The sequence below is a fragment of the Phoca vitulina genome, unplaced genomic scaffold (genome assembly GCF_004348235.1).
Source record: "Phoca vitulina isolate PV1807 unplaced genomic scaffold, GSC_HSeal_1.0 scaffold32, whole genome shotgun sequence".
NCBI classification, from domain to species: Eukaryota; Metazoa; Chordata; class Mammalia; order Carnivora; family Phocidae; genus Phoca; species Phoca vitulina.
The window spans coordinates 21,398,454-21,470,349 of record NW_022589735.1 but is presented as its reverse complement, the minus strand read 5'-3'; the positions used below and the strand labels follow the sequence as shown (position 1 = coordinate 21,470,349).

General features: G+C 48.3%; 1 pseudogene; it reads right to left on the bottom strand.

Moving 5' to 3' along the window:
- Positions 1-32,535: 32,535 nt before the first annotated feature.
- LOC116645114 lies at positions 32,536-33,428 on the bottom strand (annotated as a pseudogene).
- Positions 33,429-71,896: the final 38,468 nt, after the last annotated feature.

Below are 71,896 nucleotides of genomic sequence, written 5' to 3'. Positions count from 1 at the left end.
GGTCGAAGAGGGGAGATTCCACCGGAGGGCAGGCCGAGCCGCTGTGGGTACTGAGGAGCCAGAGAGAGGCGACTGCAGGCAGAAGAAAGGGGTCCGGGGGACGTGTGGGGCTGTGTTTCAGTGCAGGGGGCTTGGGCTCTGAAGGAACAGCATGGGGAGTCTGGCCAGACCCTGCAAGCTTGGTCTGAGAACCCGAACCATAGGAAAAGGGAATCTGCTCTCCTTCAGCCAGGCCCTGTATATACTTTATGCTACTTAATCCTCACAGAAACCCTCGTAGTGGAGCACTGCATGGAACTGAAGCCAAGGAGATTAAGTCCCAAGTTCACGAGACCACACAGAAGATGCTAGCCTCAGATGCAAACGGGCCTGCTGATCCCAAAGCTGTGCTCTCCACCACCCCGGGCCCTCTCAGTGGGGAAGGGCCCCTGCTCACGGGCCATGCAGTATAATACCAGTGGTGGTGTCCTAGGACGCAGAGGACAAAAGCTGGATGCCCTGCAGCCTTTCCGTCATTCAGGGGCTGCTCCCTGGCTGCCAATTCGTATTGACTCATCTCCTGGTGTTTTGTGGGCAATTGATGTAGCCAGCCCAGTCATTCCCCTTGCCCTGGACCACCACAGGACCACACAGATGCATAGGAGACGTGAAAAGCGTTTCTAGATTGAAGTTCATTGCTACAGTTTAATTCAATCTCAAAATACAGGATTCTGTTTTCCAGCCCCGTGCCCGCCCCCCGTTCCCCCCCCCCCCAGCTCTCCCTGTGAGTGCTCAAGGTCCACAGCTCTGGCCAGCTCTGAGCAAAGGTTCACAGAAGACACCGCCACCCTGAGGGGGTGGCCATCACACCTGGGGACAGAGGCTGTGACCTCTGGCCCAGCCATGACGTCAGCCAGACCTCTAGGCCGTCAAGACCAGCTCCTGGGACCGAGCCATGACAAGCCTCCTGCAAGACCCCAGGACACCACTTCCTTCTGGCATTTCTGCAACAAAGAGCAGGGGGACAGGGGAGAGGGGCAAGGCAGCCCTCGGGGCTGGAAGGCTCAGGAAAGGAGTGGAGAGCCGGCTCAGGTACCACGCAAGGCTTTGGAGAAAAGAAACAGAGCTGGGGGCTTATTTCCACCATGTAGATGCGGGAGTACGGTTGATGCCTCCGTTGGGCTGGTTTGCTTTTTAAAAATAGAACCGTTCCCCTGCTAATAAGCTGGCAGAGCTCATGACGTAGTTCCGCCAACACTTTGCTGCGTGTTCTTCAACTGTTGCGCCTTCATGTCCTCGCGCCTCTCCACTCCACGTAGATTCTGCCTGCTCACTCCTCCCTCTCCCACCTCCTGATCTCCCGTGCTGTTTGGGTCCTTCCAATAGTCTCAGCACATTTATTAATTTCCAGCCGTGTGCCTGGGATGTGCACGTAGCTCTTAATCTTCCCGGCACCTTGGGTGTACATCTCCAGTTTCCAAATGAGATCACAAGCCCAGAGAGGTTCAGTCACTTGCTCCATGTTGCACAGCTTCTCAGAAGCGGCGGACCTGGGCTTTGAGCTTCTGTCTGTCTGATGCCAGAGGCTGGGCTCCTGGCACTACCTGCCCACACCGTACTGCTCTGGGAGGTAAGAGGCAGCTCCTCACATCCCACTTCAGTATTTGTGATGTCGGTAGAAGGATGAGTGAGCCCTGCATTCAGCCGCCGCTCCCGGGGACTGGCAGGACTACACCACCTAGGGCTCTGGGTGTCTGCTGTCGGCAGAAGCTCCCCCAGGGTTGCATGCTGCTCTGAGAAGGCCATCAAGGAGCCCTCACCCTGCTCCCCAGGGAGGTAGCTGCTTTTTCCAGCTCAGATTTGAGCAGGCCTCCCAAAGAAGGAGTGATTGCAAACCTGGCCTCCACCCCTCCCTCTTCCAGTGATTGCAACTGCTGGCTCTGGCTGGAGGTCTAGATTGCAAGATAAGGAAGGAGCTGGGCCAATTTTCTGGTGGCTTCTTGGCACCAAGCTCTCATGTTTTTGCAGCAGCTACAGGCCCTACCTACATCCTTCCTGGAGACTCTAGGGTAGAACACAAGCAAGCTCCCCTCTTCCCACTTCCCCAGCCCCTGGCACAGAGGCTGTCTTGATTTGCTATGCTCAGAGCCTCCCTTTGCTGGGTGGGGGCTTCCATATGGCCCCCATTAGTGAAGGGTGGTTTTTGAGGGGCTCCTGGAAATGTGTTGCAGGTGGGCTCCCGGGCATTTGGCTTCCCTACCGGCCTCTTCAGCTCTGTTTGCTTTGCCTAATTGTGTTTTCTCTGCTGATTTGTCTGAGTAAAGTTTTTCTTCCCCACTTTGTCCAAGGTCTCCATGGTGCATCTGGTACCCATTTGGCTGGGGAGGGGGCAGAAGCAGGGTCGTTAATTGAAGGCTTGGCACGGGGCTGCAAGAAGCAAACTGAGAAGCAAGTCCTGGGAGAGCTTGGGGAACGTGGTTGGCTGGAGCCTTTGTACGGGGCGCAGACTCCACAACATCCGTCCTTCCGCTTGGTTTCCTTCCAGAAACAGAGCTGCCAGGAGGCTGAGGGAAGAACTTTGGGGTGATTCTTGTGCTAGATGGCAACCCCTGCTTCAGTGTATGCTCCAGGGGGGCCCACCTCTCTTTCAGGGGAGCCCATGACTTCTCAGCAGGTAGCCAGGGTGCCAGGAAGCCCTGCCTGCGAGGAAGGGGGGCAAGGCAGGGGCTGGAAAGGATACCTGGGTCTCCATTCTCGCCTTCCTCTAGTTAGGAGTCGGGTCTCTCATTCTGCAGCAGGAATTTTGGCGCCGGACTCTGGGCTGCTCCCAGGACGCTGAGTATAAGTAAAGGTGAAGCAGCAGCACTTGGAATGCCCATTTCTGGCGGGGGCCCAGGGCCCGCCCAGCTGGGGCGGGGCTGCTCTGTGCCCATTCACCTGCCTGTCTGTCGGTGCCTCTGACTCTGAGAGACCAAGAAGAGCATACACTCCAGGGTCACCAAGTTTGGGTTTCCAGTTGCGGTCCCTATTCCATGCATGTCATTCAGTGAATGTCTATTCATTTTGGAGCCTTGATTTCCCCGTCTGGAAAATGGGACCAATTACACTGTTCCAAACAATAAATGAAATGATTCAAAACACGTCAGCTCTGCACCTCTTTAATGACTGTACACATACTCCTCCTCCCATTTTACGGAGGAGGAAACAGGCAGAGAAAGCCAAGTGACTTGTCCACGGTCTCACAGCCAGGCGGGGAGCGGGGGCCCGGAGCCGGTGCACCTGGGCGGGGCCATGGCTGCTGGGCACACGCCCAACACCAGCCCCCTCTCTTGCAGGCCTGCTGGAGCTGCTCAGGCCACCCGGAAGGACAGCGACATGGGGCCAGCAGATGGAGTACAGGAATGAGACATGAGGAGAGGAGGCTGGGTCAGGAGGACATGCCAGGCGGGGAACCCGTGGGGTGCAGGAGGGGATGCGGGAACTGGGGTCAGCCAGCCCTGTTCCAGCAGCTCCCCACCCCAGGCCATAGCTTCCCCAAGCTGGGTGTTCTCAAATCCACACAGGCTGTCTGTGGCTCTGAGGATTCTGACCACAGGTCAGCCCTGGTGGCCTGCTGCGTCTCTAAACATCTCCCGACTTACGGAGTGCTCTCCCCCAGCCCCTGGGCGCTTGCAAGTGGGACCAACGTGCTCCTGGGACCAGGCTGCCTCCCCGTGTCTCCTGCAAGAGAGGCCGGTCTGCGATCTGGGTCCTGCCTGCGCCCCTCCCCGCCCCCACCTGCCTGCTGTCATTACCGTGATGTCACTGCTCCCAGCACAGACCAGGGATCCCTCACAGAAAGAGGTGGCCCGGGTGCTTGCTGACCACACCCCTGGACTTCACCCAACCCTGCGAAGGGTGACCTACTTGGGGGTTGTGGATGGCGAAGCTCGTGGGAAGAGAGTGACCTGAGGGAGAAAGGAACATGCATTCACTGGATGGATCGGAAGGACCCATACTTACCGGTCTGCCCAAGATGACCTACTCCCGAAAGAACAGCCGGGAAAGGAGCAGAGAGCCCCATGGGGAAGCATGCAGGGAGAGAGGCCTCAGGGGGCGAGCTGAGCGGCTGGCCCTGTCTCAGTCCCCGATTCTGTCCGTATTTACACACATCGGATCAGGCTGAGCTCCCTGGGCCTTGAAGGTGTGCTCTCACAGGCCACCTCACGGGCCTCACCCCCCAGAGCAGAGGCATGGGGCTGACAGGAAGGGCTGCGGGGTCAGTCCCAGGGGTGAGCCCTGGCTTGGCAAGCTCAGTTTCCCCTGATGAAAACGGGGATAGCAGTGGTGGTCTCACCAGAAGACACATCACCTAAGCTCCCAGCACACGGTCTGTGTTCAGGAGGAGACAACTCCTTCTTCGTGACGTTAGCGAAGAAATTCATTGGCATCCCCTCGCGCTCCTATGGAAGCCTTTTGGAACGTACCTTCTTAGCTTCTAACAACTTACCTTTTTACCTCTCACCTTCTACCCAGGGCCAGTGCCCTCATGATCCTCCTGCTGGATGGCTGCCAGCCAGCCCAGGAGAGCAGGGAGGTCCATGTCCGAACTCAGAAGGTCTGCCTGAGTGACTTCCAGCGCTTTCTTGTCTAGTAACTATGGTAAATGGGCAGTGCAGCACCCATGACCTGATAAATCCAAGGCATCGAGAGGCAGACCTCTTAGGGGACAGAGGTGCCTGCATAAAGCAGTCAACTTACACCAGCTCAATGCTGGCTGAGAAGATGGAGAACAGGTGATAGAAATAGACGATGAGTGTTAGTTATGACCTTGAGATCAGCTGGGACAAGGGGACCAGGGCTCGTTCCACTCACTCTCTTGCATTAAGTCCTGGCAGAACTTGCAGCTTTGGATAAAGACTCAGCTGAATTGGAGGGTCCATGAAGGGTATGCAAGGTGCAAGGGATTCCCTTGTGCCTTAGTTCAGATCCTCTCAGAGAGACACTCCCTACCTGACAGACTATTACAGGGAACAGTCTGGACAGGCTTCGGAACAGCTCCACCTGGCAGCAATGTGACCGTGTCTGCCCCAGGGGGTCCCTGAAGTTGCTGCATGAAAGCCCATAGAATGTGCTGGGCGCTCACCCTGGGACAGCCTGGAGATGGGGGAGAGTTGGTGGCAAGAGGCCACCGTTGGCCACCTGGAGACAGGAGGTAAAGCCTGGAGGTAAGTACTCACCCATCTCATTCCCTGAGCAGAGAAATCTGAGCTACAGCCTTCAGGCTCTTCAGAAGGTACCATGGGATTGGTCCTCTGTTGCCCATAGGGGCAGCCAACTCAGTCCTACATCTTTGCCTTTCCCACTTTTCCTGTTTCACTCCTCAGGTCCTCTCTCTGGATCCCTGGGATCACTTCCCATATAAACTACCTTCAGGTAAGCCTGTGTCTCAGGCACAGCTTTTAGGGGAACTCAAATGAAGACAGACATTCATAAAGTTGAAAGAGGGAGGGAAAGGTGTGAAACAGTCTTTTCACAGAGTGAAGTATCATAAAACCGCCAAGCATGCTGGGTTCCTATTTGGGGTGTGCAGGGATATGTTTAAGGTAAACCCTCCAGCACCTCTGTATTTTCTGCTACAACTTGGAGCACCTCAGCTGTGATCACAAGATATGTGGGTATGGATTTACTCTTGAATGGGCTTCTTCCAGATGGATTTGATGGAAAAAGAAAGGCAAGAAATCATCGTAATGGTAAACCATGGAATGAAGCAGAACAAAGAGGCAGGTGAGGATATAAGGAGATAAATACACACACACACACACACACACACACACACACATATGTGTGTGTGTATATATATCTCCTTATATAAAGAACCTCCTTATATATAAATAATCTGCATACATATGCATATATATGTTATCTTAGCATATATTTTATATCTTTATAAAGAAAGATACAAAGATGGTAAAGTCAATGGATTGATATCAGAGAGATGTGATGTCAGGGTTTGGAACACAAGCATGAGACTGTGTCTGAGTAGAGAGTAGAGATTAAAGATTGTTGGAGGTGAGGAGGTCCTGCAAGGTGTGGAATGGTCCACTATTCTACAAGGTTTTTAAGTCACTAAGAATGTGACAGGAGTAGGCATGGAGGGCTAGAGTCATTAATGAGTGAAGGAGAGTAGATTGGTAGCCAACAGTTGCAAGGGTGGCAGGTAGTAAAGTGTGGCATGAATTTTGAAGGATCTGGGGGTTTTGAAGGAGGAGGGAAGAGAGTTGAATTACAAGTACAATGGGACACCTACCCCACCCTCAAGCCCTCTGATAGAAGGAGAATGAAGGTGAGACCTGAAGAGCCTCCACTTGAGAGGCCGCAGATGAGGTAGCATTTACAGGGGACAGCCAACTTTCCATTTGGGCAAGATATGAAGAGACCTTACAACAAAAGACAAAGAGCACAGATACAGGCACTTGGTGGTGACCGATCCTGTGTGTCAGGATGCATAGGATGTAAAGGTTGAGAAAATGGACAAGGGTGAGAAACAGAGACAATACTTGCCTTGTAGGATTATTGCCAATTTGAGAGAGAAGTTTATGTAAGTGGCCAGTAGAGTATCTGGTGAAGATGATGATGATGATGGTGGTGGTGGTGGTGGTCATGGTGGTAGTCCTGGTGATAATGGTGATGATGATGATCTCAAGTAGAGCAAGAGTTAAAGACATATTTCAGGTAAAGTCAGGAGAAGCACAGTCTAGGATTCAAGTGTCCTTGAGTCTCATCCTGGCTCCTCTATGACTAGCTGTATGGCCTGAAACAAATCAATCACCTTTCCTCTCTGAGCCATGGTTTCTTCATCTCTAAAATGACAGGGATGGATAACATCAGTGGCTGCCTCTCGGAAGTGGCATAGTGGCCATGCGTAAAATATAGATGATAATTTCCTGAAACACTTTTTCAAAATGTATATTTTTGTCCCCCCCTCCGCCCAAGCCCCCAGCCTCTCCTTACCATCCCCAAGAAGTCAAATCTCATTCTCAGGTTAAGGGCCCAGAATGTGCATTTTTTAGAAAGTCCTCCAGGTGATTTAATAAATGTGCCCCACCCCCATGCCCAGCCCTCTTTTCTTTCTTTAGGGAACTGCTGTGCCAAGAAGCTGGTCTTTCCTCTCCCAAATGTCATTGCTCAGAAAGTGATAGTGAGAAAGATGTGGTTTGTCAGGCAGAGCTGGGTCAGAGCATTTATCAGAGGGACCAGATGCCCTGAGCTCTGCCCTTGGTGGGCAGATGGCCAAAGAGCAGGCAGAATTATTTTTACAGCTTTATTCTTTGGGCATTTCTGCCACTGAAATGCATAAGAATGAGAACTGAATCAGCAAAGCTCAGTTTTGTTGCTGTTGTTTTTGGGTTTTTGTTGAAGATCAGACCACACTGTGCTGTTGCCCAGCCTAGGCATTGGCTATCCTTGAGCAGGGTGGCCCCTCAACCAGTCCTCAGGGGGAAGCGTAGGAAGTAGAGGCACAGTGGTGGGAGTGAACCCAGCACACCACGCACAGGCCTATGTCAGGCATCCCTCTGGGCCCAGCACCTAGAAATGTACTCAGCACATAGTAGGGATGTGACAAATACTTGTTAAACTGAAATCTAAGGGAAAGTAGCAGTAGACCAAAAGGATAACAATTTAGGGGAATTCATTGGTTTTCAACTGCAGGAGAAAGAATGGCTGCAGAGAATTACAATGTTGTGCTGAGCCAAATTAGCGTCAAAGTTGAAGGACAGAATAAAACCACTGGCATGCAAGGACTCCACCCCCACAGACCCTCTCTGAGCAGATACACTCGACTGTTTCTAGCAAGAAGAAAAGTCACCCTGAGAAAGTGATCAAGTCACAGAAAAGTGGTAAGCCAATAAACCTATAAGCTTAGTAGTTAAGTCTAAAAAGTTTTTGATGGCGTGATGTGAAAAGGATTTCCCTATGGTGGGTTTGGGATGGAGAAGAAAGTGAAAGCAGGCTAATTTTGGAATTGTATCAAATCAATAGATAACTTTTCAGGGAAAGTTTAGAGATATTGACAAATACCAGAGATTAATAGAAAGATATATGCTTAAATGTGTTTTCAAGTGTAAGGATAATTACCAGAAAAAGAAATAGAAATAGGGTATATAATATCCAAGCTTCTGGACGAAAAAAGAAATTCAAAGAATTCAAAATCCATTAAAACAGATGGTAGGGGAAAAAAGGGGAAAGCTAACAAAGATATTTTTAAAGTTGGAGACATGGAAAACATTAAATAAGTCTATAGAAATATATCCAGTAATATTAGTTATCACAATATATGTAAATGGGCTAAATTTCTCCTGTTGAAAGACAGAGACACAACAATTGGGTAAAATAAAATCCACTGTGGGCCTTGATGTGAAAACGTTGGAAAGCTTAGTTTTGAGTATATGCCCAGGAGTAAAATTTCTGAGTCAAAGAGTATGTGCCTATTTGGTTTTACTAGATATTGCTTCATTGCTCTCCAAATTAATTGTATTAATTTACTTTTAGAGTAATGTTAGAGTTCTCATTGCCAAATATTGATGTTGTTACACTAAAATTTTTGCCAGGTATAACATTGTTATTGTATTTTGTGTTACCTTGCTCACTAATGAGGGTGAGCATCTTTACTTGTGCTTTTTTGGCTATTCCAGTTTATTATGTGAATGGCTTGTTCCTGTCAATCTGTCCACCCATTTGTACACTTTGGCTTGTTCTTACTGATTTGTAGAATTTCTTTATAAATTCGGAAAGTAACCTTTTGTCAGCCATATGCATTGCAATATCTTGTCTTTGATTTGTCTTTTCATTTTGTTTGTGGTGTTTTTGAACTAGACTAGCTTAAAATGTAATGCAACCAAATTTTATAGACTATACTTCCTGTGACTTGTTTAAGAAATTCTTTCGTATTTGAAAGTCATAACCAGATTCTTCTCAGCCCAAATGCTACTTCCTTAGGAGAGTCTTCTCCAATCCCTCGAAATAGATCATGTCTCATTGTTATATGCTCTTGTGATACTGTTTTTTCTCTTTTATTGCACTTATCCCAATGGTAATTATACATTTATTTGTGCAATTGACAAAAAGTCTGACTCCTCCATTACAAGATAAGCTCCAGGAGGTCTAGACAGACCATGTCTTATATTCACTCTTTCATTGTAGTATCTCCAGGGCATACCATAGTTCCGGTCATGTGACAGCTAACACTTACTAAGTTCTTATTTTATGCAAGCATTATTCTAGGAATTCACATGTACTCATTTAATAGTTATGACAGACACATAAGAGAGGCACTATATTGTCCACATTTTAATGATATAGAAACTGGGGCACAGAGAGGCTAAGTGGCATATTCACTGTCACACAGCTAGTCAATACCAGAGCCAGGATTCACACCTAGGTGGTCTGGCTCCATACCCTTTGCTCTCAACTCTTAACGTATGTTCCTCCAAGGGCAGGAACTCAACAAATGTTTACCAGATGAAATGAGTAAAAAAAAAAAAAATCCACAATTTTAGCATAGTTCTCTCAGAAATAGAAATATCATTTTTTTAAAAAAAGAAAACTGGTATATTTGAAAAAGAAACTACAAGCTGTATAAGTTATTTTTTAACAGAATTACATATATTCTTTCATATACTTACAGAGCAGGAACAAAAATGTACTATCTACTATGATTCAAAGGAAATCTCAATAAATATTAAGTAGCTGAATGTATTTAAATACATTTTCTAGCCAAATGCACTAATACTGTAAATTAACTACAGAAGAAGGGCAAAAAAAACAGTTTTTGTTGGTGGTGGTATTCTTCTAAGTATAATTTACGTAGTCAAGTGCACAAGTATTCAGTGTGCAGCTCATAGAATTTTGAGGTACACACGTAAGTAGTCATCATTCAGCTGAAGATCTAGAACATTTCGATCACTCCAAAAAGATTCTTCCTGCCCCTTTCCAGTCATTCCCCCATCCAGAGATAATCACTGTTCTTGAACTTTATGTAAATAGCATCATGCAGCAGAAATTCTTTTGTATCTGGCTTCTTCCACTCAGCATAATATTTTCAAGATGCATTCCTGATTGTTGTGTGTAGCAACAGTTCATTTCTTATTTATTCATTTCTTTTTTTTAAGATTTTATTTATTTATTTATTTAGAGAGAGAGCATGAGTTGGGGAAGGGGCAGAGGGAGAGGGAGAGAGAGAATCTCAAGCAGACTCCATGCTGAGTGCTGAGCCCAACGCAGGGCTCAATCCTGTGACCGTGAAATCATGACCTGAGCTGAAATCAAGAGTCAGATGCTTAACCGACTGAGTCACCCTGGTGCCCCTATTTATTCATTTCTTAAGTAGTATCTCTCTGTGTGGTTATATTACTACTTGGTGATCCAGATTTCAGTTTGGGGTTATTGTACATAAAGCTAATAGAAACATTTTTGTACAAGGATTTTTCTGAACATATGCATTCTGGGTACATACCTAGTAACAGAAGCTCTAGTTTGTAGGGTGGGAATCTGTTTAATTTTATTAGAACTGCCAAAAACTACCACTCTTTTCTGAAGTGGTTGTGCCACTTTATGCTTTCATTAGCAACGTTCGAGAGTTTTTGCTCTACTTACTCACCTTACTCACCAACATTTGATATTTTAACATCTTTTCAATGTCAGCCCTTTGGTGGATGCCAAGTGGTATTTCACTGTAGTTTTACTTTGCATTTCCCTGATGACTGCTAATGTTGACTACCTTTTCACTTTTTTTTTTTTTTTGGCCATTCACGTGTCTTCTTGATGAGTTGACTGTTCAAATTTTTATTCATTTTATTTTATTTTATTTTATTTTTTTAAAGATTTTTATTTATTTATTTGAGAGAGCGAGAATGAGAGAGAGAGAGAGAGTACATGAGAGGGGGGAGGGTTAGAGGGAGAAGCAGACTCCTCGCCGAGCAGGGAGCCCGATGCGGGACTCGATCCAGGGACTCCAAGATCATGACCTGAGCCGAAGGCAGTCGCTTAACCACTGAGCCACCCAGGCGCCCTTTATTCATTTTATAATGAGCTGTCTTTTCAGTATTGATTTGTAGGAGTTCTTTATGTCTTCTAGATACAATTACCAGGACATTTTAGCACAGACTTTTAAATAACTCGTAGGTTAAAGAGAAGATCTTACTGAAATGACCAATAACTCAGGAATAAATGAGAATGTGAACACAGTAGTAGACAAAAAGTTTGTAGGATGCGTGCAAAATGACACTCAGAGGACATTTTATAGCTTGCAATATCCTAATTAGATAATGAGACAGGGTTTTTTTTAAGGATTTTATTTTGGGGCACCTCAGTGCTCGGTTGGTTAGGTGTCTGACTTTTCATTTCTGCTCAAGACATGATGTCAGGGTTGTGAGATCGAGCCCCGTGCTGGGCTCTGCACTGGGCATGGAGCTGCTTAAGATTCTCTCTCTCTCTCCCTCTGTCCCCACCTCATGCACGAGCTCTCTCTATTAAAAAAAAATGTTATTTTTAAGTAATCTCTACACTAACATGGGGCTCAAATTCACAACTCTGACATCAAGAGTCACATGCTCCACCAACTGAGCCCGCCAGGCACCCCTTAAAAAAAAAAATTTAAAGATTTTTTAAAAATAAACTGAACTTAGGAATCAAGAAGCTAGATAACAAATTATAAGGTAATTCCCCAAAAAGTAGAAGGAAAGAATAAATAAACATGAGAAAATGCGGGGTTAATGGAGTAAATGCAAAAAAGAAAAATGATCAAGGGTTTGATCAAGGCCAATTATGAACAAGGAGGAAATTAATGAAACATTAGAAATAAGAAAGGATGTATATTCTTTTTTAAAAATTTTTTATTGTTATGTTAATCACTATACATTACATCATTAGTTTTTGATGTAGTGTTCCATGATTCATTGTTTGTGCATAACACCCAGTGCTCCATGCAGAACGTGCCCTCTTTAATACCCATCACCGGGCTAACCCATCCTCCCACCCCCCTCCCCTCTAGAACCCTCAGTTTGTTTTTCAGAGTCCATCGTCTCTCATGGTTCATCTCCCCCTCCGATTTCACCCCCTCATTCTTCCCCTCCTGCTATCTTCTTTTTTTTTTTTCTTAACATATATTGCATTATTTGTTTCAGAGGTACAGATCTGTGGTTCAACAGTCTTGCACAATTCACAGCACTCACCATAGCACATACCCTCCCCAATGTCCATCACCCAGCCACCCCATCCCCCCCCCCCCCCCCCCCCCCCCCCTCCAGCAACCCTCAGTTTGTTTAAGGATGTATATTCTTTTAGGAGATTTAAAGCATAAAAACACACCATGCTGAACTTTTTAAAATAAGTTTGCAAATGTGGATTTTAAAATGAGTGATTTCCTGGTAAATATAAATTCTAAAATTGACTAAAGAAAGATAAATAATTACAGAAACATGTAAAAGTTAGGCCAAGTTAGTCATAAAGCTCAGATCACCAAGAAACAGATAATTGTGGGGTTATATCACTTCTTTCAGAGCACAGAATAAACTTGGAAGCTTCTCATCTCATCTATGAGGCTTGCGTAACCATATAACAAGACTAAACAAAGATATCGGGGGAGGGGGGAAAGAAAATATAGATCAATCACATTTATGAACAAAGACACCAAAATCCTAAATAAAACATTAGTAAATTAAATCCATTTGTATACTAAAAGAATAATACATCTTAACTAAGTAGGGCTTATCCTTGGAATGCCAGGATATTTCAACATGAGGAAATCTATTAATGTAGTTCATTTGATCAGGAATTAAGAGAGAAAAGCATAATGTCATCTTGATAGATTCCGAAAAAAACATTTTAATGAGTTCAACGAAGTCCCATTTATGATGTAATGAACCACTTAACAAAATAGAATTAAAATAAAATAGCCTTACTTTAACAAAGGAAAGAAATCCCTCTACAAACCTCATATACAATGGTGAATCACTAGTTTGAAATCAGAAACAAAGATAAACACTACTATTATTCAACATCCTAGCTAATGGAATAAAATAGTATAAAATAACAAAACGTATCAATATTGAAAAAGGAGAGACAAAGCTGTTTTTACTTGCAGACCATATAGTTGTCTGTTTGGAAAATCCTTCCAAATCAGCTGAAATATGATCTGAACTAATAAGAGAATTTCAGTAAGTTGGCCAAATACTACACCCCATTAAGAAGCAATTGCAAAACGTCATGAGAAAAAAAAAGATGACATTTTTAGAACTCTAAGCTACCCAGAATAAACTGAAAAATGTGTAAGAACGACACAGGGGGAAAAGAAAACAAATGGAAACAATTTCCCACAAATTGAAGGAAACATTATGAACTGTAGGAATTATGAAGGGGCCTGTCTGGATGAGCCGGGCCCACACTGTAACATTTGACCAATGACTTCCCATCAAGACCACACCTTTACTCTCTCTCATATAGGAGTTCCCAAAATTTAAATTCACACTTCCATGCACCTGTCAAAATTAGATGTTATGGGGCGCCTGGGTGGCTCAGTTGTTAAGCGTCTGCCTTCAGCTCAGGTCATGATTCCGGGGTCCTGGGATCAAGCCCCACATCGGGCTCCCTGCTCAGCGGGGCATCTGCTTCTCCCTCTCCCCTTCCCCCTACTTGTGCTCTCTCTCTTGCTGTGTTTCTCTCTGTCAAATAAATAAATAAAATCTTTAAAAAAAAATTAGATGTTATTTTAACCCCTTACCCTGATGACCCCAAGCCGTTTATTTGTTTTTCAATTTGAGGTGTAGGTTTTGCACAACCGAAAGCTCACCCTCAGAATGACCACTGGCATGTATGCTGGGCTCAGTTCAAGCAAGTCATACCGCTGCTGGGGTTTCTAGAAAGAAAGAAAGTGGGTTGGAGGGATGAAGAAGCCCTTGGCTGGTCTTCGGGCGGCAGGGAAAGCCTGAGATCTGGTCATGGAACCATGGAGTTAATATTATCAAAGCATACAGGGGGTGGGGGTTAGAGGAATGTCCGTTCTCTGGTTATGCTGAGATGTTTGCTCAGTATCTTTGGAGCACTGAGTTGATGTGCCATTTTCCTGGTTTCAGAGGCAGGCTGACACCACCAGAGGCAGCTCTCAAGCTCTCACGAGTTTATATGTGTGCCCCGTATTTGAACCTGGCTTGCAGACCCATCGAGGCATAATCCTCGCATCCTGGCTGGGATCTCCAAGTCGTTGGGACCTACCTTGAGAGTCAGTTTTCACAAGGGCTTTGAAGCTTAAGGGGGACACAGTGAAAAAGCCTTAGATGGTCAACGTTCTTGGAACCCTGATAAAGCATTTTAACACCTTAGTTGCTGCCAGTCCCAGGAGCGCAGTCTAGGCCAATGAGTCTAGACATAAGGTCCCATCAGGAACACTTAGAGCTACACTGGGAATTTGCCTCTTTTGCCTATGACCTTTGTCTGCATGGACAATGGAGACTGTGGGTCTAGGTGATTTCCAGCTGGGGACAGGAGTCCGGGACAGCACTGGCTGATCATTACCCTTCTCTCAACGCTCTTGCTGTCCATGAGAGCAAAACAGGCAACCTACTCCAGGCCCATTTTGGTGTTTGGCAGATGACAGAGGTATTAGCGGAAGCAGGGGAGGGAGTTTGCTGGGTTTAGGGCAGGACTGTCCTCTTCGACTGAACTTGAGGGAAGCTGGCCAGCCCCAGGAGGTGGGCTGTTCATTTTCCTCCTTTACAACAAGGAACTGAGTTTTTGTGTTCTCTTCTGGAAATCCCACTTCTCCCTGCCTGGTGAGGCGTAGCCAACGGACCTGCCTGACCCCCGGGCAAAGTTCTTCTGGGACACCAGCAAGCCGGGTAGATCTCCACTCCACATCAGGTTTTACGTCTGCTCTCAAGTTCATTGCTTAGCTCTGCCTTCAGTCAAGTTAGCATAATGACTTGCATTGTGTTTGCTTGAAGGTACCTTGCATCCTGTGGGGAAGGAGGCTGAATACTTTAGTTTTAAAATATGATGATGAGAATCCATGCCACAAAAGGATGAGCCCATTATTCAGCTGCCCAGATTCTTTTTAAGTGAAGGGGGAAACCCCACAGCCGCCACCCCTCGGGTGGAGATTTTAAAGCAATAACATCCGAGCTCTCAGACAGGTATTTTAAAGCCACAATTTAAAATTATAATCCTATTAAAAAACCAACAGGTCTGGCAGTAATGAGATTTTTTTTTTTTCCAGAATTCTTATTTTTGCATTTGACCCTGAATGTGCCTGCTTCACCTTCTCCTTGGAGTATAAACTGTCAGGCTGTTTGTGGGTTTTGACATAAGTTCACTTGGCTCCAGCCATTCTGAAAAAGGGAGATTTTTTATGTTTGGTTGGTTTTTTTTTATGTGTCCGTTTGTTTGTTTGTTTTGTTTGGAAAATCTACATTCTCTAGGACATTTGGAAAGGGTATTTGAGTGGAATTCAGTATACGTACAAGGCTGAAAAATCAAATAATCCCATGATGAAAAGGAGGGCCACGAACGGACATTGCCTGAGTTTGCCAAATTTTGTTCCAGAGATCGGCAACCTTCTGTTTGAAAACAGGAAAGCAGCTCAGTCGTGCGGAGTCACCTACACATAGGCTTTGCTAGATAATTATTCAGCTGACAGTTCAGGGAGCTTTAACGAACCCTGCTCCCTGGTCTCTGAAGACTGAATTCATTATGTCTTAAACAAGGGAAAAAAAAAAAAAATCCCCATTGGGATTTTCAGATCTGAGTGCTTCCTTTAAATATGTGGTTTACCTGTTTAAGGCCTTGGCAAAGAAAATAAAAATGCCTATCTTAACAGTTAATCTCAGGCTTTAATTATTCCTATTTTTGATCTTGTAGCTGTAGCTCTAAATTAAACAGTCTTCCTTTAATGTGGGTAGGTGCTTTAAAAAAGCCTTTCAACTTGTAGACTTAAAAAAATTTTTTTTCTTGCGTGAACAGCTTGGGTGGGGAGCAAAAAGAAAGTGCCAACTACAGCCTTTTTGTTTTACTGGGAAGCTGATGGGCAATTATTTGGAAATATCTGGAGTGTGTTGTGCCTCACAGGCGGGGGAGGTGTGAGGGGTGCTAGGAGTTGCCCTAGGGGAGGGGGGTGGGGGAGAGAGCCAGACAGGTGCGCACAGCAAAGGTAGCTTCCTCCCCCCCCCCCCCCGCCCCGCCCCGGTGTTTTACCAGCGATTTCTGTGAAGATGACTTTGTCCCTGAGCCTCTTTCAGGACGGTGAGGATTGGGGTCTGGGTAGGAAGGAGGATGTGGGGTAGGGTTTGGGAACATGATTTCCATGACTTTTCCCCATGTGGCCAAAAAACACAGGTGTCCCTCCGAGAGTCCTCCTTTAGTTCTTCTCTTCTGTTGTGGAAGATTTTACAAAGATGGCTCTTGAGGAGAAATATTAAGAACCGAAGCGGCCCACCTTTAGGGAAAGCGAGGGATAGAGCATCAGTGCCATTTTTCTCCCATCTGCTGCCGCCGTGTGGGGTTGAGCCTGGTGGTGGTGGCAAGTTGGACATGTTGGGGTATACTGAGTTTTTTAAAATTAAGTCTCCATCTGTTTGTTAAATATAGATATATATTTCTCTGTAACTGGGGAAGGGTGGATCCACAGAAATGTGAGTAAACAGATAGTTCCGGAAGAAGAGGAACTGTCCCCAGAACAGGAAGGACTGAGCTGCCCCAGGATCATGATAAACAGGCAGAGAGAGAGAAGGCCCAACTGTGTGTTGCAATACAGTGGATTAACTCTGCGTCCTGGTGGAGAGCTGACTGGACAGTCTCTACTCCCTCTCTCCTGTGAGCTGAAACCTCTGAAGAACGCCACAGATTATGAGATGTCCCTGAGGCCTCAGAACACAATAACAGCGCAGTCAGCAGGAATATGGGGTTTCCCGTGTTCCAGACGCTCTTGCGAGTGCTTGCCCTGCATCTACTCATCCAGTCCTCAGGACAGCTCTAAAGGAGGAGCTATGATCAGCCTCATGCTACGGTTGCAGAAAAGGAGACACAGAAAGTTTAAATAACTTGGCTCGAGCCATATGCATAGGAAGCAGCAATTGCAGTGCGGGTAGTCTGAGACCAGAGTCCATGCTAGGAATGACTGAACGTGTAACAGTAAAAAAAGATTGAAATAAGCAATGAAATGCTGTGACCAAGACTTGAAGGACATCAGATGGGCGGTGCAAAGTTCCCCTGGAGGACTCAGAGGTAGTCAAGAGAAGGAGAGGAGGAGGGGGCTTTTCCGTGTGTCTTAGCAGAGCCACACCCCTTGCAGCTAGATGTGACCTCTACCTAGGGACAGGTGATCGCTAGTGGGAATCAGGTGCAAGTGGTCCCCTGCTCCGGGGCTGGCTACTGCGGGTGATAGGGCAGTGCGCCCTCTGCTGGTGGTGGATTTGCAGGCTCAGGGCTGTGCTGGTCCAGTCCAAGTTGGTAGACTTGGTCCAAGTTGGGAGCCCAGTCCAGAGGGAGGATGAGTTGCTTGCTAATGGTTGCCATTGGTGGAGAGATACCAAATGGTTCACAGAATTGCCTACCAACCATCAGTGCCCTTGAGGGAGAGGTACCAAATGGTTCACGGAATTGCCTACCAGCCAACAGAGAAGCTCAGTAGACTCAGGACCCATAGATGCTGAGCTATAGAAGGCTGTCTCCAGCATGAGCCTAGGAAGGAATGACCTTCTCCTCACAATGAAGGCAGTGTGGGCTTGGAGAGGGCCGACCTGCCCCCAGCTATGCAGCTGGCAAACTCCAGAGGCAGAATGAGTGAACCAAGGCTGCGTGCTCGATCCCATTGGTTTAACGGCGGGTGCCACGCTGAGACTCTGGCTATTCCTCTTTGTGCCAAATTATACAACCTCTTCTTTTCCAATTAAGCTTGGGTGCATTTGAATGCCCACACCTCACCTAAAAGTTATTTTATGATTCCCATGGAACTCTAATGAACATAGGTGTGATTGCAATCATCAGGTCTTTGAGGAGGGTGGCAAAAATGACTAATTTCTCACCTTTAAAAATCTACAAACGGCAGAGGTGGTGCTTCAGGACCGAGTGAAGTCACAGGTGCAAAAAAATCAGAGCTGTTGGCTCACAGCCAGTGAACTACTTCATGCTCTCCACAAACCAGAAGGTTCTTCAACCCCCTAGATGAGACATGGAGGTCATATCAATCTTAGCTCCTATGATGCCCTGTCCTTGGGAGACTTTGGGGGAACAGAGAAGGGTTTTGGGGATCCTTGGGACACAACAAAATATGAGCTACATGCTACTAAACACTTTCTACCTGCTAAGTACTTGACATCAACTTTCTCACTAAAGTAGTGCACCAGCCTTATGAAGTGAGGACTGTTTCTAAACCCATTTTGCAGATGAGGAGATTAAAACCTTAGTAGATGAAGTCACTTGTCCAAGCGTTGTGGCCCCAGAGCCTAAGCCTAACCATTAGGAATATTCTTTCTCCCAGTCTGATGACATTAGCTTACACACAGCTGTTGCAATGGGTTGAGTGTGTGGTCCAAAAGGAAACCAGGTTCTGCCCTATTTTTCAGGCCCCTGACCCCTTGGCCTGGGAGGCCGTGGGAGTCCTGAAGAGGGAGGTCACCCAGCTCTAAGAGGAAGGAAGCACCTCATCATTTCCCCACATGAAGCCTCCCACTTCCTCACCTCTAAATGGATTTGGAAGAACTTCTGGGTTTGGCCTGGGATGAAGGGTCTGAGGGATACAAAGGCTACATCATCTCACGTCTGGTCAGAGCGTCCAGATATATCTTTAAAAGCCAAATCTGAGTGATGGACTGGAACCTTCAAGGTCTTTCTATATCAAGAAAAGGAGTTTGTAAGCTACAACTATGACTAGATATGCAGGATGATTATCCCAGGTGACGTTTCCCTCAGAGGGCAGAATTGTAATACAAAGCATGGGATTCAGTCAAAGGTACCTCCCTCCACAACTGGCCTCGAGTTTGAGGCTTAAATTAAGACAAATAGCCTCAAAATTTCCTCTCCAGATGGTGGTGCAGGTTTTGGAAGTGAGAATATCTTTGGAGAGAGGTCATTTTTGATACTGATACAATCTCTCCATTTTATAGCTGAGGAAATGAGACCAGGCTTTCTCAAGGTGATTCCTTGACTGACAAGGCTGAGACTTGGACCCATGTCTCTAAACCAAACAAGTCCTAATCCCTGGACTTGTTTATGGCCAATTGTTCACCCATGCCTTTGAGTGCTTGAGGCTTTTGTATAGGTCAGGAGCATCTGGAAAAATCCCTCCTCATGACCCCTCTTCTCAGAAGAAAATGTGATATTCAGACTGTTATAATACAGTCTTAAAGAATAATGTTTAGGAACTCATGGGTGGGCATTTAAACATCCAATTCCCTGCTTCCTTGAGAACAAAATAGAAACTTGTTGCAAGCCTATCCAAAATATTGGCGATCACATGCATGCCTTTGTCACTAGAGTTTAATGAGCAAAATAAACATTTTCACATGACTCAAGATCCTGCAGTATCTCAAGGTCATCGTCCTAGAGAGCTCTATGTGAAGCTTCTAAGAAATCACCTAGTCTGACATTTTTTAATTGATTTTTTTTTTTTTGGCCATTGACCTTTTATGTTTATAGAAGTGATGGTTAAATGTCTAATTAATTGAGAAGTGATGGTTCGTTGAATCCTGGTTAGTTGAGGTCTTTGTATACTATGCAATCTGCTCTACCAAACAGGCTGTAAAGAATACTTAATGGGCAGAGAAACTTCTTGATATTTGTAATAGTACTGTGCATTCTTCCTCATGTAGAGCATGCTCACTGTAAATCCAACAGGAAAAAGATAAAACACCTGAGTGACTGACACCCAGTTTAGAATCTCCCCAATTGTCTTGTAGTCTCTCATCTTGTGTCACGGTTTACAAGGCTCAAGGAATCAGGTAGAACAGGGTTTTGGCCTCTTCTCAGGCCATATTTGCTCTGGTGGCCATGCTGCTGGCCCCCCCACCCCCCTAGAGGGAGACATGAGAGCTGCCTGCTAGCCTGCTGTGACATCGGTGTTTCGAGTCTCCACATGGACAGCCCTTCTGGTAGGAGGGCTCCGGAGCCCATCTTTCTCCCTCTGAGGCAGTCAGGTTACTCAAGAATCTGTATAAATGGCAGCACCTTTGCCTGCCTTGGATCATCCTCTCTGGGTCCAGTGATTGCCTCGTAAATCAGAGTTTTTGTCCTCCTTCTTTAATCAAATAGAAGAGCAACAATTAAATGTGTTCTTAATATAATCACCCTTTCCTTTCTGGGCCCTGGGATAGCAAGTCTCCCCAAGTTTTGTGGGGTGTGTGTGTGTGTGTGTGTGCGCGCGCGCACACACGTGTGCACGTGTTTTCCCCAGGTTTATTTTCAGGGAAGGGATAGAGCCTTCTTGAGGCTAGACAAAGGAAAAGAATTGATGTTTAGGTCTATGGGCAACAAAGAGGAAGTCTAGAAACCTAGGACAGATTCAAGGGGGCTCCAGCAGGGTCGTCACCCAAGTACTGCACCATCAAGACGAAATACCTACATTCCAGTGTCCCTTGGTATCAAGGGATACCAAGTGTCCCTCTAGCCACTCTAGCCATCAGTGGCTCCTTGTGCCTGTCCGTTGCCACAGCTCACCCTTAACTTTGGCTGCTTCAGTTCTAAATTTACTTCATGACTCTTCAGAAGTAGTTTCTCCCACCAGTGGGAAATTCTTCTCTTATTCGTGGCTCCTGTTCAAGAGAGAAAGAAAGAGACCGAGAAAGACAGAGGGAATCTAATAGGTTCAGTTCTTTCTCTTCCTTTTATTGAGTTATTTTCTTGGACATCCTATGGCTCATCAGTCATTGGAAAGGTATCAGATAGTTCTTTTTGTGGGTTAGGCCTCCAACCCCTGACCCAGTGAGCTGCACAGGAGGGGTATGGGTGGGGAAGAATGGTTCAAAGGGAGGCCCCACCTAAGCTGCAAGGGCTTTACAATGCGACTCAGTTTCCCTTTGAATACCCACCAAGATAACCAGCATTTGAGGGGCTTTTTAGAGGAGCCATAATCTATCCATCAACTATCGCTTCCATGGAAGACCTGGTTCCACAGGAGACCTGAAAAAGCTGGGAGAAAGTGAGAAATGTGTCTTCCGCTCTAACTGTCCAATGCACGTTTTTTCAATTTGAGGACAAAGCCCGTGGGCGATCAGGCCGTTTCAGAGTGGCTCCTGCCCTTTCTGACAGCAATACCTACAGAGCTGCTATTGTTTCCTTTAGGTGACAAATGCCACGAGCCTGGGCCAGCCAAGCCATGCTGGAGCCCAGCTGCTTCCGCGCCACCACATGAGAAGGGTGCTTTGTTTTAATTGTCACATTTGTTGTTTGGAAGGATGCTTCTTAAGCACGGAATTTTCTGGGTGACATTTCCGTAAGAATTGCATGCAAATGTCCCAGTGGAAGGTCGTGATTGGTCTGGAAAGGTTATCTCCATTCGTCTAGATGATCGTCTTCACAAAAGAAGAAAGTTCAGGTAAGGAACCCAGGGCTGGGGTGCAGGCAGGGAGAAAGGTCATCTGGTCTACCCCGCTCTGTCTGCCGAGCCCCACCTGCAGGTGGCTGTGTCCGTTTGCTCCTGGCCTGCCACGGTTTGCCTCGGCCTAGAATAACCCTGCTGGCTGAGGCACTGTCCCGAAGCTTCCCCCCAGATCGCCCATTTCCTGGGAACAGGCTCCTTTTGAGCAGACATAATGCATCCTCCAGTTGCTCTGAGATAAGCCCTGTAGAGAACTCTCTCCTCTGAACAACTGAGGCTCTCTCGATAGATCCTGGAAGGGTTGGTTGAGGGGACAATTTACTAATGGTTTGCTATCCAAAAACACTATTTGAACAACTGCCCTTTCTGAACCAGAACCAAACCAAACCAAACCCCAGAATCTCTCTGGAAACTCGGCTGAGATGAATATGTTTCTTATTACAATAGAGCAATCTGATAACCCCTTCTTCCCCATCTCAGGCTGGCAGTGGGAGAGGGATGGATTTTCAGTGAGACACACTCAGATTGAAGCTGCCAAGGAAACAGGATCTGTCTTGATTTGTGTGTGGGTGGGGGGGGGAGGGATCTCTTGCCCCTCTGCCCAGTCACTCTTGCTGAAATCAGACTGTTTCTTTTCCTTCTGAGGCGGCATAATTAACCTGGGAGGTCACTCAGGGCAGGGGTGGGAGAGGGGGGAGGCAGGGAGCACGAAGCCTTGGACGGCGCTGTGCATGAGGGAAAGCAGAGAAGCTTCCAGAGGCGTGAGGGGATTGACGTGGCAGAGTGCGAGGGTCTAATGAATCATGTCAGCTGTGGACTGGGGATTCACAACAGCTGCATGCACAAGCCGGGGCACAGTCCTTGGGGAAGCGGGGGTGGGGACGTGAGGGCCGGCCTGCCCCGACCTGCCTCCATTAGCTGTAATTATGCTGTGCTTCTGCTTGGGGGCAGCAAGGGCCATCCAGGCCGGATGGCTGCCGGGACTACCAGAGCCCTGCATTTTGAGCCGGTGGTCAGTCAGCTGTAAAAATGGGCCACAGTTGGCAACAACAGAAGGAGTCCGAGGCCTGAAGCAATTTTTCTTTGAAATCAGCTTCTAAATTGCAGGGAGTCCAAGTAAATTGACACATTTAGTAGCTTGAGCTCCTTTCCCCGTTCCCGCTTCATTGCCTCGGCTGGCCTCTCCTCGCTGGAGCCTTTCTGGGCCTGGGGGCGGGGGTGGGCTCTGCTCTAGTTTGGGGGGGGAGGGGGAATGGTTTCTCTGGGCGCACATTTTCATTACTGACACTAACGAGTGCAGAGTGCATTTCAACTTACCAACTGAAAACCCTTTTTGCACAAAAGAGACCTGTATCTGCCAGGGCAGGGAGCCGGAGGAACCCCATAAAATAAAAAGCAAAGAAGTAGCAAGTACACATTGCATGATAAATACAGGTTGCCCCACAATGTAGGCTCTCGCGTCCATCCGGCCTCCTGGGTAGAGAAAGCCACTTTCTTAGGTGGCAGAATTCTCCTACAATTGAGCTAGTTTGAATCCCGGAGTGTTTCCTGCCTCATGGGAGCTGAAATCACACGACAGAAGCAGGCCCTCAGGAGTCTACCGATCGATAGGCTGCTCAGTGTCTACAGCAAGGTCTTCTTCTAGAACTGCGGGCCCGGGCCCGGGCAGCCTTGAAGCCGTGGGGGAGGAAGGTGGCATTGACCGTGGACGGTCTCTGTGCGTCTGAGGGATGGAGCTGCGGGCGCAGGCAGGAATGCAGATCCCTGTTCAGCCACTTAGTGGCTGGGCATAGGACTTCATCTCCTGCGACTCAGGCTCCTGGTCCCTCAGTGGGGATCATAGTAACTAGTGAGGCTTAGTTGGGATGAGGCGCCCATGTACCAGCACCAGCATACTGTACCTGTCCTGAGTGAGCGTCTGCTACTTTTCATCCTCACGGAAGAACATCAGGCTCACGTTTTCGGTTCCCAAGCTGGGGGAGCTCAGGCAGTGGGGGTCATGTCCTAGCATCATCCTCGATGTGAGCCGCGACTTTCTGCCTCCCATCCCGGACGCACAGTCCTCTAGCTGGCTGGGTTGGGGCCTTTGCACTCTGACTTCTGCTCCTTTGCCGCTCTCCTCCTCCTCCTCCCTCCCCTCTCCGCCTGTCCTCACGCGCTGGTGGAGGTCCCACTCCTCTGGGGAGCCTCCCCCAAGTCCCCCGGAAGGATTCCTAGAGCATCATGAGCACGGCTTGTCTCTTAGCCAGTGTAACACGGTGATACTAATTAGCTGCCCATGAATCCACGGCTCCTCTTAAGCCAGGGGGCACGAGGGGCTTTTTCTGGGTCTTTGCATTTTCCTCACTACCGAGCCCAGGGCCGGGCTCAAGATAGGTGCTCAGTCAACAGCGGCTAATGCACGGAGCGCTGTAAAAATAGAGAGTGGCCTGAAAACTGGCCAGAAGACCAGTGGTCGTCGGGATTATGTCTGGAATGGACCGAGCACCTTCTAGGCCCAGGGATGGGGCAGTGAACAAAACACACGAGGAACGAGAATACACGAACGGTGCTGGGACCGGCAGTTCTTCCACCGGTGGGAGTGACGGACGCGGAGGGGAAAGGTCACCGCGCTCTTGACAAGTATCAGGGTGGTTTGTACTCGAGCTACACTGGAGCTGCAGTCCCCTGAATGCCCTGTCTCGTATGGTGCCAGGTGAGCCCTGGCCTCATGAGGCCAAAATTGGGAAGCACGAGGTAGAGCAAGAACCGGAGTTCTCAAGCTCCGAATGTGGTGTGGGGCGACCAGCTACCAAATGGGCTTGTGCACACTGCCGCTGGCCCCGCTGGCTCACCCGGGGGGTGCGGGGCAGCCCCTGGCTCTGGGGGTCTTCCAGCTCCCACCAGACCTCCTGCAGCTTCTCCAGGTCCAGCTCTGCAGCGCGGGGAGCCAGCCTGTCCTGCAGGTCACCCGCGGCATCAAGGTAACGAGGGACAGAAGCGGGTTCCACTCCCCCTGCAGGTTCCGGTTGTCGTGTGAGCCTCAGCTCCCCTTCGCAGGTTCTAGTTCGTTCTTGCTGTCACCCGCATCCCACTTTCTTCTCAACTGATGTCCTGGCTGACCTCTAGTCACGCACGGACTGCACGGCCAGCCCAGTCCAGCACAGATCTAGCCCCTGCACACGCTACAGCTCCTTCCTTGGGAGACCACCCGCAGCAGTTCTGCCTCTCTGACTCAACGCCTGATCCCAGGGGCAGAGCAGATCACATTTGCAGACCCTCCTACTGGCAGGTACAGTGCTGGCCATGCTTGTTGCCTAAGGGGGTTTACGTGCACTGAGTCGGCGTGGACCCTGAAAATCCCCATCACAGAGGCGAGGGACGGGGGCGCCCAGCGCTCCCTGTCTCCCCTGGGCCGTTCAGGTCGGGGCTGGGGTTGACGCAGAGGTGGTGGGACTTACTCGTGTCCGTGACCAGCGCTGGAGGAACAACCTGATCATCAAGGAATGGGTGCGAGAAAGATCCCAAAGGTGCTCCGGGTGGCCATGACTGGCAGGGAGAGGTGCACTGCTTTCCTTTTGGTCCAGCAGATGGTTGCCTGGCTTGCGTTAGAGACGCCCGGGAATCCCATTTCCCAGATTCAGGGGATGCATTTGCCTTCAAAGCAGCAGCAACAGCAGCTGGACCTGGTCCTCGAACGAGGATGCGCGGGCGCCTGCTGGGGCCACAAGCGTTTTCATAGGAGTCGGCCCTTGGCAGGCAGCGCTGGAGGGTGCTTTCGTGCGGGGCCAAACACGGCGCTCCCGAGCAGCAAGGCTGCGGGGATCCCAGGCAGGTCGGGATGAGGAAAGACATCCAAAATGGATGTAAAATATGCAACAACATATATATCCACGTGAGGAAAACATAGGGATGTGGAGAAAGGAAAGAAATGGAAACCATAAACCTCCCAAGACGCTGGGTTCTAGAGTGATAAAATGAAACCCCCACATCTGTCACCAGAGTGCCATAATTTTATCATCCTTCCCATGCAGTGCTGTGCTATTTTGGGTTCTGGTTTGTTGGTTTTGTTTTTGTTTTGTTTTGTTTTTTCCCCTCTCTCACTCTGTGTGCCCAAGATGTCGACGAACACACGTGTAAGAAAATGCTTTATGTTCCCCAGCACGGACGGAGAATTTATTACAGGAAACGCCTCTCCGAGCTGCCTCCCCTGGGTCATCATGCTCTGCCCTGCAAAAAGATCTCATCTGAGAGCATAAGCCTAATTAATTTGCCCACGATGGTCTTGTGCCCGGGGAACCGAAACCCTGTTGCTCTTCACTCGGAGGATTCTTTCCCTAAGCCACAGATTCAAGCCGAATGGAAAAAACCTGCCAGCCTCCCTTCTTGCAAAGACAATGTGCCTCCCCTCCCCCGACACACACTGTGTCCACGCTTTCTCTGTCCTGCTTTGTCTAAGTTCCTTTGTAATGGGGGAGAGGGGGACAAAAAAGGCAAAACAAAACAAAAGAAAGAAACTTGGAACTCTTTTGAGGACAAGGAAGGAGAAGCCAGAGGAAGCTGGAAGCATCTGATGTTATCAGATTACGGTCTGTTCACCTAAGTGAGCTACTGAATCAAATGAACAATCGAGAGCCTGTAGAAGCCTTAAGCCATGCCACGCCTTCCCTCTTGGCCTTCCCAGCCAGGCCTCCTCTGCCTCGGGACATCTGCAACCCTCTGCCTGGGCACCTCTTCCCGCCTCGGATGATGTGGGGGCTGCAGGCTGCTCCCCGCAGGCTCTGGGAGGGGTCTCCCCTCTGCACCTGCGTCGTCCGGGCGAGTGAGCGAGGGGCCAGCCCACCTTGGGGGGCGTCAGTCTGCCTGGAGCCCTGAGGCGGGGACACCCCTGCACAGAGCACACTGGAGGCTAGGTTGTTCTGAGAGTGGTATTTGCAGCCGCGGGCCTGGCCATGAAACTTAAGGAAAGAAGCTGCCATCCATCTCCGGTAGGGAGGGCCCGGGACAGGGCAGTAGGCTGGTCACCAGCCAGCCCGAACAGCCATCTGCTGCGATCAAATCATTTCTCCTTGGAACATGGTGACACTTCACCGTAAAAAGGGAACTGAGCCATTTTGGGACATTGGCTTGGGCCCATTCCAGCTCTAGTAATAAAAAGTTCCGTTTCCCTGGGAGGGTTTATGCAGTGAGAGCAAAAGGGCTACGGCCAGGCACCCCCAACCCTCTCATTTCTCCTCCAGTCCCCAGGCAGATGCTCTCATATCCTGCCATTTATATGCTTCTCTGTGAGGGAGTCAGACCTAAATGAGCCCCACAGTCTGCTTGGAAGATTTATTTTGCAATATAAAATGCATGACCTCTTCTCCCTAAACCACCTTCAATCCTACCTCACATGACTCCCCTTGAACGCTTTACCTGGACGTTTACCATTCCTGGGCAAGCTCTGAGTTTTCTCTGTTCCTTCTAAGACCACGTCATGTCTACACGGAGATCTCCTCCAACATTTCAGTTTCCCGAACGCATCCATTCTTAAGGTTGGGCACAAATGCTACATCATCCTTGAAGCCTTGGCTGAGACCCCAGTGCTCCTGCCCCCCCCCCCCAAGAGGGTATCTTCTTTCCTAGATTTCCCTAGAATTCCCCTATTTATGGTAGCCTATTTTAGGGGTCCCATTCATTTCTGCACCATAGTGGTTTCTAACTACATGGTACGTTGTTAAGTACATGGATTCTGGAGGCAGATTTTCTGGGTGCAAACCTGGGCTTAGGTATTTACTGTGTGACCTTGGGTAAAAGGTTTAACCTGTCTGTGCATTAGCTTCTCCATTTGTGAGATGGGGATAATAACTACCACATATGACTGTTGTACAAATTAAATGAGCAAATTTATGTTGAGTGTGTGGAACTATGACTAGCAATGCTCAGGAAAGGTGGTTGTGTTTATTACTATTATTATTATTATGGCAGGGGTCCATCCTGTCTATCTACCACATAGCGTTTTGCATATTGATGCATGTTTATTTATAAATAAGTAGATGGCCAATGGATCCATAAGACTTCCATTCCTTAAAAGTTGATCCCATTTTCCTCCATTAGTTTTGAGTTACAGGGGACTTGATCAAACTGATTTAGACTTTACATGATATTATGAACACACTTTGTAAATATAATATATGAGATGATCGTTCTTTCTACCTCAGCATGCCATCTCATGCTGCCGCTGCCCAGAGGCAATACCGAGATGCTCTTGACAGCATTGTGTGGAGGTGACATAAAGCCAATCCTGGCCCTCTACGCATCCATAGTTCAAATCAAGCCTTCTAGCAATAGATGAATAATAAACAAATCAGGGCACCTGGGTGGCTCCGTTGGTTAAGCGTCCGACTCTTGATTTCGACTCAGGTCATGATCTCAGGGTCATGCGATCAAGAGAGCCCTGTATTGGGCTCCGTGCTCAGCACAGAGTCTGCTTGAGATTATCTCTCCCTCTCCCTCTGCTTCTCTCCTAGTTCATGCATGCACACTCTCTCTCTAAATAATAAAATCTTAAAAATAAAATAAACAAATCACTGCTGGCCTTGGTCTATCTGGAAGTGCCTGGCATCTCACAATATGACTTGGCCCACCATACAGACACCGGCCCAGTAAGGCCAGATGTGGGTTCTAGAAGTAGAAGTTAGTGATTCAGACACACCCCAGCTCTAGGAAGGGCCTTGGGGAAGCCATGGAATTTTTGTCATAGACCTGGTGTGAACCCTCTCATTTGGGAGGTGTCCCCACACAAGTATTGCTGTCCATAGTCCTGTCTTAAGGATCATTTGTAAAAGGCCCGATGGTTTCGGCTAAACCTGGGTTCTGCTGGTTCTTGTCCTGCCTCTTTTTGGAATTCTAGAGCAGGTGAGAGAAAATATGGGGATGGGAAAGAATGGGGGGAAAGGAGAAAAAGAATGAGAGAGAGAGTGGGAGGGAGAGACAGAATATGAATGAAATACCAGGGAGAAGAAGGAGAGACTTCAATGTTGACATCTTTTTCCACTGTTGTTACCATGAATGAAACAACAAAGCAACCTGTCTACAATATCGATCCCCCGAGGGAGAGTGAGGACTGCTGCACCCAGGGAAGACAAGGCACACTGTGCAGCCAGTCTGCGGGGACAGAGAAGGTGCACCAGCCCGGTGACCGTGGACCATGGAAGTATCCTGGCCGCGCAGCGAGATGGAAGCATTCACAGTTCTTCTTGTCTTTCTTGATGAAAAATTTGCACTTTTTACACTGTGGCAGAGCAAATGGAACTGTGACTTACGATTCACAATTTATGTCGTTTGCCACTTCTATCATGTTTCTCGCTGGCTCGGAGCTTTATTGCGCTCAGTTTCATGGAGAGAAGCTGCAGAGGCAAGGGGAGGCACTGGGCCCACTCCATCCTTGAAGTCATGTTTACAGCAGATGTTGCTTTATTTATTTAAATTCATTCTCTGGACTAAAAAAGTCTTGGAGGAGCAGATTGGGAGTCCCGAGTTGCTTACAGATCTAGGTGGGAAAGACCAGGTGGGCTCAGGGATCTGACGGGAACAGGAAGGAGAGGATGTCTTGAATAAATGATCAGAGTCAAAATCCTGCCCAGCGATAGCTCAGACGTGATTGTAATGTGGTGTAAATTTCTGCAGTTTGTGATGTATTCAGCCTCCGTTAACAAGCACCAGAAAACACGAATCAAACCCCATGCGGGGATGACTGTCTCCAGGAGGGGAATCCAAATAGAGCCCAGAGCAGTGGCCAGCCACCCCAGGGGCTTCATTTAGTCCCTCTCAAGCTGGTAAATACAGCAGATTTCTGTTGAAAGCAAATATGATTACAATGGTTTAAATAATTTAAAGGCCAAATAAAAATCTTTGCAGAGTTGGTTGAGGTGTTAAGCACAAATGTCTCACGAGCAATTAATTTCAGTCCAGATCAAAGTGGTAAATCAGGCTGCAGGGAAGGCTCTGCACCTGCCTTGCGGCGGGGGGGGGGGGGGGGGGGGGGGGGGGGGCGGTGTGCGCACGCGCACCTTCCCGGGGGTTTCTGGGAAGGCGAGGCTGCTGCCACGTGACTTCCCGCCCTGCGCAGGACGGTGGAAAGGGACTTGTGTTAGGAGCTGAGCTGTGTGGCGGCCGCTCTGAATGTTCCACGCAGAACATCTGCGCAACGGAATACCATGCCACTATAAAAAAATAAGGTAAACCTGCATGAATTGATGCGGAAAGATCCCTAGGATGTACCGTCAAGGGAAAAAAGCCAGGTGCGGAGCAGGTGTATGTCATATACTACTTTCTACAGCAGTGTTTCTCAAAGTTTTCTTCATTATCACCCCCCCAAGAAACCTTTAGAGACGTTTTCCCCCTGAATGCCACCCCCATGGAATTTTAATAGCATGTATATCTGTTTCTATGCTGCATGTCTAATGTATATTTGTGATTTAACCATAAAAAGGGGAAGAATTTTTTTGCTTCCCAGAATCCATTTTCACCCCCTTGGGGGTATCACCCCCACTGAGAATGCCTATTCAATAAGAAAGTGAGAAAATAAGTATATTATGTAACACTCTCGAAGGCTACATAAGAAACTAATAAAAAGAGTTGCCTACGAGGAAGGGAGGGAACGGGGACATGTGGGCAGAGGTATGATGAAGCTTGCCCCGTGTAGCGGCTCGTGGCTGGTTCTATTGGTAGAGCGCGCGACTCTTGGTCTTGCGGTCGTGAGTTCGAGCCCCAGCTTCGGTGGAGATGACTTAAAGAAAATAAAATTAACGTAAAAAGATTTTCCCCGTGTATTCCCTTTTCTATTATTTTGTTTCCGGACTATGCAAATATAGTGCCCATTGAAAACAATGCAATCAAAAGACATATAACTTCATTTTTTTTCTGAAGTAAAACAAAAAGACCCCGAGGACATGTGAGGAGCAGCCAAACAAAACAAACAAGCAAGCAAACCCTGCAGGCTGTTGACACTCTTCCCTAAACCAAGCAAGGGGGCCTGCTGGGACTAGAGGCCACCCTTCCTGCCACACTGCACCACCTCGGGGGGCCCTCTGCTCCTCAACAAGGGTCTTTTGTCCTCCCCGGTTTATTTTTTGGCAAGAGGAAACCAAGAGTATACTCTGCACCCTTATCAGGGCTGTTTGGGCTCGGGCTCATTTTGAAGATTGCAGCTTCTACTTGAAAAGCGTCAGGCTGTTTCCAAGCCCAGGGAAGAGCGCGCGCCAGGCTCTCCCAGACAATGGGAAATGCAGGAGGAAATCACCTGCGCCCTCTCTCCCTCCCATGGCACGCACAGGCCGTCTCGGGGAGGGAACAGGATGGGGCAACGGAGCCCTGGTGGGGAGAGGTACAAGGGCAGAGATCCTGAGCCCGGGAGGTTCCTGATCAACCAGAGCCGGAGGGAGGGGTCAACTTCCTCCAGCAGAGTGTGTTTCCTCCTCCCACAGGGAGCCCTCCCGAGGAGGAAAGGCCATGCTTAAGGTTGATTAGTAGACCAGAAATTCCATTGTGGGATTAACAAAACAAAACAAAACAAAACAAAACATCGGGCTCCCACTTCAGTGTATCAGCAACTTTAATGTGATTGTGTAATGAGGCAAGATGATAAATAAGATATGCATGATTGCACCCTCTCCTTCGCTTAAAAATATCAAGTGCTGCAGTGCCTATTTGGCATGAATGGTCTGCCTTTGAATGAGTTTTATTTTTTCAATGCTCCAAAAAGTGACCTAGGGAGGAGGGAGTTAGTACATTGGGGTCAAGTCCTGGTTGTGCCCCAAAGCCTCAGCGTCCCCATCTGTAGATTGGGTGTAATAATAGCTACTGTGTCCACAAGATGATGCTGTTGTAATGTTGTAAAGGATGAATGATTTGATACAAGAAACGTTTCCTAAGAGTAGGATACTTTCACCGTTGACATTGTTACTTCTACAAGACGGAGGGGCGGCGTCTTGCTTTGGCGGCGTCTTGCTTTTCAGACCTCAGGAGAGGACATTCAACCAGCTTGAATGGAATTGAAATGTCTCTGCGTCCTTTGTGGGAGATTCTTAGAACACACATCCCCCTTCTTTACTGTGGATTCACTTCTCAACTTCTTCCGAAGGTGGAAGCCACTTGTGAGGGTGTGGTTTGGCTTTCCAGGCTGTGTGTACAAAATGGCCCCCTCGAGGCTGGATTTTATGCCCTCTTGCCACTATTTCCCTTTGAGGCCTCAGGTTTGTCCCTGAACTTGAGTTTTTTCCTCTTTCCATCTCTAGGTGATGCTCTTTGAAATACACACCGGGAAACACTGTGTGTCAGGAAGCCGAGCCACATTTCCTTCTGCTGGGCCTCGTGAAGGCTGGCCTCTGGGCTGTTAAGTGCCTGGCTCCTCAGCAGCATTCTCTGTCATGGTGAGTTCTAGAGACCCCGTCCATCCTACTAACCTGGGTTCCTACGGAAGAATCTGAGCTTTATATTTTTAAAATGATGTATTTATTATTTAAGATCTTTATTAACACGCGCTTGCTGTTTGTTGATCTTTTTAAAAAATCAAATTGTATACTTGCATTACAAATTAAAAATGAGGTCCTTAGAAATCTCAGTTTGACCAGATACGAAACATTTAAAAACCTCTAAAGGTGTAGTGAGAAAAATCAGGCTTTAAAGAAACAAAACAGGGGTGCCTAGGTGGCTCAGTTGGTTAAGCCTTCGGCTCGGGTCATGATCCCAGGGTCCTGGGATGGAGCCCTGCATCAGGCTCCCCGCTCAGCGGGGAGTCTGCTTCTCCCTCTCCCACTGCCCCTCCTCCTGTTTGTGCTCTCTCTCTCTCTCTCTGTGTCAACTAAATGGATAAAATATTTTTTAAAAAATCTTTAAAAAATAAAAAAACAAAACAACCAAAAAAACCCACGTTTGTCATTCCCAGTAAGAGACATCGTTAGGTAAAAATAATAGAAACCCCATCCTGCCCAGATAATGCAGGTAGTTCTGGTTATCTGGTCAGTGGGCAAAAAGGCAGCGCTGAAGGTCTTCAGCTCCACTCTTTTGTTCATTTTTTTGTTGCTGGAATTTTATATTCATTCTTGGTGGATGCCTAAATCAGGTGGCGGGAGAGATGGTAAACTGGCATTTCCTCGGCCCGCCCTGCTCAGCCTGGGAGCCACGTCTCAGCCCGTGATCGGCTGCTTTTGTCTCTGTGCCATCTAGTGGTTTTGGGTTTTCTGGGCATCTGTGTGGGAAACTGAAGTTGTGTGGGTACCGACCTTGAGGTGGCTGCTGACCTTGGGTCTCATCTCCTTGCCTTCTTCACTGCTGTCCTCTTTAGGCTGTCTTTGGCGAGGCAAGACCGCTGTGGAATCGTGGTCGGGAACCCCGATGCATATTCTGTCTCAAGGGTCTACCTTGCTCTCCTGCACCCTGCTTGTCGGCCCCCCACCACCCTTCTCCCCTTCTCCCCGCACAGGAGGGTTGGAAGGCTGTGGTCCACGCTCACAGGCTCCCGCAGGCAGGAAGTTGGGAGCCCGCGGGGACCTATGGTAGGGCCGGCGCTGATGGTGCTGACCTTGGGGAGCTCTCCTGATCGATCCCCGATTCTTTAACCCCACTCTCACTGCTCTGGTAGTTCGGCTGGTAATGGCGTGGAGGCCCCGGGCAAGGGGGACCGTCATGATGCCTACGGTGCGCTGCTAATATTACCCCCTTGCCCTGGAGCTCCCCCGGGGCCCGCAGTATGGGCCGTCCCCGAAGCCTTTTCTCCTTCAACAAGGTCCAAGTCCAGTCTCTCCACGTGCCACACTGGAAGGTACTTCCTGGGGTTCTTCTTTATGGCAGGCTGGTGTACAAACATCTCTTCCTTGGTGTCCTTCTTGTTTATTGCAAACATATTCTGTTTCCTACAAGAAGCCATTTGACTCTTCCCCAAGCCTTCACGGCAATGACCTTGACCCAGCAGGCAGGTGCCTCAGACAAGTGAGTCCTCAGCCACTGCTCACCGGCGCTCGGGGTTGCCTTGTGGAGGGCGGGCTGGCGGCTGCTGGGTCTGGCCTGGTGACTTGTCCTTGCAGGGACGGTGACAGGGGCCGGCGACCACAGCTGCACCTCCTCCTGGGTGTGATGGTAATTAGGCTGGCGGGCGCCAGTGGGGCTGCACGGGGCTCTCTGAGCTTTCTTATCTTAAATTAAAGGGAAAAAATATGCTTATCGTAGAAAACAGTTATAAGAGAAACATAAAATGTATGCAGAAGAAAATAGGCATTGCTTGTAATCCCATTACTTAGAAATATGGAATATTAACATCTAGGTGTATAGACATCTATGTATTTATTTGTATATATGCATATGTGTGTGTCCACGTACGCCCATATATTCATATAGAAAGAGAAATCAATACAGATGAATGCATATGCATATATTTATGTGTATGTGTATTTAGGTTTATACAGTTTGGTTTGTTTTTACTTTTATACACAAATGGCATGCACACTGTGCATACTGGTATGTGGTCTGCTTTATGCCTTTTAAAAATTTTGATAATAGGGTGCCTGGGTGGCTCAGTCCATTAAGTGTCTGCCTTCACCTCTGCTCATGATCGCCTGGTCCTGGGATCAAGCCCCATGTGGGGCTCCCTGCTCAGCGGGGAGTCTGCCTCTCCTTCTTCCTCTGCCCCTTCCCCTGGCTTGTGCCTCTCTCTCTCTCCCTCCCTCAAATAAATAAATAAAATCTTAAAAAAAATAAAAATTTTGATAATACATTGCAAACAGCCCTCCAAATTAATAAACATATTTTTTTTTTTTAAGATTTATTTATTTTATTTGAGAGAGAGAAAGCAAGAGGGGGGAGGGGCAGAGGCAGAGAGAGAATCCCAAGCATACTCCCCGCTGAGTGAGGAGCTAGATTTGGGGCTCGATCCCAGGACTCTGAGATCAAGACCTCAGCTGAAATCAAGAGTCAGACGCTTAACCGACTGAGCCACCCAGGCACCCCAGCTTTTAACTTTCTGCTTTTCTCACGAAGTTGTCGTACATTTTCCTATGTTTTCCTTCTTTTGCACCATGCTTAATACTGTCCTTTGACCACTTTTTCAAAGAAGATATTTGTTACTTTCTTATTGACTTTCCCTTTATTTATATTTACATATGTATATATATTTTTTCTTTTTTTAAGTAAGAGCATGGAGCCCAACACGGGGCTTGAACTCACGACCCTGTGATCAAGACCTGCGCTGAGGTCAAGAATCAGACACTTAACTGACTGAGCCACCCAGGTGTCCCCTAAGATCCCTTCGTTCTTAACAGATGTTACTTGCCCAACCTGGTACTTAGCATTGGCTACCCTTGCTGACATCTGTGTTCTGCATAGTCTAAGTACCGCTGATGAACTGATTTTGCTCAACTCCATTCAAAAAATGCTGAACTAAAATGCCAGTTATTTCCCCACTGTGTTACCCAAAGTGTTATCTGTGTTGTTTATGGGGTTCTGCTTCTCCACCACCACTCAAGCAGAAATGTCATTTCTCCCAGCCAACTAAAGCAAGGGCATTCCTGCCCGTAAGGCTCCAGGGAGGTTGTTCTCATTTCTCAAGTTCTAGCTCAGACATCACCTCCTCCAGGAAGTTCCCCCTGATTTCTCCATCTTTCATTGCACCCCTTTTGCCCTTTCTTTAAACTTTTGGAGAACTTAATGTCTCTGTCACACATTTAGCAGTATAACTAGATATTCTTTTGTGTCCTTAGTATATATGTGCCTGTCTACATGTATACATATATATATCCCATCGACCGATGAAGGACCCAGTATTTCTAATAGTCCTTCTAAGTGTTCTTTACAGACTGGGGCAGAGACAGTCAGTTGTTACTGATTGGCTAATTCACTGATTAAGAGAGAAAGACCCTGAGCAATATTCCTGGGTTCGAAAGCAACGCTGGAATACATAAGAATATTGAAGGTCACCATCAGTGGTGGATTTTTCCCTCTGTGTTTTCTTGTGAACCATATATGGTAAACCTCAGAGCAGTACACTCAAAGAGGAGGTTCAATAAGCTCTCCTAATTGCTATCTGGTTGAGCTCCATGCTGTGTATATTTCACAGGGAATCACATGAACCCGGGTATCTCTTTGTATTTGTCTCTCTTTTTTTTTTTAAGATTTTATTTTTATTTATTTGACAGAGAGAGACACAGCGAGAGAGGGAACACAAGCAGGGGGAGTGGGAGAGGGAGAAGCATTTGTCTGTAATACTTGGGAGGAGCTGTAGGTACAACCCATTGCCAGAAAGCTTGCCGCTTCACCAGTTTAAGAGTACTCGTGGGGCTTAAAGGAGATTAAATAATCCACTAGCAAAAACTGACCCTTTCCCTTGCTGGTATTGACCCCCTCTAGAGTGCAAAACTGTAGCAGCTTATTATGATAATGACGCCTTTGAATCTTGGCTCTCACTTCCTGGGAAGGGGTGAGGGGAGGAAGGTCCCATCCTACCATGGGATCTAAGAGGACTGACTTTAGGGGGAGACCCCCCTGAGAGCCAGATCCGAAGCCTGATTCTGCAGCTGGGGGGCTCCGAGCAATCTTAACTCTCTCATTCGTCAGCTCGAGTCCGTACAGTGGGGAAAAGAGTCGATGTCTCCCGTACTTCCCAGAGCCATGGCAAGAGGTAGCCTGTCGTAAGAGTAATGAGGCTTCAGAACGATGTCAGTAACTTATTATTCCAGTACAGTAAATCTGTAGTGCAACTATTAGGATTATTTGCTTTCAGAGGCGCTCCAAATGCCTGAAGGCTGTGGTTCTTCCCCCTATGGCCGCATGAGGCAAAGGTGGATGCCATTCTGCTAGCGGACAAGGATGGGTCCCTTGTTCCAGACTAGAACCGGTGCTCGCGGAGGGGCCAAAATTATTGTTCGGATGGGTGGATTCCACATTCCAGAAAGAGGAAATCCCTTCTTCTTCCTAGAGCCTGTTGCTCTGGGTGGCAGCCCAGGCCCTGTGAAGATCGGGGGGCCTTGCTCCGTGGGCTTGGCCTTGGAGGGAGCCCGGGGGCTGCCCTGGGGGGTTGACAGCATGCATGCCCTGTGGGAGCGCTTCCCTACAGGGGAGACAGAGCAGGGTAGGCCCCTGGCTACGTTTGCCCCACTAAACACTACCATCTAAAATTTGACCCCACGATTGTAAATGGAGCATTTCACGTACAAATGCAGATTTCCTGCTTCTCTGGAAAGATCAGCCTATCCGAGGTGGCAGCACTGGACTCCTGGTGTCTCTCAGCAGCAAGCTAGTGGGCAGAGTTTGCTCTCCCTTTTGCCTCTGCCCGCACTTCGCCTCTCCAGCACCTGCCAGACCCGGCAGATTCCAGGCCCGATACAAGTGGGTCCCCAGGGTCGGGAGGGCCACTGCTGCCCCAGCCCCCACGCCCCTCTTGAGACAGAGCTGGGAGCAGAGTGCACTGTGTAGAAGAGAAGGGGGACTGGTGGGAAAAGTCGTTTCCTGCACATCCCCCTTCCTCCAGAGAAGCCGAGGACCGAGGCCAGGCCGCAGTGAGGGTGCTCTGAATTGCCAAGAAGAGAGGATGGAGAGGACTCAGGATTTTCTCTGTTTCGAGTGAGGGCTTCGGGAGTGGCGTGGACTTTCTTCCCAGCAGAGCTCTTCCCAAGGGGAGGAGCAGAACAACCAGGATCCTGGGGGGTGTGGGGGGGTCCCTGGGCTTTCACTGGGGCCCAGCATCCAGCGCTCCCTGCCTCTCGGGGGAGCCCCACTGGTTTTCCAGAACCTCAGTACTCCTTCTGCAGAGACCGGAGGAGAGGCAATCCCGGGCACCTTTGTGCTTCTGCGGCCCGCATCCCGCACCCCCCCTCCCCATCCCCCTGGGCTTCTGAGATTCTGAGACTCTTGTTGTCTGTCTGTTGTTGTCTGGTTTGGGTTTGGGTTTTGCACTGGAAATATTTAGCATCTAGACTCATCCTGATGTTGTTTTCAGCCAGCCCTTGAAGCCTTCTGGATTCTGCTGTTGCCTCGTTCCTTCCTGCCTGGGTGGTTCCTGCAGCCCCTTCTGATAGATCTTGTTTACCTCTAGGGAGTATTCTTTCTTTCAGGATGGAATTATGTAGCACACTCAGCTCCTGCAAACTCTGCCATTCTTTTCCTGGGGCTAGTCAGCTGCAAATCGCAGAGAGGGTCTTGTGTCTCTCTTGCACCTTGTGTCTGCCCCGAGAAAGCCCCTGTTGGCATCCAGTTGGTATCTACTCCTGGAGGTAACGGAGGCTCTGTTTCCACCCTTTGAGAGACCTGCTTGATGAGGGAGAAGGGCCGGGAAGGATGAGGCTGAGGTGGGCAATAGAACAGTCAGGGAGAACGTGCTTCCAGCTTCTGAACATCTAAGTGCCAATTCGAGAGCCACACCCTTAGACCCTGTCTGCAGCTGATGCTCCAGGCAGGGGACACAGCTCATGGAGGTCTGGGGAGCATAGGGCCCCCCATTTTCAGAGAGGCAGAACACAGGAGATTTCTCTTCCTGGAGCAACAGTTCTAAACTGGTTTTGGATCATGGGTCTCTCAAGAAATAAGAAAGCTCCAGGCCCCATAGAATCCCAATAGAGACAGATAGGGAGGGAACCAATAGGGATTCTTACTGCCGTGTGCTGTGTAGACAGGACACAGACACGTTTGAGAAGTTCACAGACTCACTGACATGCAGCCAAAAGCCTGCTGGGAGTCTGGAGCCCAAGAAAAATTTCTGGTTGGAACTTTCATTGGAAGATAGCCCAAAGCCCTGACAAGCAGCTGTCCACCCACCCGCCAAGCGGAACGCAGGGGCCATTTGGGGGATAAGGTGGAAAGAACTCCTCCCTTCCTCCCAGCAATATGCAATATTCTGGAATATCAGTATTCGAATACTGGAAATGCAAAGCAAAAGTTTGCCATTTGCCAGGCACGTGGCACCTTCTCTGCTGGCCCTAGACCCTTGTTCTGGAGACAGGAGGCAAGGTCTGAGCCCCGGGGCTGTGGTTTTGTGCACAGCTCCTGCCAGGGAGGATCCAGCAAGGCTGGGAGGACAGGCTCCAATCCACCCGGATTTATGAATTAGAAAGTAAATCTGGCAGCACTGACTCTGAGTTTGGCCTGTGATAACAGGGGCCCCTTATGCCCTCGAAGCGGGTGTCTTTGAGCAGATTTATCATGCAGACTGTGGGGAGTCACTGGCCCCCCTCTGCTAGCAGGGAACGGAAGGCTTCCTGGCATCAGGTTGGATACATGGCTTTCCCGGTGGCAGGACACGTTCGTGGACCCAGACCAAAGCCCTCAGCAGTGTTACAAGGTGGTGGCCTTGGTTCCAAGCTATCAGCACAAGCACCTGGCCAGAGGCGTGGGGCCTGGCCCAGCCAGGGCAGACACCGGGCAAGCAGCACAAGGGGGGTCTGCAGGCCTAGCCCTGGCCTTTGGGGTTACACTCCCTGAGTTACAGACCAGGGACCCAAGATCTTGTGAAGGTGGGGGAACTGGTGTTTAGGAGGCAAAGGTGTGACTTCTGGGGAGCCCTGGGTTTGGGGTCCAAAGGACCTGGATTCAAATCAGAGCCCTGCCGCGGGCTCACAAGTTTGCCTCTTTTCGTTTTTGAGGCCGTTCTGAGCCTAAGTTTCCTTATGAAGTGTCTAAAATAGGAATAATATAATGTATGTGATTGATAGGAAAATTAAATGAGAATGCATGGGAGGTGTTGAATCCTGGTGGAAATCCTGGCTATAATCTATCGAAAGCCCTTGCGCCATATTGTGTTTTTCCTTTGCTCATGTACCACTCACGCAGTCACACTTCTTCATAGCCATATTCCATTAACGAGGACCCAAAGTGAGGTTGATGGGATATTGCCAGGACGTTTCCCAGTGTCCTCACACTGAGAAGACCTGCCCTCATTTCTTTTGTTCCTACATTATTTTAAATAGCATGAACCGAAAGGGTGCTTTCCTTCTCATTCCTTGGGCAAACCACTTGGGGCATATTTCTAGAATCTCCTTGGTTACTCTCAGGTATCAGTTGGTGGGTCATTTTGATACCAAGGCAGACAGAGCAGAGGGTTTCACATTTCCAAAATCCACATCATTTCTTTGAACTCAGAACTCTCCATGACAGCCTCTTCCAACCCTGCTCTATGGGTTTCCACCTGTCAATTCTATCTCTCCCACGCCCACTGGCACTGACTGAATCCAGCTCCACATCTTGGCCCCTTGCCTGTACAAACATGCTCGTGTCTGACAGGATCCATAGGGCCCAATGAGGACGCTTTTTTCTCCTGCCATCCACGGCCTTCCTCACCAACAGACCACCTTCCCAGAAAGAATTCCCAACACCAAGACGTCTCTCCTCCCACAGCTGGAAGGAACCTCTCTCCTTCAGAAACCCCCTGGCACTTGTCTGTGTCTCTAATAGACGACTCATCCTTTTCTACTTTGAAGAATATTCACTCAATCTAATCTACCTGGCTTATCCCCTCTTCTCATAGATATCCTTGAAGACAAATTGCCTTGATTCATCCTTGTCGCCCCACGATACCAAACACGGTACCTTTCACATATTTTCTAATGAGTTAGTGAATTAAATAGATAGATTAAAACCTTTAAGTATGGAACAAAATGGTGGAACTAGTTTGAATTATTGAAAAGTTAGAATATATTTGGAGCATTGTAGTCCTGTTATTTTCAAATATATATCTTCAACTAGGCTAATCCAGTCTTTCTTCATCCATATCTTTAGGGAACCTATTTCAATGAATAATTAAATTATTATTAATATTCTATCAATTATTTACATGTACTTGGTGCTTGTGAAATAGTTCTCAGGTCTTTGGAAAGAGATTCTTCTCCTCTGTATTTTACTATTTCTACCTTGAAATTTAGTTTATTAAATTATTGTTCGTAACTTGTGCATAGATATATTTCAACCCAATTCCTGTCTGAAGGACCAAAATACATTCTGGGAGAATTGCCCGTCCTGGGAGATGCTCCATGAAAACAATATATTTTGTTGTCTAATAATTTTAGGAACTATTGTATCCTATTCCTTACTCATGAAGATTCCCAGCTACTAGTTTTCCATAGGAATGCTGTATTATCAGTAGGCTTCTGCTTTAATTCAGTAGCCATTTCTTGGAGCCTCCAGTGGGTATCCAGAACCCAGGTGAGGTGCTGGGAATACATAGGAGACTAAGAGACTATCCCTGACCCTGTCCTCAAGACATTACTTGGAAACAAATCATAACAAGGCAGGGTGATGAGGGCAGCGGCAATATGGCAGCAGCTTACAGATATAATCCCCTCTATCATTAGCATCCACCACCCAGAGGGAGCAGGGTCACTTCCCAAGCCCACTCCCCCACTCCATGCCACCTCCCCCATGGTGGGGACAGACAGAGGTCTCCCCTGAAGCTCAACTTCACTCTCCACCACCTTCCCCATGCCCACCTCCTGGCACAAGCAAACTTTAAAGGGTTTCCCACCCTCCCCACCCTTTCCACTGGGTGATTTTAGGTTGAATCACATGAAATTGCCAACTGTCAACCATTTGGTGCCTAAAAATGGCAATTTTCAACTCAACACTTCTTTCTCCCTTGGCCTCTGTGACCTTCCTTTGGGGCAAGGGCCAAAGAGGAATTTGCATAGGAGGAAGCAAAAGGACTGTCCCATTTGGGGCCCTGTCACTGCACCTCTCTCAATCCTTGAGGAGGAGTGTTTCCCACAGCTCTGATCTCGACCTACGGTTACCTCCTAATACTCAGAGCTCATTCACTCAGGATTACAACTGGCTACTTCCTAGAGAGACCCCAGGGCACACACCACCCTCTGTCCTGAGATACAGCCCTACATATCTCACTTGCAGAGGAGAAAGGTGTGTGAGGGCTGTGCCCCACCTGTAACGGCCCCTCACGCCACAGCAAGAACGGGCACAGGAGTGTGGATGGACTTGTACACCTGCTTCTGCTTCCGGTGACATGGCTGCAGGCCTGCCCCTCCTCACCGTGAAGGGTGCCATCGTCCTCCTTGTACGACTCCCTCAGAGCAATGACTGTCGGGCTGAGGGCAAATCTCCTTGCAAAGACAGAAAACTGAGGCACACAGAAGTAAAACAGCCATCCAGCAGAGCGGCCAAGAGCCTTGCTCAAAGCCAAAGTTCAAAAAATATCAGCCTGGTTTTTTTTTAAAAAATGAAAACAGAGAATGAGTCAAAAACCAGCCCTCTTGCTGGTCATGGTCTAATGATCATGTTACCGGGTGTCTGCTGCCTGCAATGCGATGTGTGGGGTCCCGGGGGACAAGGGGAGCCTGGGATGCCTCACCCGGGGTGGGGGCGGGGGATGAGTTCCAAAGCCAAGGAGAGAAATCGTGTTGGATCCATCAGGATGCCTTTTTGGCTTTAGTGACCTGAGGAATAAAATATTCTCACATATGTCGTGCTCACATTTTATGCCACGGATGCTTTTTGGAAGATCTTGTATAATTCAAGACAAACTTTCCCATAGCAATAAATGTAAAGTCGGGGGATGTGTTCCAGGAGAGCATAAATCTGTAATTACTATGTTGTCTTTTGGCTTTACCGCTGCGTTCCCCCCCCCCCAGCATTATCTGTAATATTTTACAGAGCCTTTCCCCATATTAATAGCATGTCAGAGTGCATGCATGGGTTTCGCTGTGGCATTTTACCACATCTCACTTCCCTTGCACGGATTTCAAAGTGGGGGACCTTTTTATCAGCCTCAGCATGAGCACCCCCATTGAAGGATCCTTTAGATGACAACAAGTTATACCAGTGAAGATTAATACCAGCAAAATAGTCACCAAGATGCTAACCCAACTCTTTGATTCTTATAAATAATAAGAAGGTTCATAGATTACAGATCCTGAGAAAGGATGGCGGGCATTTCTGTGGTCTGGCATGCGGGAAAAATAGAAATCGTTTCCCAGGACCTCTGCCTGGTCTTGAAATTATGCAATTCTTGATGCATTTTTTTTTTAATTTTGGAGGATTCATTTTTTTTTTTTAAAGATTTTATTTGTTTATTTGTCAGGGAAAGAGCACAAGCAGAGGGAGCGGCCGAGGGAGAAGCAGCTCCCCGCTGAGCAGGGAGCCCGATGCAGGACTCGATCCCAGGACCCTGAGATCATGACCTGGGCCGAAGGCAGACGTTTCACCGACTGAGCCACCCAGGGATCCTTGGAGGATTCATATTAATTCTAATCTCGTGTGTTGCATGAGACTGTCCGTCAATGCTATTTTCTACCACCTGGTTCGGACTGGCTGTGTGTGTGTCGTGATAACTAAATGGGATCCCATGGGCCTGACCACCTAAGTGGAAAATCCTGAGCAGAGTGAGGGGCAGTGGAGGGGAGGCGCATGGGGTGCTGCAGGGTAGGCTGGACCCAGGAGACAGCTGGTAGCGGTGAGTGGGCAGCGAGTTTTCCAGCCCAGCTCTCCTGCCCTGCCTGTGGCTCTTCTGCGCCGTCATGGAAGTGGAAGGTCGCTGGCAGTGTCCTCTGCCCCACAGGAAAATGCCCCGGGAGGATACTCGGGTGGGTGGGTCCCCTGATTAGCTCTAGAGCAGTGGTTGTCCAAGCGTGGTCCCTGATCAGCAACACCCACCGCACCTGGAGGTCTTGTTGCCACGTAGCTTCTGACCCAGTCCCACTGGGTACGGCCTGAGCTTCTGCATTCCATGATGAGCTCCCACGGGATGCCGACGTCAGTGGTCCAAGGACCTACATGTTGAGTCGTAAGGATGCAGGATGCTTTTTCAGGCCATTTGCTTCCATACCTCTTCTCCCACTTAAAAGTGCCTAAAATCCGCCCTTACTAGACAGTGAGAGGAAAGGTTCAGCACAGCCCGGGTGACGGTATCATGGATGAATTCTTCCATGGGATGGAACGACCAGTGAGTTGCCAAGAACTCTCCCTTCTGCTGGTGGGGAGCGTGATGAGTGCCCCGACTTGGACCGGGGAGACAGGATGTAGAAAGGAGTCTGGAGAAGCCAGCATCTCGTGGAGGAGTCGCCGCTCTGCGCAGGACCTAGAGCATCAGCCTCCACCTCCCAGCCCGTCTCAGGTTCCCCGCTGCCTTTGTTATTTAATACGTCTGACTTCATAGAAAGGAGCTTTGTTTAGGGGAGCAGAGGGAGCTAATTGAGGCATCAAGGTATATGATATAGACCTTGCCCTCCTGGGAACGTGATGCAATTTTTAACTGTTTCCACAACAAGACGTAACTGGGATTCGTTTTCAAGTTTCTAAAGTACATTTTTTATTCTGGATAGAGAAGCCGAAAATCCCGGGGGGGACATGCTCTCCTTCTGCAGAAACCACAGGCCCATTACATGTCAGAATATATTCAGCTTCTTGGGGGAAAGGACACAACGAATTTTCACATAAAATTCATCTTGGTGTGCATGCACACAAAGGCCAGTGGGCAATACGCAATCGTCTTGTGTGGGATGACTGAGATTTCTTTTTCTTCCTTAAACATTCCTTTTCCTGTGGTTTTAATGATGTTTATACAATAAGACATTCATTTTAGGAGGCCACAGTGTCTCTGAACTGTTTCTATTGTGCATTGTATTGGTAGGGAAAGAATAAGCTCATTATTCCCGTACAGTCAGGAGAGTGGGAAGTGATTAAACCTTTTGATAAGAAGATAAATGATAGGAAATCCATGTGAAAGCCCGCACTGCCCCGAGTCAGAGTCTCCCTACTGAGCTAGCACAAAGCCTTCCTTCTGTGCAGGGCGCCCTGGGCAGCCTCATCCTTCCAGCTGTGGTCCCACATGGGCTGTGATGCTCTAAAAGACCCACACCTGGGACGGCAGTGTTTCCTGAGCGCAGGACCCCAGGGGTGGTCTGGCCCCCCAGGGCTGCGCGCTCCTGTAATACCTTTGTTCAATGCGTGCATCCCTGGTGCTTTATGTTTCCAGAGGCCCAAAACTGGGTCCCGCTGGCCCAGTCGAGCACACGCCAGCCCTTGGGAATAGCTGTCAGATGGACGGAGTGGACGGACAGATGGATGGACAGGTGGAAGTTTATCAAGCTTGAAAGAGGTCGTCATTGAGTGCGTGGCCCTATGTCAGACTTCCCTACGGACAGGTCATTGACAGACCCATTGATAGCGTAAGTCACTTACCAGTGTAAGGTGTAAGCTTCCCCTTGGGGGAAGTCAAGGGAAACCCACCGTTCTCAGGAATTTTGTGGGCACACAATGACTTATTTAAAAATGCATCGACCCGGGCGCCGGGGTGGCTCAGTCAGTTCAGCGTCCGACTCTTGATCTCACCTCGGGTCTTGGTCTCAGGGTCGTGAGTTCAAGCTTGCGTTGGGCTGCACCCTGGGCATGGAGCTTGCTTTACAAAGACAAATAAATAAATAAAAATAATTAAATAAATAATAAAATACAATACAATAAAATAAAAATGCATGGACCATCGATAATTTGCCCGTGTCAGACACCATAATGCACGTTCTGTTCACCTGGCCCTCCAGCTCTCAACTTCGTCTCCCTCCATCCCGGGTCCTGGCGGGATCTGCACTTCTTCCAATCCAGAGTTTGGTAGCCGCGAAGCCGGGGGTCAGATGATGGAAATACTGATCTGCTCGCATCCGAGCCCACCTCCCCACTGTTTCTGCGTTTCAGGTAAAGTACTGCATCCTTAGCATTAGCGGCCGGCCCACAACCAGGGGACGAAGCCACTCCTGTCACTGAAACTTCTGAAGTTTTGGGGAGTAGGGATATAGATTTTTAAAAATCAAATTGACATTCCTCTGGAGGGGGACAAAAAAGCTTCCCTTTTTTTTATGTGCAAGTAAATAAACCAGACCAAAGAAAAACCCTGAACATCACATTAGTCACCTATTTATGCTCTTGTTCTCTTGTGTGACAAATGGACAACTTTGTCACTTCCACGAGCCGTATTCAGCTCTCTGCTTTTGCAATTAATTGGGACAGGTTGACAGAACTCCAGAGAACATCCAAGAATACATTTTGACTCTATTGCCCACTCATGCTTACGTCTCGCTCCTGAGAAAGCAACGGCGCTCCGTAATCCTGACTTAGGAGCTTATCAAATTAGAGCTTTCTCTCGTGTCAGGCTAAATGAGAGCACCAATTATTATCTTGAACAATACTAATAAAATGAGGCCAATGATTCCATTTGCTGTCTTGTATATGAAATGATTTTGTTTACACAGGTTTATTTTTAGCTGGTCCTTTACCTTGGCGTGCAGGATAAATTGAGCTTCTAGATGGCAAACTTCCCCTATTCATCTGGCTGAGAAAAATATAAGAGGGACATGGTAATAAATGAAAACCTTTGGTTTAGGAATTGAAAGATGTACGTTTGAATCCTGGCTTTGCTATTTACTTACAGGCTCTGTGTCCAGAGTGAACACCTGTTGCTTTTGCCTGGACGCCCCCCATGTCCCTATCTCCAAGGAAGAACAGGTCTTTCCTGCTCACGCACCATGCTTTCCCTGGGGCTGATCCCACAGCCCTGACCTAGGGAGCATGTGGGCAAGGCCAGGACATTCAGAGTCATGGTGATTAGCTCAAGACTGGACGTGCCAGGTCAATGAAATTCAAGCTGCGACTTTTACTGAAACCTACTGAAAGAGCCTCTTTTCATTTTGGCTCGGGTTCCTCAGTTGATAGACTACAAGGTTAGAGCTTCTAGTGGTTGTTTGCTACTCCTAGGAAAGCGAATGCATTGCCAAGAAGTGGAGAAAGATACATTTGGGAAAACATTAATTGAGCACCTGGATACAGCCATACCTGCACAAATAATGGACTTTTCAGGCATTATTTTTTTGAGCTAGTAAATGTTCCCCCCTTTGTCTTTTTATTTTCCCTCCTTTCCCTCCTTTCTGTCTGCCCTTACTTCCTCCCTCCCTCTCTCTCTTCCTTCCCTCCTTCCATTTCTGGCTTGGTTTGTCTCATTTGCACCAAAAAAACAGTCGCCTCTGTTCTTTGTTGATGAAGGAAAATGAAATGAGATTCCTTTTATCCAACAGTATTTATGACTCAAATATGTTTTAGAGGGAATGGAGCACTTTTAGAAGTGAATTCTGGCTCACACACGAAATATTCAAGGACCGAAAAGAGGCAGCGCATCTTCAAATCTCTCCAAGCTCTGCATCCAGGGAGCGGTGGCCTCGCTGTCATCACGGGCCATCTCAGTCTTCCAGCGGGGCCGGTCAGTGGACTGACTGCTCTCACCAGGTGAGACCTGCTCCAGAGGGTGCTCACTTAATCCTTGCTGGCACACTGCAGTCCCGAAGAGCGGGTACCCGGCACGCTGAATGAGCTGAATGCTGGTAGGGATACAGGGACAAAACAGTTTTACTCTTTCTCGCTGTTGACCCCTCAAATCCAGATCTTTTGGGAACCTCTTTTTACCCGCCTGTGGGGTGAATGCTTGGACACACTCCTTGGCTTGTCCTGTCGTTTACAGACAATGAAAAGTTTTCCAGTCACTCGAAGTTTTAGGAATACTTTCATTTTCATAATTAAAATGCACAGTCTGCCATAACCGTGAAACTAAACTTCCCTCAAAAGTGAAATGTCCGCCCTCCTCCCAGCTTGGGTCTGACAGGCAGGGGAGGAAGGATGCTGGCTTCTTCCCCCATCTCCTCCTGCCTGGTCCTTCTTCCTCCTCCTCTTCCTCGCTTTGTGGGACTGCTGGTGGCTCCTCCCGGGCTTAGAGATGGTGGAAGGAGGAGACGTAGGGTGGGAAACGTAATATTCGGCTGGCATCCTGCCCCACGTTGTTGTCTTCTGTTTTGACGGGTTGCAACCAGGTGCCTTTCTGGGTTTTTTTTGTTTTGTGGGTGGCATTCTCTTCTAAGGGAGGCTTCAGCTGCAATGGGCATCATCTTGCCCCTTCAGCCCCTGACCATACAGCCATCTGCTGGCCCTGTGTGGTCCCATTTCCCTCTGGGTGTCCCAAAGGGGTCGGGTCTAAGGTTCTGCCAAGCCCCTTCCCTTCCTGAGGTCCCATGTTGAATCCATGGGAGACTGTCATTGTGGACATTCAGCCGGCCCGCCCTACTTCTCTGCTCTGCCACCAGGCTCCCCTGCAAGCTTCTGCCTCTGGAGTTCTTGAGGTGTGAGTCTGACCCGGCCTCTGTCCCCAACATACCCCAGAGGACACGGGTCAGACTCTCCAAGGGATTCTTTGGAAGCCTGCCTCAGCTGGATTGAAAAGAGGCAAGTCTTGCCTCTCTTTCTCGACCCCGGAGTAAGAGGGAGGACCCGTGGGGATCCGCATGCCCTCGCCTGTCTTTAAAGAAAGTCTGGAGGCTTCCTAACCTTCTCAACCCTTTGGGATCCTCCAGGCAGATTTTGGGAAGAAGACAAATCTTCACGGTGGCCTGCCTGCCTGAGTGGTCTAGCACCCCACTTTGGATTGGGGCTTTCTTGGCTCCTAGTTTCACTGATAACTTCTGAGCTTCTAGAGCTTCAACCAAGACTGAGTCATACTGAGTCCCCATTTAGCATCCTACTCCCTGCCTTGGGGTCCCTGTCAGAATTTTCTGGCTCGACTTCGCACTGCAAGTGGGATCTTCTTGGTAGAGAGGTCTCCCATCCCATCTTTGGGATTCCCCTCCCCCCAAAAGCATCTCTCTGTCTGGGAGCCAATAGGTTGGAGCCACACACAGTGGCCCCAGGAGCGACAGTCGCTTACCTTCCCAGGGAGACTTTGCTCAAGGCACCTTGCTGCTGCGCTCATTTGGGGGGATTTCAATCCCACATGATGGGACCCAGGCAAATATGTCCTTGTGCTCCAAGGACATATCCTCAGAGTTGGGATTCTAGAGAAAAAGGATCACTCTTCCAGGTAACCGGCATCATTATTTAGATTCTGACATAAATTACTGGTCTCTACACCTTTGTGAATTAGACCCTGAAAAGGAGACCCCGAGAGGTTAAGTAGCTTGCCCAAGGTCACGGCGGCAGAACCGCACCAAAAACTGAAGAGTGTGACCACCCGTCCCTTACTCTGGCCTTGAGACCTTGAGAGCTCCTCCCTCAAGCTCATGATCATCCGCTCAGATCCCTTCTCCCGTCTTGCCCCCAGACGCCGAGATGCCTGCGATTAGTAGTCAGCGGAATGCAAACATTTCCAGAATCCACTTCCATGTCCATGTCCAGCTCTGAGGAGGTGTTAACTTCAGAGTAGCCCGCTGATATTTTTCCTCCAGCAGCAGTAATGGTTTTGAAGAGCTTGACACACACTTCACCGGGGCTCGGTGCTACCGGGCGGGCAGGGAGCAGTGAGGAACGGAATTCCAAGAACCACATTTGCATTGTGCTGTGTCCTGAGAGGGAGCCCAACGCCCTGCTCCCATTAACAACGATAGGTGTGCGCTAAGCTCGTCTTCATTGCCAGAAATGTATTTCATCCTTTGGGGATCTGTTCTGATCCTTGGCCTTCTGTGCACACAGCCTCCACAGCATTTGCTCTGTAATTTATAAAAGATGTGTGTTGCAGCTGGGTGCCTCAGAAAATTTAAAATAATTTAAAAGCATTCAGCACCATCTTTAAATTAAAGCTCCCCGAATCCCTTGTCTGACAAGTGTAGTTAAATTCAGAACCACACAGGTCAGTCTTTTAATGCGTCCTAGGGATCAGGAGGCCCCAAGCTGGGTCTGAGGCAGGAGCCTGCTCAGGGCAGATCATGGAGTTTATCGATAAAGCTTGGGCGAGCGGCATTATGCCAAGATGTTCTCCATGCTTTACAGACATCGTCTTATTTATCTTACTCCACTAGTCAAGGAGGATGGCTTTTGCTGCCCATTCAATGCCCCAGCCAGCAAGTTCAGGGCCGGCCTGACCCTGGAATCCTCAGTGGAGTTCTATGCAGAATGCTTGAGGTTGGGACTAGAATCACCCGCTAAAACCATAACAACGACATTTCCCTCTTCACCTTAGATTTCTATTTTCTAGCCAGTGATTTTTTTAGACCTGAGTCCCTAGACCCTCCAGCGCCGTGAAAAGCAGCAGTTTTGGAATGAGACGGACCCAGGCTTGAAGTGCAGGCCTCCTACCCCCGGTGAGTGGTCCCCAAAAGTCACGCTACCTTTCAGCTTCAGCTTGCTCATCCGTAAGGGGTAAGGGGGTAACAGTGTTCACCCCACAGTAGCTGTCTTGACCGTGACACAGAGCTGGACACTGTCTTCTGTTGCCGGGGTTGGCCTGTGTCGCTGCAGGCTGGCTGGGTAGGTCCACAAGGTGCTGGGTCGTTGGCACATTGCCCCAGGCTGGCAGGTCATCCCAGCCTGCCTCTGATTCCCAAATCTGAAAGCAAGGGCACATCCATGGGCTCCCAGGCAAATATGTCCTTGTTGCTCCAAGGACATATCCTCGGAGTTGGGATTCTAGAGAAAAAGAATCACTCTATTTATGTATTTATTTAAAGATTTTATTCACTTATTCATTTGACAGAGAGAGAGTGAGAGAGAGAGAGAGCACAAGCAGGGGGAGGGGCAGAGGGAGAGGGAGAAGCAGGCTTCCCACCGAGCAGGGAGCCTGATGCAGGACTCGATCCCAGGACCCTGGGATCATGACCTGAGCCGAAAGCAGACGCTTAACCAACTGGGCCACCCAGGAGGCCCTATTTATTTTTTTAAAAGATTTTTATTTTTGAGTAATCTCTACACCCAACGTGGGGCTTGAACTCACAACCCCAAGATCAAGAGTCACATGGTCTACCGACTGAGTCAGCCAGGCACCCCGATCACTCAAATTAAGTTGCAGAGAAAAAGATGACCTTAGGACCTGCATGATCCAGAGAATGGCTTTACCTGTATCCCTGGTGGACAGGAGGCCTCCACTCCAGGGTCCCCTAGAGATGCACAAATAGATATATTATCATTTTACATATATAGTATAGATAATAATACTATATTATCATAATTTATTATATAGTATATATTTGTATTGTATTTATAACATATAATTATATTCAATAATATATAATATTGTATTTATAGATAAGTATATATAAATCTCATTAAACATTTTCATATTGATTACATATTGAAATGAAAATATTTGGGATATAATTAATATATTTGTCAAAATTAATTTTATTGGCTTCTTTCAAATTTTTTTTAGTGCCGCTTCTAGAAAATTAAAAATCACGTATGTTGCTTATATAAAATCTATACCACCCTCGAGGTAGCTTTTGTTTTTTGCAAGTAGTAGATGCACAGCAGGATCATCTCAAACAAGGGTTTTAGTCTCTGGATCCATGCCTCATTGCTCTGAAGCCTCAGAACCCAGACCCCAGGGCGGCCGCAGCTCAAGACTGGATCTGCAAAGTGTTCCCGGGTCCTCAGTAGCTCAGACGCCCCCAGCAGAGGGGTCAGAAGCGACCTTCAGCCTACAGAGCTGTTCAACACCTCCTGCTCCTGGGCCTTTCCTCTCCTCGTACTGCCAACGTGGAGCCTCTCCAGATTTCCTGTTAGATTCATGAGAGAAAGGGGATCAAACTGGCCTTGCTAATGCGTCTTCTCCCACAGCTCTTGTTGTGGATTCTAACAGCACCCAGCCCTTGTTGGGATTCTGGACGAAGCACAGAGGAGGCCCAGGTGAGACATTCACGGAGACATTGCCGCCGGGGAGAGGGAGCCCTCGGGATGGGCTGAGTTTTGTTGCCCCCACATCTGTATGTGGACGTCCTCAGAATGTGGACAGAGGGCTTTTAAAAGAGGTGATTGAATTAAACTGAGGTCATGGGCTGGGCCCCCATCCAACAGGACCGGGGACCTTGTAAAAAGAGGAGATGAGAACACAGACACACACGGGGAAGAACAGGTAGCAGACAGCCATTTACAAGCCAAGGAGAGAGGTTTCCAAAGATGCCAACGCTGCCCGCATTTTGATCTCAGACCTGTAGTTTCTGGAATCGTGAGGAACTAAATTGCTGTTTTTCAAGGCACCTGGCCTGCAGTACTTTTCTGTGGCAGCCCCAGAGAGCCAATACAGCCCCCAAAGAGGGCCTTGCCCTGGGCCCAGTGTTTCCGCCTGCTCAGCCTGCCTGGGCTGCCATCTTGTGATGTGAGGGCAGCCCAGGAAACTGCATGACGGGAAGCCAGTCATCCAGCTGTTCCCTCCCCGAAGCCGTGGCTGGAAGCACAGGACAGGCGGGGAGACCCCCAAGCCCCGGTGCCCCCTTATGCTCCCTGTGGAGATGCTTCAGCTAGTCGCTTCTTTCTGCTCTGTTAGCTCCTGGAGGACAAGGTCCAGTCCCCACACCTGCTGTTTACACTCTCCTGCCCTCCTGAGTTGGCAGCAAGAATACAAGGACTTGCCTTGGCTTCTCAGCAGCTGAGAGGCAGCCATTTTTGCCTTGAAAGTCACAGGCCTGGGCCCCGCAAGAACTACCAGGAACAGGCCTCACTCAGAAGAGCAGCTTACAAGGACGCCAAGGGCCAAGAGAAAGCCTAGTCGTCATCGGGGGCCTTGAAACTTTTAAAGTGACTCAGCAAAGCTGTGTACACAAAACTTTATCAATTATGCATCATGAGTAAGTCATTGAAATGCACAATGTATTAATTGAATATTACTCTAATTCATAGCGATATGGAATAATTACGAACCCCACCCCATCCTTCTTCAAAATGCAGAGGCCAGCAGGATGGACTGCCCTTGAGAGGCCTTGCAGTTGGGGAGAGATGCCCAGAGTCTGTTAATAGGAAGCAGTGGAGAGATGAGGATCGCTGGGGATTCTTTAGTGCATTTCTCCATCTGTCTTTGCCCATCCTGCTCTGATGGCAGAAATCTAGATGTGGCAACCCTCATCCCTCCTCTGCTGGGCTCTTGCGTCAGAGGAAGGGCCAGCTCTGTGGCTCCTAACAACATGTGATGGACACCCCTCCCCAGCACTGGCCTCTGAAGGGCATGCGTGGGCCTGGGACCCAGCGCCATCCTCCAGAAGGGCTTCACTTTCACCTCCAAAACCTGGGGTGCATCCAGAACTAAGAGCCTTGGGTTATCCTGACACGTGCCAGGTGTCTCATTAGATTGAAAGAAAACTTTGTAAAAGAAATAAGAGTACAGAGGAATTGAGTTTTTCACAGGGAGCATTGAGATGCTTATAAATTAGATTCACTTACAGTGGCCATCCCCAAGGGGTGAGGTCGCGGGTCCCCTCTCAGTCTGCTGCTCTGGTTTTTGGTCTCGGCATATATTCAGTTTCTAATAATCATAAAAAAGACTAAGCCTGCAAACGTCTCTACCCTTGAATCAGATGCCCCGCATCATGACAGTAGCTGACCCATCCATCCAGACTGCACAGAGTCCGGATGGCGCCCAAGGCGTGTGACCAGCCAACAGTCCAGCTCAGCACTTGGAGTCTGGTTGCCAGACAGGCCTGCGGGCTGGAGAGAGCGCCCGTAGGAGGGAGAATCCAAAATGTTTCCTCTGGCAAGGGAGAGGCCCCGAGGCAGAGCAGACTGAGAAGCACAGCCTTGGCCACCAGTCTCAGCCCAGATTTCTCTGCTTTGCCTGACCTGTCTCACTCCGTGAGGTCTGCTCCTCAAGGCCAGATGGTGTCAAGCAGCTGGTGTCCCTGAGAGCACAGCAAAGCATTCCTGTCTCTAAGGGGAGGATAGCTGCAGCTTTCTCCCCACAAAAAACCACAGGCAAGCACCCCACTGTCCCTGCAGCCCCACCCCACCCCCTCCTGGCAGCCACCAACTCCCCTTCCTCCCACGGTCTTGTACATTTGAGGGGGGAAGGAGGAGGGAACAAGGGAATGAACAGTCAGCATTTGCCAACCGTGAGCCAAGGGCTCTACATAAAATAATCTAGCTCAATCGTCACGAGAACTCGGGGAGATTGGTGTGCTAATCTACTGTTATAAATGAGGAAAGTAGAGCCAAGGAGAGAAGAAATAAGTCAACCAACATCATGCAGCCGGTGAACGAGACAGTCAGGACCTGAATCCTGCTTTTCTGATTTTGACGTTCAGGCTTTAGCTTTACTTCCGGTGCATCCCTGGGGGTGACAGCTAGTTCTAAGACTCCATGTCTGTTATTTTTTCTAAGATGTACTTCTGTGATCTGAGAGGCTCTTTTGCCTGGCTTTGCAATAGGTGAAGATACAGAAACATAGATATGTATGGTCCCTGGAGCATTGTCCTATAAGGGGAACTGCAGGGTGCCCACACTCGGGCTCAAGAATTGTGGTTAAAACAGGTCTTGTGGCTTTGCCATCCTTCCTCTGACTAGACAGGGACCCCCCTGAGCGTGGGAAGTGTCATCCCCCCTGCGCTGACCCTCCCCTCCAGGCCTTTCCCACTGTGGCGTCTAGCACCGCTATTCCCACCACTCTTCCTTTAAAGAGTGTTGAACCAGAGTCAAACAAAGTAGGGAACAGATGAGCCTTTGATTTGTTTTTATGTTTTCCTGACTGTATTTCCTATGCTGTACCTTTTATCCCAGGGGCTTCTTCATTCTGTAGCTGGAAGCCTGTACCTTCCACTCCCCTTCACCCATGTTGTCCATCCTCCTGCCCCCACTGACAACCATCAGTGTGTTCTCTGTATTTATGGGTCTGTTTCTGCTTTTTTGTTTATTTATTTGTTTGTGGTTTTTGTTTTTAGATCCCACATAGGAGTAGAATCATAGGGTATTTGTCTTTCTCTGTTTGACTTATTTAGCTTAGCAGAGTACCTTCTAGGTTCATGCATGTTATCCCGATGGCGCAATCTCATTCTTTTTGATGGTCAAGTAATATTCCATTGTATATATATACCACATCATCTTTATCCATTCATCTATCAATTGACACTTGAGTTGCTTCCATATCTTGGCCATTGTAAACCATGCTGCAATAAGATGAGCCTTTTATTCTATGCCCTGCTGTGAAGCCTACACGGGATGTGTATGTTAGAATCACATAAAACGTACATCACCGCTGTGGCGCATTTAATAATGTGACTCCCTGTTCTTTCAGCATAGTTTAGGAAGTTCTTGTAAGTTCAGCTGCCTAGGTACTATTTTTACATAGCCACCGGTGACATTTCTGGGTTCTGCTGGGGGTGGGTGAGAGAGGAAAGCAAGGAAAGGAAAACTGAATACTCTGAAGAGATGTGGTCCAGAGCAACAGACCCCTTTGAAGATGTTAGAGCGATCACTGAGGGCAGAGCTTACCAAATCCCCTTCCTTTCTCCACCATCTGTATGATTTTTGTCATTACGATAGATCGTTGAGCCATTATTTATTTAATATTTTAATTTTACTTGGTGACCTTTTGAAGTATTTTGGCCTCATCTCAGACAATAATTTCTGTGAAATGGCGTACCAGTTAAATCTTTTTCTGAAACACCCTTAGATTAGGACACGACAATTTAAATAAAAAGTATTTGTCGGGGTGCCTGGCTGTCTCCGTTGGTGGAGTGGAAAATATAGAGAGTGAGCTTGTTGTCGTCAGAGTTTCTAAGGGAGGGGGTGGGGCTCTTCTCCTGCCCCATCTGGGGACTGGGGGCTCCTTTAAAGCCAGCTAGACATTTTCACAGACTTTAATTCCTTGTATCTTATTAGTTAATGCCCTGAAGGTCTTTCAGGAGCATGCACTGCTGTGGTCAAAATTAACTGGGGAGAGAGAGAGAGACAGAGGAGAGAGAGAGGAAGCAGCTGAGTTGAGGGGTGGGGAGCCAGGGGGTTCACCCCTGAGAAGGAAAATAATGTGAAAGCCCAGGAGTCCCCTGGGCTCTCCCAGGGGGAGGGGGTCTTTATAATCTTTGCAGAGCGAATGATTTACCACGTGATTTTCCTGCCTCGCTCACCGCAGGGCATTTTCCTTGTATGCATGGGGCACTTAGGACTCCTGATTGCTAGTGACAGAAGAGCCAGCTCCAGTCGTCCTCAGCACACACCAAAGGCACTGACCCCTGGCTGGGCATGAACCTCAGTGTGTTCAGGACTCATGTCCTCTTCACTATGCAGTTCTGTTTCTTTTTTTTATCTTTGAGTGAGTGGGCTTCTGTTTTGACTTTAGATGGCTCTATTGCTGATGCCCCGCCCTGTCTCTGGTTTCCAGGACATGTTCAGCTGCCACTCACTGGCCTTCAGCTTTTTGGCAGATCCAGTGTGGCAGGAAAGGTCAAAGGCCATTTCCACCACGTTCGGGCCTCGCTCTGAACTGCAAGGGAGAAAAACCAAAGGGCAACGACCAGGCATTGAACTTGGTTCGGAAAGATCTCTCTGGTGGTGTCTGCATTCAATGTGCAAAATAATTTATGGATTGCCATCACCAAATTGGGACCTATTCTCCATTAAAATGATGAGGAGAATATTTTTTTAAAGACAGCAATACACCTGTCCTTGGCAGTGACCGAGACTTTTAGAGACGCTCTGTGGCCAAGCAGGTGCCTGGTGAACACTTGTCTCTTCTCCACATGGTCTCTTCCACTGGCTCGTCCTCTCCGCCACCTGCCTTAACGAGTTTCCCCTTCAGACTTTCTCCTTGCATTCCCTATTTTTGCTGACAACATCACCCAAGGATGTGGGCCACACAGGAAACCAGAGGGACTTGGTTTAGAATTTCCTGACCAAGAATACAGAATAACTCAAACTTATCGCTAGACACTGACTTTTGTTTCCTCGTAGAACCTTTAAAGTAAAATCGATATTCTTCATGTATCTGTCTGGAGGAAGGGTCTCAGACAACCTCACAGGGTCCCCTTTTGCCCTGAGATGTGATCAAGTCTCCGTCCATCCTAGGTGGCTCCTGCTAGCCCCCGCCCCCACCAGCCGGGCTCCGCTGGTAGCTGCTCTTAGCACCCACCTCCTCTCGCTTGAACGTGGACCAGATGCTGACTTAGCCACGAGAACCATGGCTTTGCTGCCATTTACCTTGGAATAAGACAAATCAAAGCTGATTTGAGTCTCTCAGATTTACCAACAGCCTTCACTTTTCATACTCGGTCTCATCAGATTACTGAATACCTCCCACGAGGAAGGCAGAGATTATGAGTGTCCCTGGTTATTGCTGAATTTCCCCAAGCACAGCGGCTGAAAACACCAACAGCTGTTTTTTGAACTATGTGGGCTTATGATTTGGGATGTGCTCTGTCGGGGAAGGCTCATCTTGGCTCTGTGAGACGTAAGCAGAGGCAACTGGATAGGTAGGCTTCTCCAGGGGCTCTTTGGCTTTCCTTAGAGCATGGTGGCTGGGTTCTAAGAGCAAGCATCCCATGAAAAGAAGTGAAAATTTGCAGTTTTTTGTAAGACCTGGGTGTGGACACTGGCGTAGCAGAATTTGTATCAAATCCTACTGGTCAACTGTCACAAAGTGGGCACAAAACCTATCTCTTCCAATGGGGGGGAGTGGCAAAGAATTTGGGGGCCATGGTTTTTTTTTAAAGATTTACTTATTTATTTATTTTAGAGATGGAGAGAGAGAGAATGTGTGCACTCCTGCAGGGGGAGGAGCAGAGGGGTTGGGAGTGGGAGGGGGAAAGCACCTCAAACAGACTCCGCGCTGAGGGTGGAGCTGGATGTGGGGCTCGGTCTCATGACCCTGAGACCATGACCTGAGCTGAAACCAAGAGTTGGATGCTCAATGGATTGATCCATCCAGGGGGCCGGGGGGGGGGGGGGGGGGGCATGTTTTAAAATTGCCAAATTGAAATGAGAGTACTAAAGCTCTAGAAGTTTCCTGACTTGTGTGAGATCGCTTCAGTAGACACCTTTTGATGTGCCTAATTTATTACCACCTTCTTGGAGATTTGCTGTTTATCCACAGGGTGGTCCCTGAAGCCCTGTTCATACTCTGGAACTAGGTACCATAGGATTTCCATGGTTTGTGTCCGTAGGGCCCCCAGAGTTTTGCAAAGCCGCTATGTAAGAGCCCCACTGTGACTTCCTCCCAGGAGTTCGGAATGGGGATACAGACAGCCTGGGACTGTGATAGGCTGGGGTTTATGTTCCTGGAGTACCATGTTGAGGTCAGGGGATCTGAGGTTGAGAGCCGGGGGCACCGCTGATACATGGTGGATATAGGGGAAGTTATTCTTTTCTCTGGGTGTCAGTCTCCAGTAAATAAGGAAGGTGAATGATGTTAATAATCGGCGTTCTTGTAGTTCAAGGCAAGGCTGGAATGTCCAAATTTGGTCTCTTAAAGCACTTTTGATGTCTTGTCTCCTGGTATTTTGATTCCTGTTTTAGCCCTGCCAGAAGACTGAGAATGGGTAAAAGGTGGCTCAGTTGGTGAGTGATTCACGTTCTGAAGCCACTGATTGTCTACTTCAGAGTAGGACGGCTGAGGTTGAGCTCCCGAGAGCACTGAGATGCCCAGGTGATGGGTCAACAGGGCAATGGAAAGTTCCACAGGGCCAGTCTTACCTCGCAGGGCTGCTGTGTGGGCCAGAGGGAATCATGGCTACAGAGGAACTTAGCAACCACAGGACCCTTCATGACATTGTTTTTGCTCTCATTGCTATATCCCAGGGGTTCTCAAGTGTGATGACTTTGTTCCCAGGGAACAATTGGCAGTATCTGGAGACATTTTTGCTTTTCAAGGTGGGGAGGGGGTGCCACTTGGCATCTAGTGGGCAGAGGCCAGGGATGCTGCTAAACATCCTATAATGCACAGAACAGCCTCAAACTCTCCCCAGTAAAAAATCATCCAGCCCAAAATATCACTATATCGAGGCTAAGAAATCCTGCTCTATCGTATAACCCAAGGGAAAAGCTAAATTTACAATTTACATTGAATCAAAGTTTAGATTCTGGCTTGAGTTTGTAACACTGGGCATTTCTTTCTGGGTCATACTTTGTCACCTTGCTGACAGCTGAATTCTCCCTGCATCTTGTGTTAATTTCATGAGTCCATACCTCCTTGCCCAGGAGACCCACACACGACCATGCGTGAGCTCCTGGTCATCTCGTTCTAGTAAACCTGATGTGTCTGTTCTGTCCTGTGTCAGCTCATGTGGGACACTTACCCTCTGTCTCAGTTTCCACTGAAGTGTAAGCGTGCACCTACACATCCCATGCACCCTAGACAGGTCGTGTGTGCGCACAGTCCAGGATGGTGTGTTTGTGCATGCATCAGAGGGGATTGCGATGCAGTAGGAGATCTCTAATGCAACAATATCCCGGCTAATGCAACAATATCCCAGTTCTTCAGTTTTGCACCTGCCGTGCTAATACACCATGTGCAACCGTAAGAGTTGCAGTAATGTCTGAAGTTGCAACAAGTGTCTGAAGAGTAGAAAGTGAGCAGATGTCATTATAGGTGGCTATGAGAGAATGCTATTTTAAAAGCGGAATGTTCTGCAAAAAAAAAAAAAAAAAGTGCCAAGGAAAGTATTTTTCAAACTTTTTTGAACCATAATCTTCAGAAAAACAATCTGATATCACAGCCCTATACACCTATCAATACACATAATTCAAACAAAAGTCTCATGTAACAAATACCCTTCTTACATGCAATGAATGCTCCTGGGTATTTTCTTTTCTATTTTATTTTGCAAAAAAGCTGCCGTCCACTAAATTCATTCCATGACTTACCAATGACTCTGACCTGCAGTTTGAAAATGGTGAATGGGTGGGGGGGTTGGAGGGGAGGCGGTGCCTGTGTGGCTCAGTCGGTTAAGCATCTGCCTTCAGCTCAGGTCATAATCCCAGTGGTCCTGGGATCAAGTCCCGCATTGGGCTCCCTGCTCAGTGGGGAGTATGCTTCTCCCTCTCCCCACCCCCCTGCTTGTGCTCTCTCTCTCTCTCTCAAATAATTTAATGGAATCTTAAAAAAGAAAACGGTGATGGTGAGGCGGAAGCCCTAGGGTACAAGGCTGGCTCATGAGGAGCGGGTGCAGGTGGGGAAGATGAAGTCAGGCTGCTGGGTTGGCAGAGTTGGCAACTGCAAGGCTTGGGTACGACAAGATCCTCAGAACTTCTGGGCCTGTGCCACCAGGAAAGGTGGTAATGCAGGAGCTCAATTCCTCGGTGAACACAGGAGAGTCATTGGGATGACCATGGGTGGCCGACAGGGGGAGGGAGCGTGGGCAAATTGGGACAAACCTCAGAGGTGGGGTTTGCTCTGAGTGAAGGCATGTTGATGGTAGAGAAGAAAGGCAACCATCCTTCCAGGCCCACGGACTCATGGCTCAGGAAGGTATCCCACTCACAGCACAGCTGCTCAGCACAGGTGGAAAATCCTTGTTGCTGAATTTGTTCTTTCTACAAACACATATTCGGCACCAACTAATACGGGGTCTGTATACTTCTGCGTCCTGTTTTGTTCTTCCTAAGAGCATCCAGGTCAAGCTAAAATTTGATGCTAAGGGATTCGCAGGTGCACCTGGGCACTGATAACATTATCTTCTTTCTCCCACACTTAACCTTCTGCACTAACAACACAATAAGCCAAATGCAAGAAAGCAATTAAAAAAGTATAAAAATCTGAGCTTGTTACAGAGTACTTGAAAATGGTTCTTGATCCCATTATAACACAGATTTTAGGCAAGATTGTATGACTCAGATTAGCTCGAAGGCCTGCAAGAGCGCAGGGAATAAGCAAGCAGCCAATCTACAGTCTAATGACGAAGGACACGGGTCACTGGACTCCAATTATGGTTTTAGGCATAATGTCCCTGCTTCAAGCCCTTGGGGAGAAGCCTGGGCTTGAAAAGATCACAGTTTATTTACCTCTTTCTGGCTCAATATCTATCTGTAGTTCTGAAAGGGCAAGACACAGCTCCAGAGGCCTCTCTCTCTGGCTCTGTAGCCGTTGGTAGAGTCTGGAGTCTGTTGGACCCATGTGTAAATTGCCGCTCGGGTGCTCACCAGCTTTCCCACCTAGATGTCTGTTTTCTGTTTTTAATATAAGGATCTTGTGATTTTTTTAAAGATTTTTTTATTTATTTGACAGAGAGAGAGACCGCGAGAGCAGGAACACAAGCAGGGGGAGTGGGAGAGGGAGAAGCAGGCTCCCTGCGGAGCAGGGAGCCTGATGCGGGGCTCGATCCCAGGATCCTGGGATCATGAGTCCTGGGATCATGACCTGAGCCAAAAGCAGCCTCTTAACGACTGAGCCACCCAGGCGCCCCAGGATCTTGTGATCTTTAAATAACATTTTGAGCCTGAAACACGGCTGAGTACCTTGTTCAAAGCCAGTGCCTTAAAGTCATCCTTCTTTCGCCCTCTTTCCCTTTCTCCTCCCTCCCTGTGGCAGATGCCTTATTATTCTCCACTCTTCACCCCTGTCTGTGTACCATTTGCCGTGGGACTTTGATGTTCCTTGCACGAGAGGCAAGAATATATTTTTCTGTCCCACTGATCGCAGGCTCGGTTACTTGATTTGGGCTTGGCCTTGTTAGTGGCTTTGGCCACTGGGATGTTGGCAGCTCTGACATGACTGGAGGCTTGCAATGTGTTTTTACAGGTGACCTGATTCGCTTACGCTCCCGCTTTTCACCGTGAAAGCTACATGCCTTACAAAGCTGCTGGGCCAAGATGGAAAAGAGCTAGCGTAGAGAGCATCAAGACCTCGTCCCAGCCCGCAGCTTGGAGCCCGGTCCAGCCGAGCCCTGCCTAGATCAGCTCAAGTGCAGCCGATCTTCAGATGCTGATGCTTGTATGCTTCTAGGTTGACGTTGCATTACTGTAGCAATAGCTAATAGGTAACTACTCACAGTTTCCACACTCCCTGATAAATACCGCATCTATGAAGCAGCCTGTTCCCGAGAAGCAGCAGAACAAAGTGGATCAGAGGCATCTGGGTGGCTCAGTCAGTTAAGCGTCTGCCTTCAGCTTAGGTCATGATCCCGGGGTCCTGGGATCGAGCCCAGTGTTGGGCTCCCTGCTCAGCGGGGAGTCTGCTTCTCCTGCTCCCTCTGCTTGTGCTCTCTGTCAAATAAATAACATTAAAAACAAAAACAAAGTGGATCAGTGGCACATAGAAGGGGATAGAGCTTTGTTTTCTTGCTAACCCCTAAAAACATGTGGTGTCACATGCTGAAATCCCCTTCCATCTATATTTGTGTGTGTGTGTGTGGGGTTTCATATCAAAATGAAGCTCTTTGGAGGAGGCACTATGTCCCTCAAGGCCATAATGCCAGAATTACCGTTTCTCTGAGGAGGGCCAAACTATTGCTCATAGGAAAGGGAAGCACGCTTTGTTGTTGTTGTTGTTTTAAATTTTATTTTGTTTTATTATGTTATGTTAGTCACCATACAGTATATCATTAGTTTTTGATGTAGTGTTCCATGATCCATTGTTTTCGTATAACACCCAGTGCTCCATGCAGAACGTGCCCTCCTTAACACCCATCACCGGGCTAACCCATCTCCCACCCCCTCCCCTCTAGAACCCTCAGTTTGTTTTTCAGAGTCCATAGTCTCTCATAGTTCGTCTCCTCCTCCCATTCCCCCCCCTCATTTTTCCCTTTCTTCTCCTTATGTCCTCCATGCTATTCCTTATGTTCCACAAATAAGTGAAACCATATGATAATTGACTTTCTCTGCTTGACTTATTTCACTTAGCATAATCTCCTCCAGTCCCATCCATGTTGATGTAAAAGTTGGGTATTCATCCTTTCTGATGGCTGAGTAATATTCCGTTGTATATATGGACCACATCTTCTTTATCCATTCATCTGTTGAAGGGCATCTCGGCTCTTTCCACAGTTTGGCTGTTGCGGACATTGCTGCTATGAACACTGGGGTGCATATGGCCCTTCTTTTCACTACATCTGTGTCTTTGGGGTAAATACCCAGGAGGGCAATTGCCGGGTCATAGGGTAGCTCTATTTTTAATTTTTTGAGGAAACTCCGTACTGTTTTCCAGAGTGGCTGCACCAGCTTGCATTCCCACCAACAGGAGAAGCACACTTTGTATGCAATCAGGTTGTATTGATTTCAGAAGGACATGGATCCTTCTGGGTGTGTGGGGGGGCGGTTGTTTGCTCCAGGTGATCATAAGGTAGCTAGAGCCATCGAGGGCGGAGAAACTAAAGTGAATCCCTGTGGTGCATGGGGCAGAGAGCCCCCTCCCTCCACTCTACAGCCAGCAAAGGAAGGCAAAGGAAACGAGGCACCATCTCACACAAGGCTCCAGGAGACGGCATTCCCAGTGGCCCTGCGCACTTGTCTCCCAGGAGGCGGGTTGTATCCTAACAGAAGCAGCAGAGCATGGAGAGGAACTACAGAAGTGTCTCCTGGAGGCTCAGTAGCAGACCTCGGGCCCCGGAGCAGGTGAGGTGGTTTACCCTCTGCGTATCAGGGAGCTGGTGGTGTGATTGAGGACCAGACTTGCAGCCACGCGGCACCTGCTCAGCCACGGAGTACCTGTCTCCAGCACCATGCAGCTGCAGGGGGGAGCTTTCTCCTAATTCTCCCAGGAGCACAGCAGAAACTGGCAGCCCTTCTAGGCAGGAACAAAGCACCACCTCTGTGGGACATCCCCTGCCGGCCTGAACTCCGAGCTATTGTTCTTCACCGCCAATCTTGGAAAAGGCAAGGAACAATGTTAGTTAAATCAAGCCATTTCTTCCAGCTCATCTACTGTGTCTGCTGTAGGATACCTTCCCGAACCTCCAGGAAAGTGTCCTGCGGAGTTCAGAGTGGGCTCCTTCTGGGGAGGATGGGCGGGGTGGTTCTTCCAAAGAGGAAGCACCTGTTTCCGGGTCACCTGGCAGCGCCCGGCCCTTCCGCGGTGGAGAGTGCTCGAAGGAGCTGATTGCAGACCGCGGACAATTCCTCAAGCCCGGGGGGACTCCGAGGCGTATTTCTCTGCTTGCTTCGGGCCCCCACTAGGTAATGCGGGACATCCCCTGTGGGACACAAAGAAGGCAGGGTCCCGACACACCCTGGTTCCCTTTTTATCCTCTTTCAAAAGCAAAAATCATTTTCAGCTTTTAAGTTTGTGCAGAGAGCTCCCACCCCTGCGTTTCCTCCGTTTTCTCTTTCCTCTGTGTGTATGACACTCAGGATAGATCCAAGTTTTGTGGGGCCCAATGCTTCCGCAATTGGGAGGGACCGTTTTATGAAAAAACAAATGTAAAATAACGATATAGGTTTTGGTATAACAGTGAATCGCTGTTGACTATGAGAATGGAAGGGGCTGGTAGAAGTACCGGGTCCTGAAGCCTGAGCTTTGCTAGCTTTAAGGTACTTCTGCCCCTGACCACATTTGACATAATTTCACCCCCTTAGGTTCCAGAAGGGTGATAGCCAGGAGCCAGAGCCTCCTCAGGGGAGGAGGAGAAAGGTCCCCTCTGGGCTTCCTGTGGGGACGGCCTTCATGTGCCCTCCACTGCGCACAGCCAGGCCAGGGGCGCCCTGCCAACATGGCCACCGGCCACCATGTGTGGGGTTCCCCTCACAGGGCTCCAGCAAGGGCATGGCCGGGCTGCTCGGCCGGATTCATCCCTCCTGACCGTAAAATGAGTGGGATACTCCTGTTGAGGTCTCGGCCTGTGTCACATGCTACCCTCAGCCCTTTGATCATCCCGTTGGGGGAGCCCACTGGTAGAACAACAGGGGGACTCTGGAAGCATCTACCACCACTTCCTGTTTTCTCAAGGAGCACACCCAAACCTCCCCAAAGACCACTGAGTCTAAAATAGTCTCTTCCAAGCCTTCCTCTTCCTAAAACGTCTACAATGTACCATTCTTTGAGGGAAGAAATGGTATGAGGGCTTTTTGCCCTGCAAACTGATCTAAGGGAGGATAAGAAACGTGGCGGGGGTGGGGATGAGTAACAAGTACTTTTCAGGCCTTAGGAAGGACAAAAAAAGAACCCGGCCAAGTGTGGAGGTCTAGATAGCCAAAATTAATGTGTGGCTGTCTTGCAGCCTTAGTTTGGGATCAGTTGGTCCTTTACTTCTCTCAGTGGAAAGCCTGTTTGGCCCGTTTAGGGTCATGTTACCAACCCCTCATTTATGACACATCAGGTCATCCTGAGCAGTAGTCCTGTCAAGGAGGCATGCAACTCATTCTGCACAGGGAGCAGGGGGGCTGGTACCAAGAATGGGGACGAGGTGCAGGAGGCACCCACACCAGATGTGGGCTCCAGCGGGGGAAGCAGCTTCCGCAGAAGTCTGCCATCAGAAGTGACTTCCACCACTGGGCCATTCACCCCTGGGCGAAATCACGGAGTTCAGGGCATGTGATGGAAGGTGGGGCTTCAGGAAAGGTCTAGAACATGGAAAGTGATAAAAGGCAAACCTGACTGAAGGATCCAGGAGAAAGAGAAGAATCTGAGCCCTAGAGCAGTGAGGAGAATGTGGGAACTGCGTGCACGCCGAATGAGATGGGAAGGCCAGGAAGAGGAGGACCAGAAAATGGGTCGCCTTCCCCAGCTCACCTAGGGAACACTCCAACCTTCTTCTATAGCTAAGCCCTATCCTTACAGAGTAGTCTTTTTCAAAGCTTTATCTTGGCATCCCAGTCCAAATGGGGTCATAGAGTAAAAGAGGCAAGCTCCAAGGAGAGGGTGATTTTGTCTTCACTAGCTGAGTCTGAAGCTCCGAGGAGCACGTGTCTCTGCAAGGGATTCTGGAAGATCTGAGGTGTCGCATGGTCAGAGGCAAAGTTGGCTGGAGACATGTTTGTGGGGAAGTCATAAAAGCCATGGGAGACGATGAAAGATTCGTTCTCTGAAAGTGGAGAGAGCATAAAAAAAAAAGAGAAAATAAATCACTTCTGCATTTTGCAAAGGCAAACAAACTTAGGACATCACTCAGCCCTGTTGGAGGACTTATGGTGTCAAACAGCGCATCACCATGAATGCTCGGGAGTGACACGCCAAGGTCTTAATAGTCATAAAAGGAGAGTGTCAGGGCCGCCTTGCAGCCCACTCCTGCTCCTGGTGTCATAAATTCCTTGTATGGTCAAACCAGAGAAATATCTCCTTCTCCAACCAGATTGTTCAGGCTCAGAACACATGTCAGGAGCAAATCCTTGACTGGCAGACTGGGGAAAGGACCCTGGGCTCTGAACGGGCAGCTGCTGAGACTTGCCAGGGAGGGAGAGCAGAAGTAAGCAGTCCCATCTTTCTCCCTGCAGAGCGCGGGAAGAGGGGTGCTCTGTGGCTTGTTGCTTCTTCCCAGACTCCTGGGCCCTCCCCCTCCTCCATGGGGAGAACAGGTGTATTTCCTGTCCACGTGCCCCGCAAACCACTGCGCTCTGCCTGGAACCGCTGTCCTCAGTCCCTAATCCATTCTGGGCTCCTGTCCCTCAATCACCTGTGCTGCCCCTGGCTTTTTATCCCGTTAGAAACCTGCAGCACTAATGGGAACAAGCCTTTTTTTTTTTTGGTCCTTTTAACCACAGAAAAGCAGGAGATACCTGTGTGTCCTTCACCAAGGAATATATTTTTAGATGGCTTCCAAATGCACCTTTTTTTTTTTTTTTTTGGTCTTCCCAAACTCCTAGATTTATTCTTGGAAGCAGCCGCCCGCTGCTGACTTGACTTCTCTTCCTGGCTGTGCCTAAGAGGATTGCTGAGCCAGAGTCCCTTGTTATCTGTTTTATGATATGGGGAAGGACACACAGTTCTGCTTTGCAAAAGAACACTGAGCTTGTAGGTAATGTCCTTGTTTCCTGGTTGCTCCAGGTGAGGATTTGTTGACCAATTTTCGACTCTCTCTAAGCTTTCTGGATATGGATTTAAGGATCTTAAGCAAATACACAAAACCCATAATATGAGCTCATCACTCCCTGCTTAAATATCTTTGACAGTTTGGGCACCAAAGCCCAGATTCTTGAGCCCTCCTTCAAAGGCCCTTCATGATTTAACTGCAGCCAAATTTGCAGGCTCCCCCGTGTTCCACCATGACCATGACCATGACCATGACCATGACCAGGACGATGCACACCACCTTGTATCCTTCCGCCAACTCTGGCTGCGACCCAGGGCTACGTTTTCCTTACCCACCCGAGGCCCTCCGCCGAGAGCCTGCCTCGGCTCCATCCTGGTCTCCCAGGCACGAACGTCCTGCGCAAGTGAAGTTCACGGCTCTGTTCTGTGTTTCCATGCTTGATGTTCATCCCTTTACCGGGACGTTTAGCAAGGTGCATTTTAACTGTTTGCGCATGTCTACCTTCTTTGAATGTGGGTTCCCGCGAAGAAAGGGGTCACGTTCCTATTCTTAATTTTAAATCCTAAGGCCAGAGTCTGGCACAAGCAGGCACCCAGTGAATATTCGATGAGTAAAATGAACAATTCCGCAGGAGAAGCTGTCCCTTAGGCACGAGACAATTAGTGCTTTTTCAATGGACACACGTCTGTCCATCCTTCCTTGCACAGGAGGGAGGTTTGGGGAGGGACTCATCCCTATTGTCCTTCCCTTGCCTGGCTCTCCGCCGGCCAAAGGGGCCAGAATTCCAGGGTGTTCGCTAATGCCTTCTCCTGGCGATGTGTTTCCTATTCCTGGCTAAAGGGAACTCTATGCCATTGTGTATTCTTTCTTTTTTCTCTCTTGGTGGACAGTAAGTTGGAAGCGGAGCCTAGCTTTCTGCTATAATTATTCTATAATTGTTCTATCCCCTCCCCCACTGCCCCTTGTCCTTCTTGGCTCTTGCCCTCTGACATTCGTTTTAGAGGTGGTATGGTTCTTTCATATCTGAGCTTTTCACTGGAAGCTGTGTCACATCCCTTTGGAAGCAGGTGGAGTATAAATAATAAATAAGGGATGAACATACCATCCGGTGCTCTTCTGACGCTGTATGGGGACTTGCCTGCTAAAGCGAGGGGCCCACCACCCTGTTTGTGGGGGTGTGCTCTCAACCCGCTGGGGGGCACACTCTGGATTCTTGGTCACATGAGAAAAGAGGTCTCTGTCACTGTTCCTGTCCTCGCTAGCTGGACCTGGGGACCGAGTCCCTTGGCAACATTACTCTCCAGAGCATCTCTCGCAAATTCCAGAGAAGGGGTCCTGTGTGCGTGGTGAATTCATCTTGCTGCACACTGTCCACCCTGACTTGCCTGCCAGGGGCTTTGTAGGAGATTTTGAAAAGGTGGGGTGATGAGAAAATGGTTATGACGCAGAGCGACCCCTTTTCATATCCCCTGTGTGGTTTTATATACAGCTTCAAGGGGGTCAGGAGCTCCAGCTGAGAAACCCATTCTCCATAGGATGGCATAAACAGGATGCTGTTCCAAGTTGGGGATGAGGACACATTCATCAGGGCTACGTTATATGTAGATCAATATGTATGTGGAACATGCCAAGGAGAAGTTAAAAACAGAGCACTACGATGGTGTTTTTTTTTTTTTTTTAAGATTTTATTTATTTGAGAGAGAAAGAATGAGAGCATGAGAGGGAGGAGGGTCAGAGGGAGAAGCAGACTCCCTGCCGAGCGGGGAGTCTGATGCGGGACTCGATCCCAGGACTCCAGGATCATGACCTGAGCTGAAGGCAGCCGCTTAACCGACTGAGCCACCCAGGTGCCCCGCGATGGGGTTTCTTTACCTGCTTTAAAACCGTCATAACTTGGGATGCCTGGGTGGCTCAGTCATTGAGCTTCTGACTCCGTTTCTGCTCAGGTCCTGATTACAGGGTCGTGCGTGAGACTGAGACCCGTGTTGGGCTCCTCGCTCAGTGGGGAGTCTGCTTGAGATTCTCTCTCCCTCTCCCTCTGTCCCTCCCCCACAGCTTGCACTCTCTCTCTAAAAGAAAAAAAAAAAAAAGATAAAGGATTGATCACAGGAAGTAGACCTCAAGCAACATTTGGAGCTTGCTGAGAAGTCCATGCATCCATGCAAGGCTACTGTCTCTGCTGTTAGGGCCTGAGTCACCATAGGGCAGTCAGGAAGGAAGGCTAGTGTGGAGCTGGTGAGGAAAAGGAGAACCAGTGAGGATCAACTGGACTCCGTGAGAACCTACTGGAACCCGTGTCTGTCTCTCACCACCCTGATGCCACGGGTGACCTGCCAGAGAGGCTGGGGTTCCATGCTACACAGCCGCATGGGCATCTGGCCCAGGACTCAGAGAAGATGAAGGAGCTGCAGGGCTGGTCAATGCCCCAAGCCGATCACACGCAAGAGCACCTTTCCCTCGACGATGACCTTCAAAGCATAATAGCTGCTGTGTTACTTCTACGTTCTAATTTTTTCTCCTAGTCATCTGTAACCTAGAACCATACAGGAAAGGGAATTTTTGGAAAATACAGGTCTGGCTTAGCTGGGTTGACAGAGTTCAAAGTCACCACACTGCTATTATAACACCGTGGGGAGGGATGCCTTACTTAATAAATAGGGTTAGAACAAATTGTACCTGTTTGGAAGACAAGAGGCTTAAAACTGCTCCCAACGCACATAGAAAAAGAAGTTAAGAAAAGGGAGAAAATCCACGGGGAAAAAGAGAAAACATTCTCTCTTTGTTTTTCTAAGCCCATGAAAAGTTGCTTAACTTTACTAACGTTTGGGAACATGGACGCTAAAAACAGTGAGACTTTTCACCTATGAGATTGACCTAAAAAGGTGGAGGCCTTCCAAGGGTGGTTAGGGGATGGGGAGAAGAGAAATCCCATTTGTGATGAGTTGTTCTGGACTGACCATGTTCCTCCCCAAATTCTTACGTTACAACCTTACTGCTCTCTGTGATGGTGGTAGGAGGTGGACAATTAGATGAGGTCGTGAGGGTGGAACCCCCACCAGGGCAATTAATGCCCTTACGAGAGTCACAAGAGAGCATTGTGTCTTTTCTCTGCTTTCCGCTATGTGAGGATACAATGAGAAGTATCAACCACCTGCCACCCTGATCTCAGACCTCTGGTCTATAGAACTGTTGTTAAAAAACCACCCAGTTTACGGTATTTTGTTGCAGTGGTCCGAGCTAAGACATTGGTATCACTATGAAGGTGCATTTTTGAGTGATTTTCAGAAACATCGATACTGAAATACGCATACCTTTTTGTGATAGTATTCAACTTCTTGGAATGGAATGAATAGAAACAATGTCAGTTTTTAAAGATATACGTTCAAGTTTATGAATGATAGCCTTGTTAACACAAGGACAACTGAATACATCATGCTACATGCTGGTGGTATCTATAACATTACGAAGTCCAATACCACTCTTACTGGGATATCTGGTTAGTGCAAATACCGTGATTGGCAATATACGGTTAATGGAAATATAGATTCCATATTTGAAAAAAATCCTGCAAAAGAGAAAGTGTGGCAGGGGGATGTGTCCAGTTGTCAACAGCGGTTGGTGTGTATGTGTGTGCACGTATGTGTGTGTCCTGTGTGTGTATAAGCAGAGGAGGCTGCCCAGGGAAAAACAATATTATGTGTAGATACAGATTGTGTGATGTGTGCTGACTCCAGAGAGCTTAGTATCTCAAGAAATGTGTCCATCTTAGATTTGAAGACTTTGGGTGCTTGCTCATTCTTATGGGAGCCATCTCCATTGGGTCTTTATTTATATGTGCTGGGTTTTTTTTTTTTCCCTCATGGAACAATCCCTCTATGCCACCCTATGTCCAAATGCAACCACCAGCCCCATTCATATAGCTAATTCCTGCTCATCTTTCAAGTCACAGCTGAGGGGCCAGCCCCTCCAAGAAGCCTTCTCAGAGCCCCCTCCAGCCCTGCAGTCTGGGAGGGTGCCGCTCCTCTGGCTTCTCAATGGGTCACACGTATCCAGTCATGGCGTTGACCCACCACGTCACATTCACCTCTTGATGTGCTCACTTTTCCTGTCCCTAGAATAGCAGCATGCAACATGACAGATATTTTGGGAAAATACATTGTGTTTGTGTGTGTGTGCGTGTGCGTGTGTGACCATTAGAATAGTGCCACGAATCCTAAAAGCCAACGCTAACAACAACCAGAGTAAGGAAAGTCTCTGTGTTATTACGACCCACTGTATTCAAGCATCCTACTCCTCACCATGTCTGAATGCAATACATGGATTGAGATTTTTCCTCCTTACCTGACATCTGGCGTTCTGATATTCTGGGGAACACAGATTTTAATGTTAACATGAAGAGTAAAAATATACTGAGCACCTATTGGGTCATGTTAGCCACGTGGAATGTCATGTTTGCTTCAACACATTCGGGGCTCAGAGACGGCTTACAGAGCTGACGCTCAGCCTAATGCTCTCACACGTGGAGTGGAGATGTCAAAGCAAGCTCCGTGAATTTGGATTTGCAGCCAGAATGGACTTTCAGAAAAGCTAAGAAAAATCCAGTACTGCCTACCTGTGTGTGAATCCTCAGGACCATGTAAACACCACAGAGAAGGTTCCTTGTCCTTTCACCCCCCTGTGGCACTCTATGGCGCAAGGCAAGATGGGGGAATGGCCGCCATGTCTTGAGGGCCAGTGTGAGTCAGTGCTTTTCCTCAATTATCTAATTTAATGATCTCTGAAAAAACTTACCTTTTTTTAAAAAGATTTTTTTTTTTAAGATTTTTTAAATTAGAGAGAGAGAGGGAGAGAACAAGCAGGGGGAACGGCAGGCAGAGGCAGAAGCAGGCTCCCCGCTGAACAAGGAGCCCGATCCCAGGACCCTGGGGTCATGACCTGAGCTGAAGGCAGATGCTAAACCGACTGAGCCTCTGAGGTATCCGAAAACTTATTTTTTTTAAAATGAGGGATTTGGGGCTCAGAAAGATTAAGTAATTTCCCCCCAACACCCTGAGCTTTTCAGTGCTCATTATTGAACCCGCAAATCAGACTATGCTCCCTCTTTCTGTCCTTAGATGGCACTTGAGAAATTCTCCAGAGGACAGGGTGATGCCTGATCTGCATGGACCTCCTCGGAGCCCGGGTACGCTGTGATCTGGCCCAGCAGGATTGCTTCCATGCCTCCCCTGACATAGCCATCCCAGCTATAGACTCCAGCCCCTGGGCTCTAATTCCAAATCCCAAGGCTGGGCCTCAGAGAGACTGGTCAATTTCTGCCAAGTGTGTGAATAGGGAGGCGATGTACTTCGGAAGCTCAGGCCACCCTTCTGGAGTGGCCACTTTAGCCTCACGTGCTGATCCTAGGAGGGCAGTGGTCTCTGGGACTGAACAAAGACAGGGCACTGGAGTCCAAGGGGCCCCAGACAGAAGACACAGAGAGCACCCTGCTTCTTGACTTTCTAAGTTCTGAGTTCCAGGCCCTCATGAGCCCAATGAACTCCGGCAGCCAGCATTTGTGATAATCCCATGTTCTGATAACGAACTGTGATTTTACTTAATTGAAGCCTGACTATATGTCATGTTAGTGTGGTCCCCAAGTTGTACCCTACATCCAGAAGGTTCAGTGCTCCCTGATTCACCAGTGCTCTGTGCAAACTGCCATTAATCACCACGTCTTCCAGAAGATTGGCAGGGATCATTTAGCTGAATGATGCAGCCTTAGTCCCACTTGTTCTAGATGCACCACGCGGCTCAGATGGTGGCT